The sequence below is a fragment of the Triticum aestivum genome, chromosome 2B (genome assembly GCF_018294505.1).
Source record: "Triticum aestivum cultivar Chinese Spring chromosome 2B, IWGSC CS RefSeq v2.1, whole genome shotgun sequence".
Lineage (NCBI taxonomy): Eukaryota > Viridiplantae > Streptophyta > Magnoliopsida > Poales > Poaceae > Triticum > Triticum aestivum.
This window is the reverse complement of record NC_057798.1, coordinates 581130906-581202677: the sequence shown is the minus strand read 5'-3', so window position 1 is coordinate 581202677 and position 71772 is coordinate 581130906. Positions and strand designations below refer to the sequence as shown.

General features: G+C 45.0%; 2 protein-coding genes and 1 long non-coding RNA gene across 4 annotated transcripts; all 3 read left to right on the top strand.

The window, feature by feature from the left end:
- Positions 1–43145: 43145 nt before the first annotated feature.
- LOC123041716 (uncharacterized) lies at positions 43146–46899 on the top strand. The gene is made up of 2 exons (XR_006418613.1): positions 43146–43277; positions 46619–46899. It is a non-coding gene; the product is annotated as an uncharacterized lncRNA (long non-coding RNA).
- A 701-nt stretch (positions 46900–47600) lies between these two features.
- Positions 47601–53044, top strand: LOC123046156 (BRCT domain-containing protein At4g02110). The gene is made up of 10 exons (XM_044469451.1): positions 47601–47793; positions 47900–47989; positions 48076–48180; positions 48299–48403; positions 48903–48987; positions 49466–49532; positions 49618–49665; positions 49919–51961; positions 52101–52317; positions 52420–53044. The coding sequence occupies exons 1-10, from the start codon at positions 47665–47667 to the stop codon at positions 52837–52839; spliced, it is 3309 nt and encodes a 1102-aa protein (XP_044325386.1). The 5' UTR covers positions 47601–47664; the 3' UTR covers positions 52840–53044.
- Positions 53045–55301: 2257 nt separating this feature from the next.
- On the top strand, positions 55302–61172 carry LOC123046155 (kinesin-like protein KIN-7F). 2 transcript variants are annotated; one of them, XM_044469448.1, is made up of 14 exons: positions 55302–55629; positions 56222–56510; positions 57078–57167; positions 57257–57357; positions 57444–57557; positions 57642–57723; positions 57807–57874; positions 57972–58037; positions 58132–58256; positions 58361–58688; positions 59027–59134; positions 59232–60086; positions 60190–60506; positions 60590–61172. In XM_044469448.1, exons 2-14 carry the CDS (start codon positions 56273–56275, stop codon positions 60912–60914), a joined length of 2817 nt encoding a protein of 938 aa, XP_044325383.1. In that variant the 5' UTR covers positions 55302–55629; positions 56222–56272; the 3' UTR covers positions 60915–61172. The 2 variants fall into 2 exon arrangements, with proteins under 2 accessions (XP_044325383.1, XP_044325385.1); XM_044469450.1 differs by lacking the exon at positions 55302–55629 and adding an exon at positions 55810–56106.
- Positions 61173–71772: the final 10600 nt, after the last annotated feature.

Sequence of the window (71772 nt, the reverse complement as noted above, 5' to 3'; positions counted from 1 at the left end):
CCATCTGATCAGCTCAGTAAAGCATGTTTTTGCAAACGGTTTTTATCATTGCCTTTGCTGCCATATTTCTTTTATGACTATTCTTCAATTTTTGTTGTATTTCCTTTAACCCAACAACACTTTTTTACCGGTTCAGCTGACGGAAATTGGTTCATTTGTATTCCGGAGAAATATGCCCGGTTTATCTTTCCTGTTAACATCATGAAGTAGCAGGGGGGCTCATAATGACCCAGCACGGTTTACATGGGAGTTGTTTTCTCCCCTTTGATGGTAACGGTTTATAAATACTCCGTTTCAAGCCTGGCTAAGCCAACTTCATGCCCAGCGATGGCAGGTATTTTGTATCGTATATTTGATTGTATGTTTTAAATACATTGATATATATATATCAAGGTTATAAACCGGTTGGCGGTATAACCGCCACCGCAGTTCAAGATTTTCTGATTGCAGAAAATATAAATTGAGGATTTCAAGAAAAAGCATCAGTACTTATGCACGAAGGCATATTCAAGGCAGAAGTATTGACTATCCTATTACAAGGCAATGCGGTGCCCAAATAAGATCATTGTTGTACCGGCGGATCATAATAAAGCAGCTATTTAAACCGGCTTCCAGTTCAAGCATGTTCATCAAACCGGTCTGACGGTTGTGGGTCGTCCCGCGCCGCTTCAGCTTCCTCATCTCTATCCATTGGCTGGAAATCAACAGTGGTCTAGTCGATTCCCATTAAAGCTTGAAAGACAGCCTCTTCATGGATTAGAGAAGATGGTTCAATATCAGGAGCGTAAGTATGCTTACGGATTGGAGGAACCAGATTCTCCGCTTCAGGAATTGGTGCAGCCACTCGTTTGTTCTGATCATTGTACTGAGCTTGATAATGCGACAAATCGGCCTCTTCAGCCAATTGACAAGCCAGAGGGCGTACTGCACGGTTTATCGCCCTCAAATCATCCTCATTGAACTCTGAGCCATCTTCCTTCAAGCTGGGATAGCCTTGAGCTGCTTCAACAGGATCGAAATCCGGCACCCATGCTTTTGCCCGGATTAAGGCGTTAATGGCTCCGGTTCGAGCAGCAGATTTTTTCAGTTCTTCAATCCGAGCAGGAAGCATTGACAACCTATTCAGAGTATCTTGGATTAAAGTGGGTGCCGGATTGTTATGAGATGCAGTGGTGATGATCCGCTGCGCTCCGGTATACAGCTGTTATATTAAAGTGTAGGCAGCCTTCAACTTCTTCCGAACATCTGACCCTAAGTGACCAATGCGTGTACCTGCAACAATACAGGAAAGATCATAAACCGGATCTATTATAAGCAGGCCAGGGTTGTCCAGGAAACCAAAAGGAGCTTACCAAAGATAGCAGCGGTCATGGAATGTACTTGCCGCTTTACGGCGGTCAGCTCATCTACCACTAGTTTAAGGGCAGCTTCAGCGTTTTTAGCTCTTTTTATTAAATCGGCCTTTTCAGTGGCCCAATCAGTCCGCTCCTTCTTGAAGCCCTCCTTCAGCTGTTCTGTGATGCTCAAAGCGCTGGTTATTTCTTCCCTTGCCTTGTCGGTTTCAGCTTGTTGGGTTTTCAACGCTTCCTGCAGATCAGTAATCTGGTCCTCTTTGATCCTTACTTCAGCCTGCATAAAGACAGTGCTTGGCTTTCAACAAACGGTACAAGAATTTGAAGTACCAACCACATAACAAGTTATATGCTTGGTACTTGGGGGCTAATGCACCTTCAATTTTCATCTATCACTAAATCGCAAAGTCCCAAGCTCAATACAGGTATTCAACTTGGCACTTGGGGGCTAATGGCTATTTGCTCAGTTATGTTCTGATGTTAGAATCTTTATTGGAGTCCCAGTTTAACTATACTAAGTTGAACCGGCCCTTGGGGGCTACATTGATGGATTTCAAAGTATTGAGGACTATATTCAAGTCCCGGCTTGAAGAAGGTTACAAACCGGCCCTTGGGGGCTAGGAGGATTAATACAGTGGCAGTAATTAAAGAAAGAAGAAGCACAAGGAAGTTACCTCAAATTTATCTCTCATCATCTTTACCATGCCAGCTTCACAGTCACGACTAGTATATAGCCGGTTCAAGTAACCAGAATGAAGATCTCGGGCATTCAGAGCAGCATATGTTTCCAGATCAACATCCCATTTGCCTTTGTTCATGGCACAAAAATCTTCTTTCACAGTATGCTTGGCCAAAGCGACAGGATTCCCTGGTTCAAAGCGACCTACGCCGGTAATTACAACATCATCATCCTTGGACTCGTCGGTTTGCGTTGGCGCGGTCGGTTTATCAGTAGGCTTTGAAGGACTGCGGGATCTATCAATCCGGACGGAGCTGGCAGGCTGGTCAACAGGAACTGAGGTATCGATAGGCCTTTTATCAGTAATGGCATCATCTTGCAAAGGAGGATCATTGGGAATATCCTCAGGAACGAACGCTTCAAGATCTGGTGTTTTATCCTGTTCAGGGGCAGTGTCTTCCTCGGCCGCTTTATTCAGGCGGGCTTTCTTGCTTGGTTTAGGTTTAGCCCTGAAAGAGAAACAAAGAGTCAAGGAACAGCATAAGTTATAACGTGGTATACCAGAAGCATATGTTCAGTCTAGCTTACCCAAGAACCGTTTTCAGTGGTGGCAGCTGAGTGGCTGACGATTCACCAGAGGAAGAATGGGAAGTAACCTGATAATCGGAGTCGGACGGATTAAGAGGTTGACGATGAAACCCGCTTTAGGACATAAATTAATAAAAAAGGTCGGAGACCTTGGAGCGGCGTTTTCGAACCGGACTGTTTGGTAAACCAGCGGAGGTAACTACTTGGCCGATGTGCCGGGTTGTGCGGAGAGCTTCATGTTGCTGAGTCTTCATAAGAAATTTGGGATCCAAGTAAGCAAGAGCATGAGAAAAATTAACTTTCCGGTTTGCCTGGCGAAATTTTGGCAAAGGCAAAGGATCTGAATCGAAGGAGAGAATAGTTACCTCAGCGACATCAGCATTACTGGCTTCAGCATCGTCCTGACAAGTATCATCATCAATAAGGCGTGTAAAAAGTAAGCCTAGTGAATCAAGTTCTACCTCAAGGTCCGAGTTACCCACATCATCATCAACAGCTGAATCAGATGAAGCAGTGGTTTTCCTCTTTTTAGCAGGCTTCTTGACAACCTTGGTCTTGAGCCGGGTTGACCGTTCTGTTTTCTCCGATTTGTCTTGTAGAAGCTTCTTGCTCCAAAATGGATTATCACCCTGGTTAAGTAGCAATTGATGTCAGACAGAGATAGCAATAGCAGGTTCAGTAAAAAGTACAATCAAAATCTTACAGCTGGCGGTTTGTTGGTAGCACAGAAAGGGAGCAGGCCGGTTTGAGCGCAGAGGTGCTCCGGTTCGTTCAGCATTTTCTTCACAGCTTCTGTGACTTCATCATCGGAGAGCTGGATGTTGGTGTGTCGGAGTGGGTCATCAACGTTACCAGTATACTCGCACATTAAACCGGAGCGCCGGCTGAGAGGCAGTACGCTCCATGATATCCAACAGCGTGCGAGATCTACTCCTGTCAAACCATTGGCCATGAAAAATTGGAGCTTGGATAATTGCGGAGTGTATTTACTCCTCTCCTTGGCACTTAACCTTTGTGGGAAGGGGTGTGTATTGCTGAGCCGCTCCGAACGAAAGCCAGACAAAGGATTTTCATCATCAGGGGAACTATCTTTGCAGTAAAACCATGTTGCATTCCACTCCTTGGGGTGACTGTGTAGTCTGGCATGGGTATAAGTGATTTCTTTCCTTTTCTGAATTGCCACACCGCCCAATTCGGTATTGGGACCATCAGTGAATTCTGTGCGGCGGTTTAAGTGGAAGCAGTCTCTGAACAATTCAACTGTGGGTTTCTCTTGAAGGTATACCTCACAAAGCACTTGGAAGTGACATAAGTTGGTAACAGAATTGGGGCCAGTATCTTGCGGGCGGAGTTGAAAATTGGCTAATACATCCCGGTAAAATTTGGAGCCGGGCGGTTTAAAGCCCCGGGCTAAATGATCTGCAAAGATCACAACCTCTCCCTCTTGAGGTGTGGGAGGACATTCATCACCAGGAACCCTCCAGTGGATAGCCTCTTTGCTGTCTAAAGCGCCGATCGAAACTAAATCATCCAGCTGAGTTTCTATGACGCGAGAAGGAACCCAGTTGCATTCATATACTTGTTTGGCCATGATGAGATCTACAAGAAATAGGTGATTCCGGTTCAAGAACATGTTGGATAAAAGAAGGTGCTGGTATGAACAATGCTAAACCAGAGGCAGTATATTCAAACCGGATTTTTATGAAGTGGCATCATATGGCTAAAGAGTTCTGGCGGTTCAACAAGGGGACTAATGTATGCAGAAACAGGTTTCACAAGATCTTATTGCAGCAATGGATCTGAAGCAAGTTCAGAAAAACAGAAAATATTCAAAAGGTTAAAGCAGAACGGAAGTGAATCAATGGGCAGGTATGTAGATGAGATCTATGGACTTAAGCGTGAAACTACAGGTGGATGCTAAAAGGCTGCTGCTAATCAGAGCAGGGTTTCACAGATATGTCCAGGAGTCTAGGTACGAGTATGAACAAGTGATGAACACGGTAAGAACACGAAACCCTAGAATGGATCTATGTTGAGAAGAACAGAAGGCTTACCAGAGTCGAGGAAGACGCGGAAGGCTACCGCGGTGCTCTGGTGCGTTCAGGTTGATGCAGCGGCCCAAGACGGTGCACAGGTCAACGGCGGCGGCGGAGCTCCGAGGCTGGCGACGCGAGGAAGACGAAGATAAAGAGACGAAGGGGAGAAAAGGAAATGACCCTTCGGTCCTATTTATAAGGCAGGGGACGTGTGTCAGGCGCGCGAATCCAGGAGCCTCAAGATTCGGAAGTGGAGCTGCTGCCTTGGGTATCGCAGATCTATTAATGAGAGAAGGCGTCATAAAAGTTAACTTCATGATGACGTCATGCCGGTTTACAGCAACCAGAGATGATGACGACATGGCGGTTTACCAATTACCAGAAGATGTTGAAGACAAAGATTTTTGTGAAGGATTGACATGAACCAGTTCAAATCAATCTGGGGCCTAATGTTGGGGATATTACCACTGGGCGTGAACCGGCCTACCTGGGCCGGGTTAGCTTCCTTAGTAGTTTAAAGGTGATTAAGCAGATGAAGGCCCGAGGCCTGTAGTCGGTTTAGAACCTGTAGCCGTAAACCGGCTTGATATGTAAACTTGCATTGTAAGTTAGGAATAGAGAGAGACCAACCGGGATACGAGTATGAACCGGTGTGGGACTATGTGGCCCGACGGGCGTCACCCATGTATATAAGGGGACGACCCGGCGACGGTTCAAGGACAGACAACAAGAACTCGAGCCTAGGCGAAGCTTGTTTGCTCCCTAGCCATCGAAACCACATCAATTCCATCACAACTAGACGTAGGCTTTTACCTTCATCGAAGGGGCCGAACTAGTATAAACCCTTGTGTCTTTGTGTCTGCTTTAACCCCTTCAAGTTAACCCGTAGCGATGGCTCCACGACTAAGTCCTTTCACAAGGACATCTGCCGTGACAAATCCACGACACATACAATGCATTTCAAACATACACACATTATGCATGATATGTGTAGATACAACATGGCATCACAACAAAACTCTATTAAGCAAAACACTTGGGAAACTTACCGTCATCACGGAGGTGTAGGTGTAGGTGTAGGTGTAGGACCGGTCGCGCCAGTGGCAGACGGAGAAGGATTGGTCGATGCTTGTTGGGAGTTACGCTGCACCAAAGATTATTTCCAATGTATCGTTAGCATGATGCAACTCAAATGTGAAGACTAGTAACTAATGACCGTTCAAATGAAACTCACCGTGCCCGCCGGAGCAATGACTGGCATCGGCGGAGGGGTCTGGCCGTTCTTCTCGCACATGGACTGCACATTTGGTTTTGACGAGTCAGTCATATTAGTTACTAATGAAAGGAACATTGCGTGCATGATTTAGCTAATATGCAGAAGAAACTTACCACGAAGAGCTCGTACATGGCCCGGTTAGCCAAGTCGTTCCGGTTCCTCTCCTCCTCCAATAGCCTAGCTGTCCTCTCCTCATTCTCCCTGTCCCTCTCCGCCGCCTGCCGGTCCCTCTCCGCCAACTGTCGGTCCCTCTCCTCAAAAGCAGCTTGGGTCTTCACTCTCTCTGCCTCAATAGCAGCCTGCAACACCACTCGTTAGCATTGTAATCATCGATGGCCGCAAACACAATGTAATGGAGGAAAGGCTACTGAGTTCGTATAACAAACCTGGAATTCGATTTCCACTGGTCGTAAACGAGGCGGTATCTTAGGATCAGAGCTAGTCTGGCGCTTCTTGATCAGCGGGAGAGTGCTACTACAACGTATCAGTCCATTACCAATGGCTAACGAGCCATGGGACCTCCCGCCACCAGATATCATCACCAGCTCTGGATCAAGAGGCCGGCTCGGGTTAAAGTCCGGCCCTTTCCTCGCCTTCCCCTGCTTAACGTACTGCACCATCTTGTGGTGGGAGGCCTCGTTGCTGAAGTTCTTTGCATTTTCGAGGTCAGACTCAGAGAATGCCTTGGCCTTCTTGTACAGTGCAATATTGGACATGCCATAGAGGTCGAACAGCTCTGGCACTGGAGCCTTGTTGTGGTTTGACTAAAAGAGAGGAACAGAGTATTAGTTAAGGACTAAAGCTAGCACAAAGAATGAATTTGCATGAATCATGAAGCAAACCACACATACCCAGTTTTTCCCGTACCCATGTAGGTCGACGCTGCCTAGATGGTGTGGCACACCTTTCATTTTGAAATGCTTCTCCTTTGCTATGTTGTGGGCGACGCGCCATTGGGGAGAGCACCACTCATCCACCAACACCTCCCAGCAGTCCATCTTGTCCGCACACCATCTCGGAGGCACCTAAGTTAAGCAAGAGAAATTTGAGCGCTATGCCTACGAATCAAATCAAGGAAACTAAGTACAAGGCCTTAAGAATAGGTAATTACCTTCATGTACTTCTCCTTACTCAGATACTTGTCCCGGCACTTCTCTTTTCTCCTCCTAATACCAGTCTGTGCTAAGTAGTCTCGAACAGCCTGCGTCTGAGCCTCGTGCTGAAAGTTTCCAAGTAGGCGCCTGCACTCGGCGTCGATAACCCGAGCCGCGGCCTCCTCCTGTCCCTCAGCACACCTGTAGAAGGTCTGCAATCAAACAAGAAAACACGGATTAGAAGGTCTGCAATCAAACAAGAAAACACATGTAGAAGGTATGCAATCAAAGAAGAAAACACAACGTAAATGGCAAAGGAGAAATTACCCAAAACGTGGCGATCACAACGTTGGCCACCGTGTCGCACTCGACATCGCCGACCCTATGCTCCGGCGGGGCCGGGGCATCCAAGTAGTGCTCCCAGGTCATTCCTAGCTCTGGAACCCGGCCCTCACCGGGCAACGTGACCCACCCCAGGAAGCACTGGCGACAAATCACACCAAGGACAGTGTTGGGCCTGCGGACACCATCTTCGTGTGTCCAAGAACTGCAGTATGACAAGGCCAACGCATTAGATATTCAAAGAAGCGTCAAGGCAAAAGGTTAAAAAAAGAGTAAATGCACTTACTTCTCCCCGTTAGGCGCAATCAACCACCTCTGGTCGGGGGTCGCCGGGGTGGGCGGGAGCTTTGTACGACCACGCTGGTAGACTTTGCGCCCCTCAACCCACTCACCCTCGCTATAGCTATCAGGACTATAGTCTCCACCCTGAACACAACCATGTGCACTCGACTCCGTCCAGTCCTCCCATGGGCTCGGCTCCGACTCAGCGTGACCCCGTCTGAGCTCCGGAGTCTCGTGGGGCGAAGACTCGGCAGCCCGAGGCTCGGCGGCCCGAGGCTCGTCGGCCGGAGGCTCGTGGAGTGGAGTCTGAGACGGGTCCACCTCAGATGGCTCGATCTCATACGGAGCAGCCCTATGGTCGGGTGACTCAGCTGGGGGTGGCAGCGAGGAAGGCGTAGCAACCTTCCTACCTCTCCCGACGCCACGTCCACCTCTAGCAGCCTTCTCCTTCTTCTTACCCCCCCCCCCCGACCTCTCCCGGCCAAAGAAGAAGCGACCATCGCTGGACTCTGCAAACTGAGATCTAGCGCTCTCCGGAGGCTATGGGGGGAATGGAACTACCCCTCCCGCCACGCGCCGAGGTAGGAGCCCCAGAGCGCTCTCGACCCGCGCCCACCATCTGTCAACACCTGGAATGACAAAGAGTAAACGAAATTAGTACAACACAAAAAAATGAATACCTGACATGAATAATAATATGTATATAAATTCATTTTAGAGGAATAAATGCTAAGTATAGCTCATTTTAGAGCTATCCTGGGTTAAAGTCATTTTTGAGCTAATTAAGGTTGTTATGTCATTTTTGAGCTAGCTAAGCATACAAATTCATTTTGGAGGAGTAAATGCTAAGTATAGCTCATTTTAGAGCTAGCTAGGTTAAAACTTGAACTAATTAATAATATATATATGTATATAATAATAATGGAATACCTGACATGAACTATAATATTAATCTTCATCGTCATCATTAATAAATGCATCATCATCGTCTATATATGCTTCGAGGTCAATAAATGCATCGTCCTCATCACTATCAGTAATGACGTGCTCATCATCATCATCATCAATAAATTCATCAACATCTGGAAGGCCTCCTGCATGTAATCGGTCAAGCATTGACAGGTCATCCGCAGCAGTAACCTCTTCTTGTTCCGGCTCTTCTTGTTCCTGCTCAGGCTCGGATTCACTGCCGCTGTCTACTTGAATGTTATGAGGTGAGCGGTTCTTGAAACGTTTTTTGGAAAGACGTGTTTCTTGGAACAATTCTCCTTCATATGTGTCTAGATTAACGTGAGGTTCATAATCCTCTTCATTGGGGGGAGGTGGTCTAACACGTGGGGGCACTTCATAAACGACATCCCAACCTTCGAGATTTCGATCACTTTGGCAGGCCCACGGTAGATAGAAAACTTGGGTTGCCTGTTGAGCCGTAATATAGACATCGGGAACATCCAAATGGGTGCTTTGTTTGATTTCGACTAGCCCTAGATGTTCATGAGTCCTTCTAGTCTCTTTCAGCTGGAACCAATGACATTTGAAGACTACGACGTTCGGTGGGTTTGCACCATAGAATAGAAGTTCATAAATTGCTTCAACTCTTCCATAATACTTGGTATCTCCTTCGCCGATAGCAGAGACACAACAATTTTTAGACTTTCGGTCGGCCATAGATAGCTCTTTGCCATAGGTATGAAAGCGATATCCGTTGATGTCGTATTTGTCAAATGAATGGACCTTATAGTCAAAACCATTAGCGACTTGTCTCAATTCGGCGTCCATAGACTCTGAACTAGCCTATAAGTTTAATACGAAAGGATTGTTGCATTAGCCAGAAATTAGAAGAAGAAATGAAATGGTCTAATGGAAATTACCATTTGTTTGAACCAAGAGATGAAACCAGGATAGCCGCCTCCATGCATTGCCAGAAGCTCATACTCTTCGACGGAATCCTTTTGGATAACTGCTCCATACGAGAATTTGGCGACGTATCGACTGTATCAAATATCCAGGAATAACAGCAGTTCAAATGAAGTAGAGGTTGCGAAATAATGTACCGAGAACTTACTCGATGTACGGCCGCACTTCTGTTAGATTGTTCAAGATATACAACGTAATGGTCCGCCATTCGTCGTTATCCAACAATAAGGGAGTATAAGCACCGGCTGGTGCGAGCTTCCCTTTGAATAGGCTGAGATTGGATCCACCCTTTTTAGGGTCGCCAACATTGTACCGAGGCTTCGGATTATGCAAATGACGATTTTTGGCTTTGTAGTGTGCTGTCACGAAGTTTGCCGCCTCCTCAGTAGTGAATGCCTCGGTCATCGATGCTTCAATTCGACGTTTATTTTTACATTTTGCTCAATGCGTCTTCTGCATCCTCTCAGTTGCGTAGCACCAACGATTCTGCACGGGCCCACCCAATCGTGCCTCGGTCGGGAGATGCAAAATCAAATGCTGCATTGGATTAAAGAAGCTAGGTGAAAGACCTTCTCCAACTTGCAGATCAACTCCGGCGCCAACTCTTCCATTTCTTCTAGCAAGCCAGGCGATAATTCTTTCGCACATAGAACACGGAAGAAATAGCTCAGCTCTGCCAGTACTAGCCATTCATCCTCAGGGATAAAGCCACGCAACATCACCGGCATTACCCGCTCAAGCCATATGTGCCAATCATGACTCTTGAGACCAAATATTTTCAAATTTTCAAGGCTCGCTCCCCTCTTTAGATTCGATGCATACCCATCGGGGAACATCAACTCCTTTTTCACCCACAAGAGTATTTCCCTCATAACCGGCCTTCCAAGATTGAACCATGCCTTTGGCTTCGCCCAGTTCTTCTTTCCTTTTGGTTGTTTCATGTTTTGTAGCGGTCTATCACATAGAGCCTCCTGATCGACTCTGGCCTTAGGATTATCCTTCGTTTTCCCCTCTATGCCGAACAATGTACCAAAGAGGGCCTCGCTGACATTCTTTTCAGTGTGCATCACGTCGATGTTGTGTGGGCAAAGGAGGTCTTTGAAGTACGGCAGATCCCACAAGCATATCTTGTGGGTCCAAGCGTGTTCCGTATTATACCCCTTGAAATACCCTGGACGCTTTGGATCCGGCTCGAGAGTGTTTAACTGATCCAGGGTCTGTTGGCCTGTCAATGCAGGTGGTGCAGAGTTTTTGACATCTCTACCTTTGATGAAGTTCTTCTTGTCTTTTCTGAACTTATGGTGAGGATCCAGGAACTGTCTATGCATGTCGAAGCAAGAAAACTTGCCACCCGCCTGCAGCCGACGAAACTCAAGAGCTGCCTTGCATGTGGGGCACGGGAACCTTCCATGCACACACCAGCCAACGAATAGCGCATACGCCGGCAAGTCATGCATCGAGTACATGTACCACACACGCATTAGGAAGTTTCTTTTTGTAGCGGTGTCGTATGTCTTGATCCCATTATCCCAAGCTTCTTGCAGTTCATCCTTAAGCGGCTGCATGTACACATTCATATTCTTCCCCGGATAGTTGGGCCCCGGAATTATCAACGTCAGGAAAATGTTCTTTCTTTGCATAATCTGTCCGGGGGGAGATTGAGTGGAATGACAAATACAGGCCAACAACTGTATTGGGATGCCATCATACCAAACACATTGAACCCATCTGTGCTGACGGCTACTCGAGGATTCCTTGGATCTGCCGCTTTTTCATCATGCAATGCATCGAAGTGTTTCCATGCAGCACCATCCGATGTGTGTACCATCGTCAGATTCCCATCTGCATCCCGTTCGGTTATTTTGCCGAATTTGTGCCATGTCATCTGTCTGGCCGTCTCTTCGACCATGAATAGACGTTGAAGTCTTGGTATGATTGGCATATACCGAAGAACGTTAATGGGGATTTTGGTCTGACTCTTCTCACCCATACCGTTGTCTACCTCAACATACCTGGAAGACTTGCAAATGGGACAATAGTTCAAGTCCGCATACTGGAGCCTAAATAAGGCACATCCATTCTCACAGGCATCTATCTTCTCATAGGGCATCTTAAGTACACGGAGGATTTTGTCCGACTGGTACAGGTTTGCAGGCATTATATGGCCTTTGGGTAGAAAGCGTCCAAATAGTGTCACTATCGCGTCATAGCATTCTCTACCCAAGTTGAATTGAGCCTTCAGAGCCATTACTTGTGCGATGGCATCCAGCTGACAAAGCTCGGTGTGCTCATGGAGAGGACGCTTCGAAGACTCCAACATATCATTGAAGGCCTTTGCAGATTCCTCCATCTCATCGTCCAAATCCCGAGCATCATCAAAGTCTTGCACCATGTCTTCCATCCCGGTACCATGCTCATCGGTGCGACGATGGCCCTCCTCAGCTCTGGAACGTTGGGTAGACTCACCATGAAATGTCCACATCGTATAACCGGGCGTAAAACCCCACTTCTGGAGGTGTTTGATCATTTCAAACTCTTTCATCTTACAATAGTTGTCGCACTCGACACAGGGGCACCAGGTTGTTTTCTGTCCATTTGCAAATGCGGCTCTGATAAACCCCTTGGTTTTTGTCATCCATTCAGGGGTCATGTCTTTCTGACTAGGGTGACCGGTGTACATCCACGCACGATCACTCATCTTGCCTAACTACTGGACACACAAGAAATACATACATAACTCAGCAAACCATATTCATCAGTTAATAGAGTTTCTCAGTTTTATTACGTCCATGCAACCTAGACGCTAATAGGTAAAGATAGGTCCTAATCCCACCCGAGTATGTGTAGATTGGGTTCGTTTTCCCATGCTCTGCTCCGGATCCGACACAAAATTTCGGCAGCACCTCCCTGCTGTTCTCCTGATACACGTCTCGGCAATAAGCAGAGAGGATGTGTACCCGGAGAACAACAGAGAGGCACTGACGAAATTCTGCATCGGATCCGGAGCAGAGCATATGGGAAAACGTACCCAATCTACACATACTCGGGCTGTCCATGGATAACGTTGGACAATATGAAAGAAGTACGGTTATAAATATGCAAATGAATGCATATTTATATATGTAACCCTTTCGAACGGGAGACGCATAGTGGTCACGCATACTGATGATTGAATACACCTATAGCTAGCAAGTTTCATCGGCACGAAGACCGGAACAGAGCAAATGAAGGGGGAGAGGAGGAGATGTCATTAGTGCTCACCCACAAACGCAGGGGCGGAGCTCGTCGAACGCACGGGGAGGTCGTTGAACACCAGACCCTCACAACGATGAAACAGCTGCACATTTAAATCCACCCGATCAACGCAAATATATATGATGTTTTTCATAACAAAATTGGAAAATATATGACCTAACTCATAATTCACAAATAAATAGGGAGTGTCTATTTAGTACTTGATTGTTTTCCAATTCGGTATCATTCACATTTCCTGACAAATAAATAGAGGACACTTGTATGTCCAAAAAAAACCACCCCGGCGAAACACCAGCCAAACACCTAGGTAGTTTTGGTAAAACTGAGAAAAACCATGGTTTAAAGAAACTGTAGTATTCATTGTGTACACATCTGAATATAGTGGTTTTCAATTACCATGGTTCTCTAGAAACTTTGTTGCCAAACTAAGCCTTAGGCCCCGTTTGTTAGCTTAGTATTTTTAAAGTATTCTGAGAATACTGCAGTTTTTCAGATTATCATAGTTTTAATTACAACAAGGTGTTTGGCTGCCACTAGAAACTATGTTTTTAATACTGCATTATTTGCAAAACCATGGTATTATCTCTGTATAAAAAAAGAACCCTGAACCTCTTTTTTATGAGAATACTATGTTTGGTAGCAAAGTATTAAAAAAACTGAAGTATTGAAAACCACAATATTTTTGTCAGTGGGTACCAGATACCATAGTTTTGACATACCAAAGTATGTTGAAATATTGAGATTACTGTGACATGTTTGGTTGTGGCCGCAAAACACAATATTGATGTGTTCAAACACTCAGGCTGTGTTTGATAGCAAACTATCCCAAAAACCTTTGTATCAAAAAACTACAGTAATTTAGCCTGCAGGTATGAAATACCACGGTTTTAACATAACAGAATATTTTGTAGTATTGATAATACAGCCAACCTGTTCGGCTATCCCGTTTTCAGTGACTCAAAATTAGCTAGGTAAAACCATTAGCAGCTGGAAACACACGTGTGCTTTCCTAGTTAGCTAGCCATTTTATGCAACTATTCGGCCATGCACCAAGAACGGCCACGCACACGGTGTAGAAGACACATATTCTAGCTGCCTATCCGGACGGCAACAACGTCTTCAAAATGATTTTGTGGTTGGCTGTAATTTGGAGCAACAAACGGCAAGCGAGCTAACTGAATCACCAAGCAGAAGATCCTAATAAAACGGTCGTGGATATGAGGATGTTGAGAAGAAGGTCTGAGCGAGAGACTCTCTTTTCTCCTCAGTGAGCTCAGTTTTAAAAAAAAGAGGTATGTGGTTCCTTTTTTTATGCAGAGAAAATATTGTAGTTTGCAAAAAACTGCAGTATTAAAATCACAGTTTTTAGAGACAATCAAACAACCCTTTGTAATAAAAACCACGGTATTATAAAAAGCTGCAGTATTCTAAGAATACTTAGAAAATACTTTGTTATCAAACGGGGCCTCAGCTACCTAGCCATTAGCAGTGCAAGCACACGCCTGCTGGCCGGAGCTAATCAACATGCTCAGCTAGCTAACATACAGGCCATCCCATCAGGAGCCCATAGGAAGAAACAACCAGCTCATATGTCCCTCTCACTCCTTCCCGCCGGCTGAGCCGAGCTGAGCCACCATTCCATGCACTCGCAGCCTCACCCCATACTAAGGCCCCGTTTGATAGCACAGTATTTTCAAAGTATTCTAACAATACTGTAGTTTTGTTTAATACTAAAGTTTTAATTACAGTGAGGTGTTTGGTTACCCATAAAAATTGCAGTGTTAATACTATGTTATTCTCAAAACATATGCCATCAAATGATCAAACTGGAGCTGACATTAATTTGGTTTAGTCAAGAAAAGAGACTTGAGTTTCCATAAGGAAAACACATGTTACTACTACGTACTTTGTAAGAAGTGGACCTTGAAAGTAGGTATCGTCAGAATCAGATAGGAACAAACTGTAATTTCAGACGCATTATTATACTTGTTCGTGCACTCTTCTTTACCTAGTCCCAAGCCTTACTGAATCTGAAATATTTCTAGAACCTGAATCTGAATTATCTCCCAGGTTTCTGAATCAAAATGATTCTGTCTTAGTTGGAAATCGATCTTTTTCTTGTTGTTGCGGGGGGGATGGAAATCGATCTCGTGAGAGAGTAATAATAACAAGTGAAGCTCTGAAACGATGGAACTTTGTAGAGATACGATACGGAAGGGGAGAGGCATTGGTACCGTACCGTATGTATAGAGGATGGGGTCAGTGGACGACGGATCTGGTGACGAAGCAGCCTGGTGGGAAGGGAATCCGGAGGAAAACGATGCCCTCCGCCAGCCTATGTATGCATCTGGACCGAGATGCGCCCGACCGATACCGATAGGGCCGTGGCGGGGAGGGCCGCGGGAAGGGGGCGGCGCCGTGGCCTGGCTCGGTGGAGGGGCGGGTTGCGGTGGCGGGGAGGGCCGCGGGGCACGCTGCGGTGGCCGGGAGGGCCGCGGTGGCTGGGAGGGCCGCGGTGGCCGGGAGGGCCGCGGGGAGGGGGCGGCGCCGCAGCCTGGAATGGTGGAGGGACGGGCGCAGGGGCGGGCTGCGGTGGCGGGGAGGGGCGGGGGAGGGCTGCAGTGGCGGGGAGGGGCGAGCCGGCGGCGGTGCTGGGCGGTGGCGGGCCGGCGGCGGTGCTGGGCGTCGTCCAGCGGCTGGGGCGCGCGGGTGCGGTTGTGGGTGGGGGGTTTTTTTACAACGGTGGTGTGGGTGGGTGAGGTGGGGAGAGAGAGAGAGGTGGGGCCGGGCTGGGAGAGAGAGGGGGGTGGGGCCGGGCTGGGAGAGAGGGGAGGAGAATTTTTTTTTTAGAAGAAGAGAGGGCAGGAGATAGTCCGACCTCTTTGCCATCAGCCAGCGGATGGCAAAGGCCCATATCTTTGCCATCAGCCAGCGGCTGGCAGATGGCAAAGAGGTGGGGCTACTGGGCCGTTACAGCATCGTCATCCATTGGGCCCCACCCACTTCTTTGCCATCTGTCAACAGACGGAAAAGATTCTTTGCCATCTGCTGGCAGATGGCAAAGCGTTGGGTTGACAGGCCGTTACAGCACTGGACCCTACCCACCTCTTTGCCATCTGCTGGCAGATAGCAAAGATTATTTGCCATCCACTAGCAGATGGCAACCATGTTATTTGCCGTCTGTCAGTTCTTTGCCATCTGTTTTTTATAAGCAGATGGCAAAGACGTTCTTTGCCATCAGCTGGCAGATGGCAAAGAGCTGGCTGATGGCAAATTCCCAGTTTCCAGTAGTGTTTGCCTATATCTATCCACGTACCGTGAAAACATCCAGGAGCACCACAAAAAACTATTTCCACCGCCGCAACCTTCTGTATCCGCAAGATCCCATCTTGGAGCCTTCTCCGGCGCTCCGCCGGAGGGGGAATCCACCATGGAGGGCCTCTACATAATCTCCAAGGCCTCTCCGATGAGTTGTGAGTAGTTTACCACAGACCTTCGGGTTCATAGTTATTAGCTAGATGGCTTCTTCTCTCTCTTTGAATCTCAATACAAAGTTCTCCTCGATCTTCTTGGAGACCTATTTGATGTAACTCTTTTTGCGGTGTGTTTGACATGACCCATTCCGTTAGCCTAGCACATGATCGTTTAGTATACTGCTATTGCTTTCTTCATGACTTATACATGTTCCTGTAACTATGAGAAATATGCAACTCCCGTTTACCGGAGGAACACTTTGGGTACTACCAAACATCACAATGTAACTGGGTGATTATAAAGGAGTACTACAGGTGTCTCCGAAGGTACATGTTGAGTTGGCGTATTTCGAGATTAGGTTTTGTCACTCCGATTGTCGGAGAGGTATCTCTGGGCCCTCTCAGTAATGCACATCATTATAAGCCTTGCAAGCAATGTGACCAAATGAGTTGGTTACGAGATGATGCATTACGGAACGAGTAAAGAGACTTGCCGGTAACGAGATTGAACTAGGTATTGGATACCGACGATCAAATCTCGGGCAAGTAACATACCAATGACAAAGGGAACAACGTATGTTGTTATGCGGTTTGACCGATAAAGATCTTCGTAGAATATGTAGGAACCAATATGGGCATCCAGGTCCCGCTATTGGTTATTGACCGAGAATGGTTCTAGGTCATGTCTACATAGTTCTCGAACCCGTAGGGTCCGCACGCTTAACGTTACGATGACAGTTTTAATATGAGTTTATAAGTTTTGATGTACCGAAGTTTGTTCGGAGTCCCGTATGTGATCACGGACATGACAAGGAGTCTCGAAATGGTCGATACATAAAGATTGATATATTGGAAGCCTATATTTGGATATCGAAATGGTTCCGGGTGAAATCGGGATTTTACCGGAACACCGGGGGGTTACCGGAACCCTCCTGAGGGATAATGGGCCTTAGTGGTCCATGAGGGAGAAGAGGAGGGCCGGCCAGGGCAGGCCGCGCGCCCCCTCCCCCCCTAGTCCGAATAGGACAAGGAGAGGGGGGGTGGCGCCCCCCTTCCTCTTTCTCCTCCCCCCTTTCCTTCTCCAACAAGGCAAGAGGGGGGAGTCCTACTCCCGGTGGGAGTAGGACTCCTCCACGCGCACCCCTTTGGGGCCGGCTGCACCTCCCCCTCCCTCCTTTATATACGGGGGTAGGGGGGCACCCCATAACACACAAGTTGATCTACGGATTGTTCCTTAGCCGTGTGCGGTGCCCCCCTCCACCATATTCCACCTCGGTCATATCGTCGCGGAGTTTAGGCGAAGCCCTACGCCGGTAGAACATCATCATCGTCACCACGCCGTCGTGCTAACGGAACTCATCCCTGAAGCTTTGCTGGATCGGAGCCTGGGGATCGTCATCGAGCTGAATGTGTGCTGAACTCGGAGGTGCCGTACGTTCGGTGCTTGGATCGGTCGGATCGTGAAGACGTACGACTACATCAACCGCGTTGTCATAACGCTTCCGCTTACGGTCTACGAGGGTACATGGACAAACACTCTCCCCTCTCGTTGTTATGCCATCACCATGATCTTGCATGTGCATAGGAAATTTTTTGAAATTACTACGTTTCCCAACAGTGGCATCAGAGCCTGGTTTTATGCGTAGATGTCATATGCACGAGTAGAACACAAGTGAGTTGTGGGCGATATAAGTCATACTGCTTACCAGCATGTCACACTTTGGTTCGGCGGTATTGTGAGATGAAGCGGCCCGGACCGACATTACGCATACGCTTACGCAAGACTGGTTTCACCGCTACGAGCACTCGTTGCTTAAAGGTGACCGGCGGGTGTCTGTCTTTCTCACTTTAGTTGAACTGAGTGTGGCTACGCCCGGTCCTTGCGAAGGTTAAAACAGCACCAACTTGACAAACTATCGTTGTGGTTTTGATGCGTAGGTGAGATTGGTTCTTGCTTAAACCCGTAGCAGCCACGTAATATTTGCAACAACAAAGTAGAGGATGTCTAACTTGTTTTTGCAGGGCATGTTGTGATGTGATATGGTCAAGACGTGATGCTATATTTTATTGTATGAGATGATCATGTTTTGTAACCGAAGTTATCGGCAACTGGCAGGAGCCATATGGTTGTCGCTTTATTGTATGAAATGCAAACGCCCTGTAATTGCTTTACTTTATCACTAAGCGGTAGCGATAGTCGTAGAAGCAATAGTTGGCGAGACGACAAACGATGCTACGATGAAGATCAAGGTGTCGCGCCGGTGACGATGGTGATCATGACGGTGCTTCGGAGATGGAGATCACAAGCACAAGATGATGATGGCCATATCATATCAGTTATATTGATTGCATGTGATGTTTATCCTTTATGCATCTTATCTTGCTTTGATTGACGGTAGCATTTTAAGATGATCTCTCACTAAAATTATCAAGAAGTGTTCTCCCTGAGTATGCACCGTTGCCAAAGTTCGTCGTGCCCAGACACCACGTGATGATCGGGTGTGATAAGCTCTACGTCCATCTACAACGGGTGCAAGACAGTTTTGCACACGCGGAATACTCAGGTTAAACTTGACGAGCCTAGCATATGCAGATATGGCCACGGAACACGGAGACCGAAAGGTCGAGCGTGAATCATATAGTAGATATGATCAACATAATGATGTTCACCATTGAAAGCTACTCCATTTCACGTGATGATCGGTTATGGTTTAGTTGATTTGGATCACGTGATCACTTAGAGGATTAGAGGGATGTCTTTCTAAGTGGGAGTTCTTAAGTAATATGATTAATTGAACTTAAATTTATCATGAACTTAGTCCTGGTAGTATTTTGCAAATTATGTTGTAGATCAATAGCTTGCGTTGTTGCTTTCATATGTTTATTTTGATATGTTCCTAGAGAAAATTGTGTTGAAAGATGTTAGTAGCAATGATGCGGATTGGATCTGTGATCTGAGGTTTATCCTCATTGCTGCACAGAAGAATTATGTCCTTAATGCACCGCTAGGTGACAGACCTATTGCAGGAGCAGACGCAAACGTTATGAACGTTTGGCTAGCTCAATATGATGACTACTTGATAGTTTAGTGCACCATGCTTAACGGCTTAGAATCGGGACTTCAAAGATGTTTTGAACATCATGGACCATATGAGATGTTCCAGGAATTGAAGTTAATATTTCAAGCAAATACCCGAGTTGAGAGATATGAAGTCTCCAACAAGTTCTATGGCTAAAAGATGGAGGAGAATCGCTCAACTATTGAGCATGTGCTCAGATTGTCTGGGTACTTCAATCGCTTGAATCAAGTGGGAGTTAATCTTCCAGATAAGATAGTGATTGACAGAATTCTCTAGTCACCATCACCAAGTTAGTAGAACTTTGTGATGAACTATAGTATGCAAGGGATGACGAAAACGATTCCCGAGCGCTTCGTGATGTTGAAATCAACGAAGTTAGAAATCAAGAAAGAGCATCAAATGCTGATGGTTGACAAGATCACTAGTTTCAAGAAAAAGGGCAAAGGGAAAGAAAGGGGAACTTCAAGAAGAACGGCAAGCAAGTTGCTGCTCAAGTGAAGAAGCCCAAATCTGGTCCTAAGCCTGAGACTAAGTGCTTCTACTGCAAAGGGACTGGTCACTAGAAGCGGAACTACCCCAAGTGATTGGTGGATAAGAAGGATGGCAAAGTGAACATAAGTATATTTGATATTGATGTGTACTTTACTAGTGTTTATAGCAACCCCTCAGTATTTGATACTAGTTCAGTTGCTAAGATTAGTAACTCGAAACGGGATTGCAGAATAAACAGAGACTAGTTAAGGGTGAAGTGACGATGTATGTTGGAAGTGGTTCCAAGATTGATATGATCATCATCGCACACTCCCTATACTTTCGGGATTAGTGTTGAACCTAAATAAGTGTTATTTGGTGTTTGCGTTGAGCATGAATATGATTTGATCATGTTTATTGCAATACGGTTATTCATTTAAATAAGAGAATAAATTGTTGTTCTGTTTACATGAATAAAACCTTATATGGTTACACACCCAATGAAAGTGGTTCGTTGGATCTTGATCGTAGTGATACACATATTCATAATATTGAAACCAAAAGATGCAAAGTTAATAATGATAGTGCAACTTATTTGTGGCACTGCAGTTTAGGTCATGTTGGTGTAAAGCGCATGAAGAAACTCCATGTTGATGGGATTTTGGAATCACTTGATTATGAATCACTTGATGCTTGCGAACCATGCCTTATGGGCAAGATGACTAAAGACTCCGTTCTCCGGAACAATAGAGCGAGCAACTGACTTACTGGAAATAATACATACTGATGTATGCGGTCCAATGAGTGTTGATGCTCGTGGCGAGTATCGTTATTTTCTGACCTTCACAAGATGAATTGAGCAGATATGAGTGTATCTACTTGATGAAACATAAGTCTGAAATAATTGAAAGGTTCAAAGAATTTCAGAGTGAAGTGGAAAAATCATCGTAACAAGAAAATAAAGTTTCTACGATCTGATCGCGGAGACGAATATTTGAGTTACGAGTTTGGTCTTCAATTAAAACAATGTGGAATAGTTTCACAGCTCACGCCACCTAGAACACCACAACGTTATGGTGTGTCCGAACGTCGTAACTGCACTTTATTGGATATGGTGCGATCTATGATGTCTCTTATCGGTTTTACCACTATTGTTTTGGGGTTTTGCATTAGAGACAGCTGCATTCACGTTTAAAAGGGCACCATCTAAATCAGTTGAGACGACACCGTATGAACTATGGTTTAGCAGTAAACCTAAGCTATCGTTTCTTAAAGTTTGGAGTTGCGATGCTTATATGAAAAAGTTTCAACCTGATAAGCTCAAACCCAAATCGGAGAAGTGTGTCTTCATAGAATACCCAAAGGAAACTGTTGGGTACTCCTTCTATCACAAATCCAAAGGCAAAACATTCGTTGCTTAGAATGGATCCTTTCTAGAGAAGGAGTTTCTCTCAAAAGAAGTGAGTGGGAGGAAAGTAGAACTTGATGAGGTAATTGTACCTTCTCCCTTATTGGAAAGTAGTTCATCACAGAAATCAGTTCCAGTGACTACTACACCAATTAGTGAGGAAGTTAATGATGATGATCATGAAACTTCAGATTAAGTTACTACAGAATCTCGTAGGTCTTACAGAGTAAGATCCGCACCAGAGTGGTACGGTAATCCTGTTCTGGAAGTTATGTTACTAGACCATGACGAACCTACGAACTATGAAGAAGCGATGGTGAGCCCAGATTCCGCAACATGGCTTGAGGCCATGAGATCTGAGATAAGATCCATGTATGAAAACAAAGTATGGACTTTGATTGACTTGCCCAATGATCGGTGAGACATTGAGATTAAATGGATCTTCAAGAGGAAGACGGACGTTGATAGTGTTACTATCTACAAAGCTAGAATTTTCGCAAAAGGTTTTCGACAAGTTCAAGGTGTTGACTACAGTGAGAGTTTTTCACTCGTATCTATGCTTAAGTCTATCTGAATCATGTTAGCAGTTGCCGCATTTTATGAAATCTGGCAAATGGATAAACAAAACTGCATTCCTTAATGGTTTTCTTAAAGAAGAGTTGTATATGATGCAACCAGAAGGTTTTGTCAATCCTAAAGGTGCTAACAAATTGTGCAAGCTCCAGCGATCCATCTATGGACTGGTGCAAGCATCTCGGAGTTGGAATATATGCTTTGATGAGTTGATCAAAGCATATGGTTTTATACAGACTTTTGAAGAAGCCTGTATTTACAAGAAAGTGAGTGGGAGCTCTGTAGCATTTCTAATATTATATGTGGATGACATATTGTTAATTGGAAATGATATGGAAATTCTGGATAGCATGAAAGGATACTTGAATAAGAGTTTTTCAAAGCAAGACCTCGGTGAAGCTGCTTACACATTGAGCATCAAGATCTATATAGATAGATCAAGACACTTGATAAGATTTTTCAATGAGTACATACCTTGATAAATTTTTGAAATAGTTCAAAATGGAACAGTCAAAGAAAGGAGTTCTTGCCTGTGTTACAAGGTGTGAAGTTGAGTAAGACTCAAGACCCGACCATTGCAGAAAATAGAAAGAGAATGAAAAGTCATTCCCTATGCCTCAGTCATAGGTTCTATAAAGTATGTTATGCTGTGAACAGACCTATTGTATACCTTGCTCTGTGTTTGGCATAGGAATACAATTTTGATCTAATAAGTAGATCACTGGTCATGGGTCAAGAATATCCTTGGTGAGGACTAAGGAGATGTTTCTCGATTATGGAGGTGATAAAAGAGCCTGTCGTAAAAGTTACAACGATGCAAGCTTTTACACCAATCCAGATGACTATAAGTCTCAATCTGGATACATATTAAAAGTGGGAGCAATTAGCTAGAGTATCTCCGTGCGGAGCATTGTGGACATAGAATATTTGCGAAATACATACGGCTCTGAATATGACAGACCCGTTGACTAAGCTTCTCTCACGAGCAAAACATGATCATACCTTAGTACTCTTTTGGGTGTTAATCACATAGCGATGTGAACTAGATTATTGACTCTAGTAAACCCTTTGGGTGTTGATCACATGATGATGTGAACTATGGGTATTAATCACATGCAGATGTGAATATTGGTGTTAAATCACATAGCGATGTGAACTAGATTATTGACTCTAGTGCAAGTGGGAGACTAAAGGAAATATGCCCTAGAGGCAATAATAAAGTTATTATTAATTTCCTCATATCATGATAAATGTTTATTATTCATGCTAGAATTGTATTAACCGGAAACATGATACATGTATGAATACATAGACAAACATATAGTCACTAGTATGCCTCTACTTGACTAGCTCATTAATCAAAGATGGTTATGTTTCCTAACCATAGACATGTGTTGTCATTTGATTAATGGGATCACATCATTAGAAGAATGATGTGATTGACATGACCCATTCCGTTAGCCTAGCACATGATCGTTTAGTATACTGCTATTGCTTTCTTCATGACTTATACATGTTCCTGTAACTATGAGAAATATGCAACTCCCGTTTACCGGAGGAACACTTTGGGTACTACCAAATGTCACAACGTAACTGGGTGATTATAAAGGAGTACTACAGGTGTCTCCGAAGGTACATGTTGAGTTGGCGTATTTCGAGATTAGGTTTTGTCACTCCGATTGTCGGAGAGGTATCTCTAGGCCCTCTCGGTAATGCACATCATTATAAGCCTTGCAAGCAATGTGACCAAATGAGTTGGTTACGAGATGATGCATTATGGAACGAGTAAAGAGACTTTCCGGTAACGAGATTGAACTAGGTATTGGATACCGACGATCAAATCTCGGGCAAGTAACATACCAATGACAAAGGGAACAATGTATGTTGTTATGCGGTTTGACCGATAAAGATCTTCGTAGAATATGTAGGAACCAATATGGGCATCCAGGTCCCGCTATTGGTTATTGACCGAGGATGGTTCTAGGTCATGTCTACATAGTTCTCGAACCCGTAGGGTCCGCACGCTTAACGTTACGATGATAGTTTTAATATGAGTTTATAAGTTTTGATGTACCGAAGTTTGTTCGGAGTCCCGGATGTGATCACGGACATGACAAGGAGTCTCGAAATGGTCGATACATAAAGATTGATATATTGGAAGCCTATATTTGGATATCGAAATGGTTCCGGGTGAAATCGGGATTTTACCGGAACACCGGGGGGTTACCGGAACCCTCCCGAGGGATAATGGGCCTTAGTGGGCCATGAGGGAGAAGAGGAGGGCCGGCCAGGGCAGGCCGCGCGCCCCCTCCCCCCCTAGTCCGAATAGGACAAGGAGAGGGGGGGGCGGCGCCCCCCTTCCTCTTTCTCCTCCCCCCTTTCCTTATCCAACAAGGCAAGAGGGGGGAGTCCTAGTAGGACTCCTCCAGGCGCACCCCTTTGGGGCCGGCCGCACCTCCCCATCCCTCCTTTATATACGGGGGCAGGGGGCACCCCATAACACACAAGTTTATCTACGGATCGTTCCTTAGCCGTGTGCGGTGCCTCCCTCCACCATATTCCACCTCGGTCATATCGTCGTGGAGTTTAGGTGAAGCCCTGCGCCGGTAGAACATCATCATCGTCACCACGCCGTCGTGCTGACGGAACTCATCCCCGAAGCTTTGCTGGATCGGAGCCCGGGGATCGTCATCGAGCTGAACGTGTGCTGAACTCGGAGGTGCCGTACGTTCGGTGCTTGGATCGGTCGGATCGTGAAGACGTACGACTACATCAACCGTGTTGTCATAACGCTTCCGCTTACGGTCTACGAGGGTACGTGGACGAACACTCTCCCCTCTCGTTGCTATGCCATCACCATGATCTTGCATGTGCGTAGGAAATTTTTTGAAATTACTACGTTTCCCAACACGTTGGATCATGGGGTGATCCACGAGAGGCGATCCTATTGGTTGTGCTCGACTGCTCGCCCACCACTGACTCGGTGGAAAAAAATGTTGGTATTGGGCCCAAAAGGAAACCAAGCTCTGGTTGGGCCCTCGAATTGCGTAGTTTTTTTTTCATTGTTTGCTCTGTTTTTTGTGAACGTGCTGGCTCTGTATTTTTGCATCATTTGCTTTGTTTCTTGTGAACGTGCTGGCTCTGTTCTTTTTGTTCTATAAAAATGCAAAATGACCAAAATCTTGTTCAAAAATTGTCTCATTTTGTTCATATAATATATATGACCATGGATTCCCACGCGTGAAATTAGCTTCTTTTTCTTCTTCTTTTTCAAACCATCGTTTCCCACGCGTGTACACTCCCGATGCTGCGGTGGGTTTGAACACATTTGACCCCGTTATTGCCATGGCCAAATAACACATAGCACTACGGCTATTTAAGCCACCCTCTGCCTCTGCCATCCCTCATCCATCTCCCATCCTCTCTACCATCTGCCCTTCTTGCTCTTCGAACACTTCTCCTTCTTCTAGCACATCCTCAGCCATGCAGTACACCGGACCAACCTACCACTTCCCACCCACCGTGCCGGAGAGGCTCTACCCTCCTGGCGTGTACGTTGAGCGCACACTACGTGTGTGGGCGATATCAAGGTGGAGGACCGTAAGGAACTTCACCGAGTTCTTCCTCGCATCCGGCTACCACCACCTCCCGCGGGGATCTCCAAGGATGTTCCGTGTTGAGGAGGTCATCCAAAACGGGGTGGTGGTTGCTCTCCTTGCCCACTTCACCAACACATTTGACGCCTTCTACCTCCTCGGCCGGGTGTTTTGGTGTGGCTGCGAGTTCATCGCTTTCACCCCCTGTTCAAGAATTCATCCAATTAACCAGTTAACTTGCCGATTAATCCCTACTCGTAGGGTCACCGAGTAGCCTATAAACCGATAAATCGTCCGATTAATTGACTAAATGGCCGATTAACTTGCCGATTAGCCGATTAATCCCCTACTCACCAGCCAACCGAGCAGCTACCAGTTAACGATTTCCTCAACAATGCTTTCACCACCCACAACATGTTCACGGAGTACACCAACATCTTCCCCACCATGTCGCGCATGCACACTCTTCCATACCCATCGACGACGCCTCGGAGGAGCAGTGAAGGGTGCCCGGAGGAGGAGCGAGGTTGAGAAGGCGGCGTCTAGGGTTCTAAACCCTCTATCTATTTTTCTTTTTTTGAGTCTATGTTATGTCAAGTTGTAATTGAACTATGTTGGAGATGCTATGGGCTTGTTGGCCCTTTTATCAAGTTCTATTATTAAGTTTTCTATCTATTCTATTATGAAGTTCTTCCTAGTTTCAACTATGTGATCGTGCTATGGGCTTGTTGGCCCTATCTACATGTTTGTTGATTGTTTTCTTAGAGAGCTCGCTTTGTTAGTAACCACCTAGTGCATGCAGCCACAACGAACCTTTCTTTTTTTACACAAGCCACAAATATGTAGCCACCTAGCTAGTGCATACAACCACAACATATTTGTTCAATTTATTTGTCGTAGCAAAATGGGTGCAGATGCGAGTGGATCAAAAAGGCTGCAACTGATCATAAAAAACAATTCTCTAAATCAAGGAGACAAGCGTGCGAGAAGAGAGGAACCAGCGGCAGCGACCGTTGCTGCATCCGTGGCGGCTGGCGTGCACGAAAGTGGCTCGGTTAGTGCATCATGGCAGCACGCATCAGCACATGCAGGCTCGGTCGGCGCATCGTGGCGGTGCGCATCGACGCATGCAGGCAGGCTTGTTGGGTGCATGCATAGCAGGCTTCAGTCGCGACGGCGCGCACAGGTGTTTAATGCAAGGGACGGCCCAACGAAACCACAGCCCAACAAAACCACGACCCAACGGTCGAACAGCTACACTGCCTAACGCGGCCCCACTCATTAGAGTTAACGGTCAAAGCACTGACCCGAAGGCGACGTCCGCTCTGACCTGTTCTGAGGGTTTCGGGCAAGGGAGTGGGGAAAAGTGAGAAAACGTTAAGAGCGTGGGGATGAATGAGTAGAGCTAAGGAACCAGGGGCACAGATGGAAAGAAACCAATAAAAATCTAGCCTTTTCCCAATTTTAAGTCTTGGCGGATTTTAGCAACTTAACACAAGTCAAGCAATCAACCTACACATGCAATTCTAAGAGTATAGCAGCGGAATGTAAACCATTGCATATGAAGGTAAAAGGGAGGAGCTTGGAGGGAGCAAACGCAATGTAGACACAGAGATTTTTGGCGTGGTTCCGGTAGGTTGTGCTATCGTACATCCACGTTGATGGAGACTTCAACCCATGAAGGGTAACGGTTGTGCGAGTCCACGGAGGGCTCCACCCACGAAGGGTTCACGAAGAAGCAACCTTGTCTATCCCACCATGGCCATCACCCACGAAGGACTTGCCTCACTTGGGTAGATCTTCACGAAGTAGGCGATTTCCTTGCCCTCACAAACTCATTGGTTCAACTCCACAATCTTGACGGAGGCTCCCAAGTGACACCTAACCAATCTAGTGAGACACCACTCTCCAAAAGGTAATAGACGGTGTGCTGATGATGAACTCCTTGCTCTTGTGCTTCAAATGATAGTTTCCCCAACACTCAACTCTCTCTCATAGATTTGGATATGGTGGAAAGATGATTTGAGTGGAAAGCAACTTGGGGAAGGCTAGAGATCAAGATTCTTGTGGTTGGATTGGATTTTCTTGGTCTCAACACATGAGTAGGTGGTTCTCTCTCAGAAAATGAGTAGTGGAAGTGTAGGCACGTTTTGATGGCTCTCTCACCAATGGAGAAAGGGGTGGAGGGGTATATATAGCCTCCACACAAAATCTAACCGTTACACACAATTTACCAAACTCGGTGGGACCGAATAGTGAAACTCGGTTAGACCGGCCTGGTTCAAAATGTGAACGTTAGGTTTTTCGGTGGGACTGACGATATCAACTCGGTGAGACCGATGCGCTAGGGTTAGGGCAAAACCTCATCTCAGTGAAACCGATCACATGAACTCGATGAGACCGATTTCTGTAATAAGCAAACACAGACTTGGTCAGGAAAACTCGGTGGGACCAATCGCCCATTTCGGTGAGACCGGAATGTTATGAAAAGAAAACAGAGAGTTTGCACTGCGAACTCGGTGGGACCGATCGCTCATCTCGGTTACACCAAAATGTTACGAAGGGAAACAGAGAGTTTGCAATCCCATCTCGGTGAGATCGAGATCCCTATCGGTGAGACCGAACTGATTAGGGTTTCTGGCTATGGCTATGTCAAGTGAACTCGGTGGCGCCGGATAGATCAAATCGTTGAGGCCGAGTTTGACTTTAGATTTAGGACATATGTGGAAATGAGAAAGTGGTTGAGGGCTTTTGGAGCATATCACTAAGAATTTTGAGCAAGCAAGCCGTTAAGCAATAGCTCATGCCCTTTTAATAGTATTGTCTTTTCCTATGGACTCAATGTGATCTTGGATCACTATAATGAAAATGTAGAGTCTTGAGCTTTTGCCAATATGTGTCCTTAGCAGTTCTAGGGGTCCACATCTCTAGTCCATGCCATACCAATTATTGAACTTTCTGAAACATTGATCTTGAAAGAATATTAGTTCAATGAGCTATATGTTGTTATGAATTACCAAAACCACCCTGGGATTAGTTGCGCTTTCACTACTTGACACGGACGTGATGCCTATATTCATGATCATTGACTTAGATATCTTCATAACTATGCGCTTTTCTATCAATTGCTCGGCAGTAATTTTTTCACCCATCGTATTATTTTCTATCTTGAGAGAAGCCTCTAGTGAAACCTATGGGCCCCCGGGTCTATTTTCCATCATACAAGTTTCTGATCTACTATTTTTGCAACTTTCTGATCTATAAACCAAAAATACCAAAAATATTTACTTTATCGTTTATCTATCTCTATCAAATCTCACTTTTGCAAGTAACCGTGAAGGGATTGACAACCCCTTTATCACGTTGGGTGCAAGTTTGTTTGATTGTTTGTGCAGGTATTCGGTGATTTGTGCGTTGTCTCCTACTGGATTGATACCTTGGTTCTCAAACTGAGGGAAATACGTATCTCTACTTTGCTGCATCACCCTTTCCTCTTCAAGGGAAAAAACCAACGCAAGCTCAAGAAGTAACATGAAGAATTTCTGGCGCCGTTGCCGGGGAGATCTACGCCAAGTCAAGACATACCAAGTACCCATCATAAACTCTCATCTCTTGCATTACATTATTCACCATTCGCCTCTCGTTTCCCTCTCCCCCACTTCTAGAACGATTTTCAAAAATATTTGCCCTTTTCTTTGCCCTTCTTCCGCTCGATTTTTTGTTCACTTGTGTTACCATGTGCCTTCTTTCTGATTGTATGTTCGCTTGCTAAAAGTTTATGGACCCTCATCCACTTTCTAACCTTTTTAAGAGATCCAATTATCATGAACCAATCGCTTGTAAGTTGAGTGCACTAGATTATCTTTACGATGTTTTGCTTGAAATTCGTGAATCTGAAAATTGTGATGAAGTGCTTTTCTGAAGTGATTCACGATAGATCTTTGAATAAAAAGCATGATTGCAATGATGTTGTTATAAATTTTATTAATGTCAATTGTGCTAAAAATATGCAAAACCCTAAGCATGGGGATGCTAATTTTGCTATGTCTATTACTTATCGCAATGATCATGATTGGGGTGATTCTTATTATGATCTTGAAAATTTATTTTAAGTCCCATGATGAATATGAGATTGATAATAATGTTTGCAATAATATTTAAAGTGGGTTTGGAAGAGTGTCAACTTTAGATCCCACATATTTGGGGAATGTTCAATCTTATGAAATGTTTGATAAAAGTGGGTTTGGAGAGGTCATGACTTTAGTTAATGTTAATCCCACTATTTTGGAGGAGTGTCAACTTTGCATGCATGTGGATCATGTTGAGAATATGTTATGTCATAGCTATTTTGTTGAATTTGCTTATGATTCTACATGTAATTATTATGAGAGAGGAAAATATGGTTGTAGAAATTTTCATGTTACTAAATTACCTCTCTTCATGTTGAGATTGCTATCGTCTCTTTCTTCTTCTTTGCATATGCTAGTTTTTGCTTGCCTGGGTAATTTTTTTGCTTATAAAATGACTATGCATATGAAGTATGTTAGACTTAGATGTGTTTGTCACGTGTTTTATGATGCTCTCTTTGTGCTTCAATTCTTCTCTTTTATGTGAGCATATTAAAATTACTAATGCCTAGCTAAGGGCGTTAAGCAATAGCGCTTGTTGGGAGTCAACCCAATTTTATTTTTGTTCTTTGCTTTTTGTCCCTGTTTTGCTTTGAATAATTCATCTAGCCTCTGGTTAGATGTGTCTTTGTGTTTTAGTTAGTGTTTGTGCCAAGTAAGACCTTTGGGATAGCTTACGGTGATAGTTGTTTTGATCTTGCTGAGAAATAGAAACTTTTGCATCCAGGAAAATAAATTTTCATAATTCACATAAGCGTGATTTTGATATGATTCTTTTTGATCTGGATTGGTACACAAATTTCCCAGGTTTTCCTAATTTTTTTAGAATTTTTGGAGTTACAGAAGTATTCGGGAGTTACAAATTACTACAGACTATTCTGTTTTTGACAGATTTTGCTTTCTTTGTGTTGTTTGCTTATTTTGATGAACCTATGGGTAGTATCGGGGGGGGGGGGGGTATGAACCATGGAAAAGTTGGAATACAGTAGATATTGCACTAATATAAATAAATAATGAGTTCACAATAGTACCATAAAGTGGTGGTTTATTTTCTTATACTAACGAAGCTTATGAGATTTTCTGTTAAGTTTTGTGTTGTGAAGTTTTCAAGTTTTGGGTAAGGATTGGATGGACTATGCAATAAGGAGTGGCAAGAGCCTAAGCTTGGGGATGCCCAAGGAACCCCAAGGTAATATTCAAGGACAACCAAGAGCCTAAGCTTGGGGATGCCTTCCGGGGCATCCCCTCTTTCGTCTTCGTCTATCGGTAACTTTACTTGAGGCTATATTTTTATTCACCACATGATATGTGTTTTTCTTGGAGCATCTTGTATGATTTTAGTCTTTGATTTTTAGTTTGCCACAATCATACTTGTTGTACACACCTTTTGAGAGGGACACACATGAATCGTGATTTATGAGAATATTTTATGTGCTTCACTTATATCTTTTGAGCTAGGCAATATTGCTCTAGTGCTTCACTTATATCTTTTTAGAGCACAGCGGTGGTTTTATTTTATAGAAATTAATGAACTCTCATGCCTCACTTATATTATTTTGAGAGTCTCTAAACATCATGGTAATTTGATTTGGTAATAAATTTAGTCCTAATATGATAGGCATCTAAGAGGGATATAATAAAAACTTTCATATAAAGTGCATTGAATAATATGAGAAGTTTGATTCTTTATGATTGTTTTGAGATATGAAGATGGTGATATTAGAGTCATTCTAGTGAATAGTTGTGAATTTGAGAAATACTTGTGTTATAGTTTGTGATTCCCGTAGCATGCACGTATGGTGAACCGTTATGTGATGAAGTCAGAGCATGATTTATTTTTTGATTGTCTTCCTTATGAGTGGCGGTCGGGGGCGAGCGATGGTATTTTCCTACCAATCTATCCCCCTAGGCATGCGCGTAGTACTTTGTTTTGGTAACTCATAGATTTTTGCAATAAGTATGTGAGTTCTTTATGACTAATGTTGAGTCCATGGATTATACGCACTCTCACCCTTCCACCATTGCTAGCCTCTCTTGTGCCACGCAACTCTCGCTGATACCATACACCCACCATATACCTTCCTCAAAACAGCCACCATACCTACCTATTATGGCATTTCCATAGCCATTGTGAGATATATTGCCATGCAACTTTCCACCATTCTGCTTATTATGACACGCTTCGTCATTGTCATATTGCTTTGCATGATCATGTAGTTGACATTGTATTTGTGGCAAAGCCACCTTTCATAATTCTTTCATACATGTAACTATTGATTCATTGCACATCCCGATACACAAGTATTTTTTCTAAGTATCGACTTGTAATTCTTGAGTTGTAAGTAATAAAAGTGTGATGATCTTCATTATTAGAGTTGTCCAAGTGAGGAAATGATGATGGGGACTATGATTCCCCCACAAGTCGGGATGAGACTCCGGACGAAAAAGAAAAAAAGAAAAAAAGAAAAAAAAAGAGGCCCAAAAAATGAGAAAGGCCCGGAGAAAAAAAAATAATAAATGAGAGAAAAAGACAGAAGGGGCAATGTTACTATCATTTTTTCACACTTGTGCTTCAAAGTAGTACCATGATCTTCATGATAGAGTGTCTCCTATATTGTCACTTTCATATACTAGTGGGAATTTTTCATTATATAACTTGGCTTGTATATTCCAATGATGCGCTTCCTCAAAATGCCCTAGGTCTTCGTGAGCAAGCGAGTTGGATGCACACCCACTTAGTTTCTTTTTGAGCTTTCATAAACTTATAGCTCTAGTGCATCCATTGCATGGCAATCCCTACTCACTCACATTGATATCCATTGATGGGCATCTCCATAGCTCGTTGATACGCCTAGTTGATGTGAGACTATCTCCCTCTTTTTATCTTCTCCACAACCACCATATTCTATTCCACCTATAGTGTTATATCCATGGCTCAGCTCATGTATTGCGTGAAAATTGAAAAAGATTGACAACATCAAAAGCATGAAACAATTGCTTGGCTTGTCATTGGGGTTGTGCATGATCTAAATATTTTATGTGATGAAGATGAAGCATAGCCAGACTATATGATTTTGTAGGGATAGCTTTCTTTAGCCATGTTATTTTGAGAAGACATAATTGCTTTGTTAGTATGCTTGAAGTATTATCATTTTTATGCCAATATTAAACTTTTGTTTTGAATCTTACGGATTTGAACATACATGTCACAATAAAGGAAATTACATGGATAAATATGTTAGGTAGCATTCCACATAAAAAATTATGTTTTTATCATTTACCTACTCAAGGACGAGCAGGAATTAAGCTTGGGGATGCTTGATACGTCTCCAATGTATCTATATTTTTTTATTGTTCCATGATATTATATTATCTGTTTTGGATGTTTTATATGCATTAATATGCTATTTTATATTATTTTTGGGACTAACCTATTAACCTAGAGCCTAGTGCAAGTTCTTGTTTTTTTCCTTGTTTTTGAGTTTCGCAGAAAAGGAATACCAAATGGAGTCCAAATGGAATAAAACCTTCGCGATGATTTTTCTTGGACCAGAAGACAACCAGGAGACTTGGAGATGAAGTCAGAGGAGCCATGAGGCGTCCACAAGGACAGAGGGCACGCCTAGGGGGATAGGGCGCCCCCACCGTTGTGGGCCCCTCATGCACCTCCTGACCGAATTCTTTCGTCCATATATTCCCATATATCCCCAAACCAACAGAGGCATCCACAAAAACACTTTTCCACTGCCGCAACCTTCTATACCCGTGAGATCTCATCTAGGGGCCTTTTTCGGCGTCCTGCCGGAGGGGGATTCGATCATGGAGGGCTTCTACATCAACAGCCCTTCCGATGAAGCATGAGTAGTTTACCACAGACCTACAGGTCCATAGCTAGTAGCTAGATGGCTTCTTCTCTCTCTTTGATTATTAATACCATGTTCTCCTCGATGTTCTTGGAGATCTATTCGATGTAATACTTTTTGCGGTGTGTTTGTCGAGATTCGTTGAATTGTGGATTTATGATCAACTTATCTATGAATATTATTTGAATCTTCTCCAAATTCTTATATGCATGATTTGATATCTTTGCAAGTCTCTTCGAACTATCGGTTTGGTTTGGCCAACTAGATTGGTTTTTCTTGCAATGGGAGAAGTGATTAGCTTTGGGTTCAATCTTGCGGTGTCCTTTCCCAGTGACAGTAGGGGCAGCAAGGCACGTATTTTATTATTGCCATCGAGGATAAAATCATAAAAAGATTGGGTTTTCATCATATTGCTTGAGTTAATTCCTCTACACCATGTCATCTTACTTAATGTGTTACTCCGTTCTTTATGAACTTAATACTCTAGATGCATGCTAGATAGCGGTCGATGTGTGGAGTAATAGTAGTAGATGCAGGCAGGAGTCGGTCTACTTGACACGGACGTGATGCCTATATTCATGATCATTGACTTAGATATCGTCATGACTATGCGCTTTTCTATCAATTGCTCAGCAGTAATTTGTTCACCCATCGTATTATTTTCTATATTGAGAGAAGCCTCTAGTGAAACCTATGGCCCCCGGGTCTATTTTCCATCATACAAGTTTCCGATCTACAATTTTAGTTTCTGATCTACTATTTTTGCAATCTTTTACTTTTCCGATCTATAAACCAAAAATACCAAAAATATTTACTTTATTGTTTATCTATCTCTATCAGATCTCACTTTTGGAAGTAACCGTGAAGGGATCGACAACCCCTTTATCGCATTGGGTGCAAGTTTGTTTGATTGTTTGTGCAGGTATTCGGTGATTTGTGTGCTTTCTCCTACTAGATTGATACCTTGGTTCTCAAACTAAGGGAAATACTTATCTCTACTTTGCTGCAACACCCTTTCCTCTTCAAGGGAAAAACCAAAGCAAGCTCAAGAAGTAGCAACAAGCCGGGGGTCATCTAGATCCCCGATTGATAACGGGACTCCGGACCCTACCGCGAGTCTTTTATGCGAGGCTTAGTGGTATGGTCCTCATGGAAAAGGAAGCATAAGGGTTTCTCTTTGTGGATCCGAAGCAGACGATTATGAAGCACTCAAAGTGCTCGGCGGCTGGGAAGGTTTGCATTTTGGAAGCGAGAGATATTGGAAACATGCATAGTGCACTACTAGGGAAAAGCCTATACACAGAATCCTATCAGCAGCGTGCTTCAAATAACTCGCTGCTGCTAATTAGCAGTAGCGTGCCCAGATGAAACTCGCTGCTGAAACAAATCTAGCAGTAGCGCGCCCGCTTAAAGACGCGCTGCTGCTATAATTCCCACGAGGCCGTCGCGGGGCCAGTTATAGCAGCAACGCGTTATAGCGACGCGCGCTACTGCTACGTAGCATAGTAGCAGCGCATTTCTCAGATACGCGCTACTACTAAGTTTCCTACAAAAATTTAGTCCCACCTCACTCTGTGAAGAGAGTTTCTACCACCTTAAATATGTTACTTCTCAAACTTTGACAAGCACTTTGTCTTCATTGAACTCTATGTGTAGAATTTGTGGCTGCAATATGAGTCTTCACCTGTTCCTAAACCGGTGAGGACTCATATTGACAAATCAGATTGTACACAAAAAGATCGTTGATGATCAATGTATTTTTGATATATTGAACAAAGTCTATTTTTACATGCTGACACGTAGCAGTAGCGCTTTATTGTGAAAGGCGCTACTGCTAGATAGCTTAGCAGCAGCGTGTTTTCCAACAGCGCGCTACTGCTAAGCCATTCATCTCCCACCCCCCATCTCCTCCGATCCACACACACCACTCACACAGTCACACACTCAATCCTCCGTCTGCGCCACGCGCCGGTCCACCCCCGTCGCCCCTCCTCCGTCTGCGCCGCGCGCCGTCACCTCCTCCTCCTTGCTGTACTCGGTACCGGCCTCCTCCTCTGTCCTCCCTCTCCACTCGCCGTTGGCCGGCCCCTCCTCGCTCCGCCTTCCTCCTCCGTACTCCCTCAACTGGCCGTGCCGGCCGGCCCCTCCTCGCTCCGCCTTCCTCCTCCGTCCTCCCTCAACTGGCCGCGCCGGCCAGCCCCTACTCGCTCCGCCTTCCTCCTCCATCATACTCTCTTCTCCCTCCTCGTGTCGCCCCTCCTTCTCCCTCTTGCTCATATGCAACATTTTGATTTAGTTGATATAATTTAGTTGATTTAGTAGGCTAGTTGATTTAGTTGACTTAGAACATTTTGATTTAGTTGATTTAGTAGGCTAGTTCATTTAGTTGATTTAGTTGACTTAGAACATTTTGATTTAGTTGATTTAGTAGGCTAGTTCATTTAGTTGATTTAGAGCATTTTGATTTAGTTGATTTAGTAGGCTAGTTCATTTAGTTGATTTAGTGGGCTAGTTGATTTAGTTGACTTAGAACATTTTGATTTAGTTGATTTAGTAGGCTAGTTCATATGCAACATTTTGATTTAGTTGATATGATTTAGTTGATTTAGTAGGCTAGTTGATTTAGTTGACTAAAACATTTTGACTTAGTTGATTTAGTAGGCTAGTTCATATGCAACATTTTGATTTAGTTGATTTAGTAGGCTAGTTGATTTAGTTGACTTAGAACATTTTGATTTAGTTGATTTAGTAGGCTAGTTCATATGCAACATTTTGATTTAGTTGATATGATTTAGTTGATTTAGTAGGCTAGTTGATTTAGTTGACTTAGAACATTTTGAAATAGTTGATTTAGTAGGCTAGTTGATTTAGTTGATTTAGAACATTTTGATTTAGTTGATTTAGTAGGCTAGTTGAATTAGTTCACTTAGAACATTTTGATTTAGTTGATCGTTAATCCTTTGCTCATATTGCTTTAGGAAAAATGGCGCCACCACCACCACCACTATGTCGACTGTGCAAGTCAAGATGCGCCAGCAGCCTTGCAACTGGTAAGCTGTTCGGCATCTACTTCCAGCCGAGTTTTCGTCATGTGGAGGTAAGAAATTAGATGAAATGTAATTACTATTTTATTTTTAGTGTTGGCATTACTGCATTGTGTCATTTTGCTTATTTTACACAGATCGTCCCATGCAATGTGAGGTTGAAATTCAACAAGCTGACAGGAGACACTGTGACATTTGAGGCTCCTGGGGGGCCGTACACTATGGAGGTCGAGAAAGGACGCAATATGTCACAGATTGGAGGAGATGGATGGGCCCGTTCGTCACTCGCATGCGTCTTACTGGTGGTGAGTTGATCCGCTTCTCCTTCTGAGTAAAAAGACCCGAGCTAGCTGTCATTTATCTCAACCTGGTGGAAGATGATGAAGATAACGAAGATGATGAAGATGATGAAGATAATGAGGACCCACTCGATGAAGATGATGAGGACCCACTTCATGAAGCCATCGTAGCTCAAAGAACAAGGCTGAGTGAGGAGGAGGTGTCCAACCTGTGGGACATAATTCCGCCACGTGCTGACTTTGTCGGGGTGCCATTCGTGACCCGCTTGACAAATATCATGGTTGATCGACATGATATGGTATGTTATATACTTACAAATGCAAATTATCCGATGAATTACTTAGTGTAGAGTTTTAGTGTAGAGTTCGATCACATGCTTATTAGAGTAGAATCTAAGGAAACTATTAATAGTGTAGATAATCTATATGTACTTATTTGCGAGGCTATTTATTAATTGATATGTTTTTTTTATTCAGAAATTGGCAAAGAGCATATCTGTGAGTTATGGTATCGAGCCTGATGAAGAAGGCTCAGCTGGACTACGCCTTACTGCAAGGGGCTCCGTCACAACCTGTACTTACCGCGTGGACACAGACGGTCGCACACACTTAAACTCGGTTGGGTGGAAGAAATTCCTCGATGGCAAGAATCTTCGTGTTGGATAGGCCATCCTAATTACTATCAGGAACACCAACCGCCCAGGCTTGAGGATGATGATTGTCTTTGATATCATCTAGAACTACATATGTGTGTGTGTGGCTATATCATCTAGAACTACATATGTGTGTGTGGCTATATCACCTAGAACTACATATGATGATCGTCGTCGATATCATCTAGAACTACATATGATGATGGCCGTTGATATGACCTTGTACTGCTTGAGGATGCATGTTGACTATGCATGAAATTGTTATCTAGTACTCCCTTCATTCCTAATTACTCGTCATGGTTTGAACTAAAACCACGACGAGTAATTTGGAATGAAGGGAGTACTACCTAGTAATGGTTTATGAACTTGATATCTACTAGCAGTACCTAGTATCTAGTATCTGAAAGGGAAACTGAAAGGGAAAGGGCAGTGGGAAAATGATGGAAGATATAGCAGTAGCGAGGGATGGCGAAATCGCTACAGCTAGTTAATGGTAGCGCGTTCCTGAAAAGCGCTGCTGATATCGTCAACAGTAGTAGTGCGTGTTAGGGCCGCGCTACTACTATGAGTTAGCTGTAGCGTCTTATTAGTAGTGCGGCCCCCCGCGCTGCTGCTAGCCTCAAAACCCGCGCTACTACTAGGGTTTTCCCTAGTAGTGGTGGCCCATTGCACTTCAATTTCATTGTGGTGATCATGAAGGATTACGAAGGAGATGTGAGGCCATCAGAGGTGGTGTTTGATAGAGTGGACATCTAGGTCCGAGTTACGGATCTTCCCTCGGATAAAAGGGATAAGGAATTTGGCAATGCTCTAGGCAATTGGCTTCAGGAGGTGGTGAAGGTTGACGTGGACAAGTATGGTTTTGCTCGAGGCAACTGTTTGAGAGTTAGAACAAAGATCTCTGAGTATGAGCCTCTTGTGAGGGGATTCTACCTTAAAACCTCACTGGAAGATAAGGTGGGAACTTTGTTTGATTTCTACTATGAGAAAGTCCCCCACTTTGTTTTGAATGTGGTAGGCTAGTTCATGTGGGAGGCATTTGTGAACCTCCAGCTGGCCCCTCGTCCCAATGGGGTGGTTGGCTCAGGGCGTCACCGGACAGGAGCAACAACGACAAATAAGTATGAGAAGGGGTGTCAGCAAGCAGCCATAACAGCTACAATAGTGGCTGAGTGGGAGTTCTTGAGGGTGGTCATCTAGGTCCAAATAGTGAGAAAGAAGCTCCCTAAAATGCAATTTACAGGCTGATTTTTTTAGATTGGTGGACTCTCACACTGGTGTGGGTCAGCTGTTGAGCTGTGGTGAACTTAACAGTCCAAACAAGGATCGGAGGGGAGAGGAAGATTTCATAGAAGATGATCTGAGACACTGATGACCCACAAGTATAGGGGATCTATCGTAGTACCTTCGATAAGTAAGGGTGTCAAACCCAACAAGGAGTAGAAGGAAATGACAAGCGATTTTCAGCAAGGTATTTTATGCAGGCACTGAAATTGTAGGTAACAGATAGTTTGATAGCAAAGTAATTTGTAACAAGCAAGTAATAGTAACAGTGACAAAAGTGCACCAAGGTAGCCCAGTCCTTTTGTCGCAAAGGACAGGCCGAAACGGTCTCTTATAATGAGCAAAGCGTTCTTGAGGAAACACAGGAATTTCATCTAGTCACTTTCGTCATGTTTGTTTGGTTCGCGTTCGCTACTTTGATAATTTGATATGTGGGTGGACCGGTGCTTGGGTGTTGTTCTTACTTGAACAAGCCTCCCACTTATGATTAACCCCTTTCGCAAGCATCCGCAACTACGAAAGAAGAATTAAGATAAAATCTAACCATAACATTAAACATATGGATACAAATCAGCCCCTTATGGAATAGCGCATGAACTACGGTTTAAGCTTCTATCACTCTAGCAACCCATTATCTAATAACTGCTCGACAATGCATTCTCTTAGGCCAAAAGATAGTGAAGTGTCATGTAGTCGACGTTCACATAACACCACTAAGGGAATCAACAACATACACATCATCAAATATCGAACGAATACCAAATTCACATGATTACTTATGACAAGACTTCTCCCATGTACTCAAGAACAAAAGTAACTACTCACAAAACATATTTATGTTCAAGATTAGAGGGGTATTGAATAGCATAATAGATCTGAATATATAATCTTCCACCAAATAAACTAACTAGCATCAACTACAAGATGTAATCAACACTATTAGTCACCCACAAGTACCAGTCTGAGGATTTGATACAAATATTAAACGCAAGAGATGAACTAGGGTTTTCAGATGAGATGGTGTTGTTGAAGATGTTGATGAAGATTGGCCCTCCCATGATGAGAGGGTTGTTGGTGATGACGATGGTTCCGATTTCCCCCTCCCGGAGGGAAGTATCCCGCTGGGATCTCTCCGTCGGAGAGCAAAAGTGCTCCTCCCCAAGTTCCGCCTCAAGACGGCGGTGCTCTGTCCTGAAAGTCCTCCCCCTATTTTTTTTCTAGGGGAAATGGGCTTATATACCAGAAGATGGGCATCGGAGACTGGCCAAGGGCCCCACTACCCACCAAGGTGCACCAAGGGGGGGGGTAGGCACGCCCTGGTTCCTAGTGGGCACCTGGCTGGCCCCCTCTGGTATTTATTTTCTCCAATAGTTTTTAAATATTCCAAAATAAATCTCCGTAAAATTTCAGCTCATTTGGATATGTGCATAATAGGCATCTCTGACGTAGCTTTTTCAGGTCCAGAATTCCAGCTGTCAGTATTCTCCCTCTTTGTGTAAACCTTGCATATTATGAGAGAAAAGGCATTAGAATTTCTCCAGAAAGTGTTATATTGATTGAAAACACTATAAATAATAGTCAGAAAACATGATGCAAAATGGATGTATCAGACACGGGATAGAACAACGGAGGGAGTGTGAGCTCTGTGATAAGCTAGTTCAGCAGCGACAGTCTGGGGAGAGATCTCAGGACTGGGACTGGGCATGTAAGGGCAAAGATGACATGCATGGTCCATGCAGTAGTCATGGTGATCAAGGCAGGGTCCCAAAGGTGTGGCATGGGTATAGAAGATATATACGTAGGAGGAAACAAGGGATTTATGTTCAAAAAGTGAGGCGGAATCATGAGATAGTGCTTTCGGGAAGATCAAAGCCGAGGCATGAGGAAAGGAGTGGGAAGAGGGGACCTAAGCAAGTCTGGGTTGCTAAAGATGATCTTGAGAGGAAAATCCCACATGATGCTTTCATTCGCGGTACAAGGTGTAAAACGTCCAACGCGTTTGACCACATTTCGGAACGTATTGAGAAAGCGGCGAACCCTGCTGGGCGGGGCCGCCGGACGCCATGAATCTCCTAGCCTGGAACTGTCAAGGGTTGGGATTGACCTCAGCATTTGGCGAGCTTAGGGATCTGATTAGGCCCTACAATCCTACGATGGTGTTCTTATGGGAAACTCTGAAAACGGCTAGAGCAACGGAGAGATCAAAGTGGAGTATGGGCTTCAGGAAAGAGGTAGCAGTGGATTGTCTGAGAAGGAGTGGTGGCCTAGCTATGTGGTGGAGGGATGTTGTTCAGGTGACTGTTAGAATTATGGTGTCAGTACTACATTGATGCACAAATGATGTTCTAAAGTTAGACCTATGGAGTCACTGGATTCTTTGGGGAACCCAAAACCGAGCTACAGAAGAAGTCTTGGGACGCCATTCGTTATCTTCGTGCCCAAGATGACCTACCATGGATCTTCTTAGGGGATTATACAACGAAGCTCTCTTCCACATTGACCAGAAGGGGGGGGATCCTCGAAGTTTCTCTCTGATGGAGGATTTCCATGATTGTCTAGCCGAATGCGGCTTGGCGGACTTGGGCTTCTTGGGATGCCCTTATACTTGGAATAATAAACGTGATGGCAGTGAGAACATTAAGGTTAGGCTGGATCGCGCAACTTGTACTGACAATTTTTTGGACCTTTTCTCAGAAACAACGGTTGAGCATGTGATGACGGAGGAATCGGATCACCATGCTATCCTTATGCTTGCGCTGGAGACGGCTCCGCATCAACACACGAGGGGGGAAAGACCTTTTAGATTCAAAGAGGCATGGACAAGGCACGATCAGTACGACGGCATGGTGGCGACTACTTGGGAGGCGGTGAATTCAGGTGATCACAGCTTGGCTGGGGTATGGCAGAAGCTTGGTGCGGTGTCTGGGAGTATGCAGAGATGGGCTCGAGAGGTGTTTGGCTCTATTCACAGAAAGATAGCAAGGCTGAAGTCTCATTTGGTGGATGCAAAGGCTAGATCAGGTGTTTTAACAATTGATTTTAGACAATATTGTCTCAAAGTATAACAAACAAGATTGGGTCAATTCAATATAATCGTTCTTTTAATGTCATACTCTCAATGTTGTTTTAGGACTATCGTTACACTTAACAATATCCTAAGATCCGAAAAACATGATCACCAACAACGCTTGAGCCTGTCTTGGAGGCACGACCGGGAACCTATACTTTTTCGTTTATTATTCCACACGTGCATATGAGTTTTCCACTTAATCACATATTCCAGTATAACAGCTGTTATAGGATGAAATATAAACTCTTAATTATGAAAATGAAAATATAATAATACAATATTATTTTCTCTAGGGCATATTTCCAACACAATCTTCCTTTAGTGGTTGTATTTTGATGATGGGGGTGCCTTGAGTTGTACCCTTACTAGAGGCTTCGATTTTGGGGAACCTTTTTATCGCAGTCTATGTGTTGTTGAGGGTAGTGCCAGGGGTTTCGGGGTCATGCCTTTTTTAATTTTCTTTTTTAGTCATGTGAATCCTCAATGTCTCGACTTATTTTTTATGTTGTGTTGTCGCAGAATACGGGTATAAATGACTTCCCTTTATCGAAAAACATCTTGCAATGCATCACAACCAACTGATAACAAGATTTGATTTGCATGTGTCGCATCGTGCATCTCAACCACTGGCTACCGTACTCTCGCCCTATGTTCTTGTTCTCCATTGATGGCTACCTTGAAATGACTGTGCGGGACCTTGACGGCTCTATTTGATACACATTTTTGAAGCTCATTTGGTGCATGTTATCTCCATATATCATATCCAGCCAATTACTTGTCCATTATGCTTGATTTCTAGTTATACACATTTCATTTTGAATTGCATAGTTTGTAAAAAAAATTGTTGGTTTTCTTTGTTTTCTTATGTCTATAGGTGGTTTGTAGCAACCATGGACTAAGCATGAAGAAAAGGCAAAGGTTGGGTTCAATACGAAAGACTTCTAGGCACCTGACTTAGGCAATTTGGAGTATCAAATATGACATTTTCAAAGTGCTCAAATTGAATATCCAATGCCAGAAGTGTATCCTGCTCATTCACATGATTCTAACAAGCCCAAGAACACCCAAATCAGAGAAATGGTGGCCAATATACTAAAGGGGTACAGAGATAATGACGACATCAGGTACGACAAAGCTCGGTCATATCAATAGTTGTACCACCCTCAGAAAGCGACAAAACCGCCCAGATCTCACACGATTCTTTGTGGATTTCGTCCCCTTTTGTTCCCATGAATTCTTGTCCATCAAGGGAGGTATTGGGATTAGATTTGGATCATCTAGAGCCCTTGGATCAAAGAGGAGAGTCTACATCCACGAAGGAGACTCGTGGATGTCGGCTATACAATCACCATCATCATCTACAACCACCCATCTCCCGTGCTGCTTCAAGACCACCTCCACCATAGAAGAAGGGCCAAGACAAGAAGAAGGAAGAGGAGGCTCCGCACCATGCTACACTGGCCTTCAGGTCCGTGCCATCTTCCTCAACACCGCCATGCCTTTCTCCCCGACTTGGTATCGACTTGTACTCTGATCCTCTCCTCTTTGTCTACCATTTACATGTTTGAGTAGTTGTATTAGTTCAAAATACCAAAAAATTGCGAAAAAGTTCCATGCATACATCTTCACATTTTATGTGTGCATAAATTTTCGCCCAAAAATAACTTTTTCTTTGGCATGCAAAGAAGACAAAAAAAATGTTTTGTGGAACGCAATTTAGAAGCACCGAAATTTATCTTTCCACGGAGGCAAAATAAAAAGAGATTTTTTTCACAAAACTTCATGCCACGCACACATGTTGTGAAGATGTATGCATGAAATTTTGTTTCAAACTTTTTGACATTTTAAAACGCGTTTAAAATGTATTTTTTAAAAGCGGGTTCATATGCCTATGGGTTCAAAATGTCCCCAGTCATTATTTCTAGCTATATCTGATATAGCCCCTTGTGGTTTATTGGGGCTGATCGGTGTCGCCCATTTTGCTCCTTTAGGTCATCCATCATCGTCCTTTTGCCTTTTCTTGTTTGTTCTGGTAGCTGTAAAAGACAACGTGGTTTCTGTTAATTAAAATCGGAGAGGGGTTCTCTTTATAGAAAAAAACACGTGTTCAAAAAATGGAAGCAGGTTTAGAAAAAGGAAAGACATGGCAAAAGAATTTGCTCAAATTTTTTTACTGTAAGGTAGGGGATTTCCCTTTTAAATATATGGGTGTGCCTTTGCACTTTAAAAAACATAGGAGAAAAGACATTCAACCTAACATTGATAGGTTTATCAAGAACATATCTGGTTGGTTGGGGAGATGTCTTTCTTATAGATGCAAGCTTATCTTGCTTACTACTTGCATTGCCAGCATCCCTACCTATCTTATGTCCATTATGAAACTCCCTAAGAGCATCTCCAATAGATGGTCCAAAATTTGGCAGTCCAAAACCGGAGATGTAAAATTTGGACCGCCAAAAAGTGCGGTTTGGAGCTCCGAAAAAATCTCAACTCCAACAGATGGTCCAAATCTGCAACTCCAATAGATGGGCCAAAATGAAGATGTAAACAATATGAAAACGGCCGTGCGGCTGCTGCCAGCCACTATTCAGCTGCGGTTTTGCATTGAAATAGAAATTAAATTTGGAAAATAAAGTGCATCATCATCATAGTTTCAATCAAAAGTGCATCACCATCATAGTATCAAACTCGTCTACCAAAAGAGCATCGTCTCAATCAAAGTTTTTCGCCCTAGAAATTGAAATATGCATGAATATTACTCATTCGGGTCATCAATACTCCTTGATGCATTTCCAATAGGTGCTCACCGTTTGGTCGCTTCCAACGCTTGCATCTTGAGAGATTTTCTTCCAAGCGGTGCATATCAACTCATCCTCCGCGGTGGTATAATTTCCACTTCTTCCCTTGCCAATAAAGCCCTCATCTTCCACATCAAGATTGTCATCATCATATTGGGTTTCATATTCTTGTGACTCATATATGTAATCATCATTTGCCACATTTGTTGCGTGCATGAAAGCTTCATCATCAACACTACAATTGCACGCACAAACAATCAAGAACACAAAAAATTTGAAACAACAAACGAGAGCACAACCGCAAAATTTATACCTTTGCGACATTTCGTCGAACATGCTGGAGGCGGTGGCCGTCGGCGTGGCCACATCTTCCTCGACGGCCAGCGGTGGCGGCGGGGGAGGTTGAGGAATGAATGTGTGGCTGCTGGAGAAGGCCGCCGGCCGCACCGTCTGCGAGTCGTCGCCCCGAGCCGCCGCGACCGCCTTTGAGACCTTCACCGGTCGCGTAGAACTGTCGGCCGGGTTGCGGTTGCGGTTGGCCGGCCGTTTGATGCTGCCTCCTCGTCCCTTCGCCGGCTTCGCCGCCTGGGCGGTGGTCACCGGCCGGGGCGGCGCCAATCCGGGGCGGCGGGCGGGGGGCAGCGGCATGGCCGCGGTTGCGGGCGGGATGGCAGTGGCAGCGGCGGCGACGACCACGTGGGTCAGCCCACCGGCTGCGGCAGCGACGGAGATGGCGGTGGGGTCGTCGGGCATCAGCCATGGCGGCGTCGGACGGCGGGGGGCGGCGGCCGGGAGGGTCGCGGGCGGGCGGACGGGCACGGGCGGGCGGATGGGCGCGGGCGGGCGGGAAAGGAAATGAAGTGGCGGTTGGCGTTCGCGGGCGGCGGCTAGTTTTGGACCAGATGCTTCTCGTGATGTATATTTGCATCGCGAGGTGTTGTATTTTACATCACGAGGAGGCCACGGTCCAATTTTTTTTGCATATGGACCGTCTGTTGGAGCAGCGTTTTTGCCCCAGACGGTCCAAAAGTTATGTACTTTTACATTTGGACCGTCTATTGGAGATGCTCTAAATAGGCTATTGAGGCTATTATCTCTCAAATGTCACACTTCTTCTAGGGCAATGCAGGTGATGAGCATAAATACGATCTGGCCAACTGAAGGCTTATTTCTAGGAAGAAAGAATTGGGGGCATGGGGTCCCTAACCTTATGGATTTCAATATAACTCTGCTTGCTTCACGGAGTAAAAGAATGTACGATGATAGGAATAGTGATCGGAAGAAATTTGTTTTAAATATGTTGTTGATAAACTTAACATTCTTTGGGCTAAACCTGGGATGGCTCACCTTTTTGGAAGAGTATTTCGTGGGCTTTTGTGGCTGCTAAGAATTTCTATAAGTGGATACCTGGTAATGGACAAAATGTGGCTTTCTAGCATGATATTTGGATTGGGGATCGATCCCTTAAGACCTTGTTTTGGGATCTGTTTGAAATTTGCCAACAACAAGATGGTGCAGTTGCACATGTTTGGGAGGTGTGTCAATGAATCAACTATGAATAGGTGGCTCCACCTGATTGATTTTGTTAAAACGTTTGTTCCATCTGCTGGTAGTGATCACCCTGTCTGATGTTGGAGGCTTCTGGCAAGTTCACTGTTAAGTCCTTTTTATAAAATGATTAATTTTGGAGGTGTGCCTTCTGATATTAGGGATTCCATTTGGGAAATTAAAGTTCCCCCGAATATACATGTATTCTTTTGGCTCATTTTTAATAACAAAAGTTTGACTAGAGATAATTTGGCCAAAAGAAGGCATGTAGATAATGCTTCTTGTGTGTTCTGCACTGAGCTTGAAACTACCCAACATTTATTCTTTGATTGCACTGTGGCAAGAGAGATCTGGTCTATTGTTGCTGACTGTTTTTGCATTCCAGTTCCCGATTCTTTTGAATCTTTAAAACCTTTGTGGAATCATAAAAAGAAAAATGAAGCTGTTAACTTGGTTATTTTTGCCACCTTGTGGGGCTTATGGTTGATGCGAAATGACTTTGTTTTTCAGGGGCGAAAACGATGAAGTATCTGTTGTATCCTGGACTTGATGGGCTCGCTAATAAGGCAATGGAAAATTCCCTGTTCGGGCGTGCAGGGTGCTCTGCTTCTTCGATGCTTAAGGACACTCGATCATCGGCGAGGGAAGTTGCTTAGAATCGTTTTGGTCTAGATGGTCCAAAGTACATGGGGCCTTGGTCTGCTTATTTTGTGTTCTATCAGTGATCATCTTATCAAGTGTATCCCTATGTGCATGTATCCTGTAGATGAAACTTGTAAGCCTCTTATTTAGCTGCTTTTGGCTTGCACCGAAAACTTCTAAATTGTATGGATGCGTTGTCTTGGCTTTAATAAAAGTTGGGGCAGGGGGAAAACCCCTTTCATTTAAAAAAAAAAGAAAGACACTACACTTTCACCCTATTTTTAAAAAAAATAAAGATAAAAATGCCTTGAGCCTGTGATCCCGATTCTCGAGGGCACCGTATGTTTATAAATTTTAAATTTCAAATTTCAAATGTTGTTCGTCAGTGCCAAGTGGGGCACTCCAGTGCAAAGGCAAGCAATTTTAGCGGTGGAGTCGAACTACCCCCATTCCTTTCTCCCCCTACCCCAAAACCCAATCACCGCTCCCCGAAGGCTCTGGGTATGTTTGGTTTAAGCCCCAGGTTGCCACACCAAAATTTTGGTATAACCAATGTCAGGGCATGACCAAAATTTTGATAAGCAATTCTTATTTGGATTGTAGCCATCGAAAAAGCTGCCCACAAATGCACATGCATGCTAATCGTGCGAGGGCCCACTAAGTAACTATCGGACAAAGAATTTGCAGCCTAGTTGCATGCACCACAGTAATAAAAAAAATAAAACTACCTGGGACCCACCAAGACAGAGAGGGCAAAAGGTGCGCCAATTTTTTGGCGGAGCTTCTCCGCGTCCTCAGCTCGCCAACTCGTTGGCCAAAATTACACATGCGATTGGCGGCTGCCGTTAGCGCGCCGATTTTTTGGCACCAATCCAAACGAGACCCAAAGTCTGTGGGCAAGCCAAAATTTTGGTATGGTATGTTTTGGCTGTCATCCAAACGCACCCTCTCCCTCCGGTCCGACCAAACCCCTCGCCGCCATGCCCCTCTTCGCCGGCGTCCGCTTCGTCCTCCTCGGCTTCGATCCCGTCTCCGACGCGCAGGTTCCGCCATCTCCTCCCCTATTCGTTTCGATTCCGTCTCGGTTCGATCGATTTGGCTTGGCCCCGTCTCCTTCTCGTCACGCGCGCTTGGATGCTGGCTCGGCAGTACCGGTCGGAGATGGTACGGCACGGCGGCGCCGACGCGGGGGGCGCGCAGGAGGGATGCACCCACCTAATCGTCAGCGGACTCGTCTACGTGAGTTGTGCTGGACTTGGAATTCGAATCCCTTCCTCCGTGCTTCACTGTTTTGTGTTTAAAACCAAACCCGATCCGAAATGCAGGATGACCCGGTGTGCGTGGCGGCGCGGGAGCACGGGACGAAGGTCGTGACTGGGCTGTGGGTGGACGACTGCTTGGATCTCGGAGCCATGGCTGACGCCGATCATGTCGGTTCTCGTTTACCAGTTTCCGTCTTATTTTCAGCAAGCTTAGCGAGTCATGCTTTTCCCACCCTGTACAAGGACTCCTCTGCTGATTAGCTTGGCGAGTTTTTCGATCTCACAGGTACTGTACAGGCCAGTGAGAGATTTGGAAGGCATACCGGGTGCTGAATCTCTCTGCATTTGCTTGACGGGCTACCAAAGACAGAACGGGCGTGAAGCCATAATGGTAATGCTCACTATCAGTTCAGTTATGAGGCTTCCTAGTGTAGAGGTCCAAGACTGACTGTTGCTAGATGCAGCCATAAGATGCACTATACAGTGAATACGAACGAGGCTTGTTCTGATTGGGTCATTTGCTGTGACTGTTTTTGGTTGACAGTGGACCGGTATTACTTTTAGGTGTGCTGAAGTTTTTTCCCCTTGCTTGGAGAGCTTGTGGCTATGATTTCACCACTTATCCACTTCTTTTGCTGTGTGATTAGTTGTACTGCTAAATCATACTAACACAAAGCATGTTTCAAGTTAATGTTTCTGCTAGTGGCATAGACTCAGTCAGTAGATATGCAAGTTGATCCACATGCAGCAGTTGTTTAATACATTTTGAATCCTTTGCTGTACAAATATAGTTCATCTTCATCTCATAATCAATCTGAAGACTTCATTTTATTTTGTCCTCAACTTCTCATCACAAATCTCTTCACTGCTCATTTCATTGTCAAATGTAGAAAATGGTTAATATGATGGGAGCGCGGTTCTCCAAGCCTTTGACAGCGAAAAGGGTCACCCATCTCATCTGCTACCAATTCGAAGGCATGTTCTTTCCTTAACAGTTTTGCATACAAGTACTTAATAGTTTGCATTGCACTGACTGAACTTGTGGTATTGTTAGTGTTCATCTTTTTGTTAACGTTGTATTAGCATATATTCCATTCTGATAACCTTTTTATTTGATCTTGTTGTTTTCTGTTACAGAAATTTGAATTGCTTATAAGTCAGAATATTAGCAGCTATCTCCATTTCTGTATAGAGGGATCAACATAGTGATGTTTCTGAGATATTGAATAGTTAAATGCACAGACAGTTCAGGATTTTGATTTCCCTTTGTCTTTAGTTTGGTTAGCCTTGTGCCTGTCTAAGATATGATTTCAATAATGCATATCATATCATGCCTCTGACCAGTCTATTGAAAATTAGGATCCTGTTTTTTCCTTGTGCTCCTGCATTCAGTTTGTTCCACTACTATTTCATACCATCAATGTCATTCACTACTTTTTTCAAACTGTGCCAGGTGAGAAGTATGAGCTTGCTAAAATGGTGAAGATTAATATTATTAATCACCAGTGGTTGGAAGATTGGTATGTATTTAATCACTGTACCTAAATGCTATTGCATCTTCTCGTTATTTTATTTGCTGAAATGTTGTATATGTTTTTGCTGCAGCTTAAAGGCATGGGACATTCTTCCGGTTGATAATTATACTGCCAGAAGGTACAATTATCTACCACCTTGCATTTGATATTACCTTTTAGCTTTTGGGTGTATAGTTCAACCTCATTACCCTTTTCTCAAGCGAGTCAACCCCAGTATCATGTTCATGATGCCTGGTTGATTGCTCATTACAGTTTATGTAAATACGTAATATGTAATGCATCAGATCTGGTTGGTTCATTGCTCATTACAGTTTATGTAAATATGTAATATGTAATGCATCAAATCTGATTTTGTGTATTCATATATTCAGTGGTTGGGAATTGGAGATAATGGAGGCAGAAGCTAAAGATTCCGAAGATGAATCACAAAGTGCTGATAAAGGCTCGTCTGATAGCAGAGGCGTTGCCAGAAGCATCCTTGCTACGGAGATTGCAACGAGAACTCCTCCTGGTCTTTATGGTCACATGCCCATTCATGGTCCTTCTGTCTTATCTGGCAATGCAGAGGTTCCTACAGGAACACACATGGGTGCTTTGCAACAGATTAGGGAAGTGAAAGATGCAAGTGAATGGTCAGTTGATGTCATGGCTGACACACTGAGCACTCCAAACACAAATGTTGTGACAATTTCTGCTGATACTGATGCCCGTGCACATGCACCACAAGTTGATAAAGTTGAAGTTGTAGCTGCAGACTCAGAACATGACAAGTTGGTTTCTCATAAAACCTTTGAAGCAGGCCCTAAGGAGATCCCAGTTACTGCAGTCCCTGGTGAATTTGGATTATTTCCCCAGGAAGCATCAACTTCGCAACAGATTAAGGAAGTGGAAGATGCAACTGAAAGGTCACTTGACGTCATGGCTGACATACTGAGCACTCCTAGCACAAATTCTGTGACAATCTCTGCTGATCCTGATGCCCATGCACCCATCCACAGTCCTACTGTCTTCACTGGCAATGCAGATGCAGTGGTTCCTGCAGGAAGACGCTTGGAGACTTCACAGCAGGTTAGGGAAGTCGAAGATGTAAGTAAAAGGCCACTTGATGTCAGAGCTGACAGACTAAGCACTCCAAACACAAATGTTGTGACAATTTCAGATCCTGATGCCTATGCACATGCATCACAAGCTGATAGAGTTGAAGTTGTAGCTGCAGACTCAGAACATGACAAGTTGGTTTCTCGTGCAACCTTCCAAGCAGGCCCTAAGGAGATCCCAATTACTGCAGTCCCTGGTGAATATGGAGTATTTCCTCAGAAAGTATCAACTTCTAGTGTGAGAAATCCTGCTGCCAAGAGGTCACGGACTCCTGAGGATGAAACGGCTTTTGTATCTGTAGATAGTAGCTGTGACTTTGCTGCTTCCAAGTCCAAGCATGGTAAAGTTCTTTCCAGTGGCAGTGCCGAAGCAGATCTTGAAAAGACCTGTAGCGTGAGTGCTGCTGAAAGCACAACATTTGTGCCTGAAGAAATCTTGAGCAGAGCAAGGAACGCAGTTGCTAAGAGCCCACTCAGTTCCAACAGTGAGATGAATGATGCGATAGTGGTTTGCAAGACGAAGCCTGCTAATATGAATATGGAGGAAAACCCTACAACCGGCGCATGCCCAACCGCTGGTAAAACCAAAAGAGTATCTTTCGACTTGAGTTTTCATGAGGCGGTAAACGCAGAAAGTTCCACTTCAAAGGTTTCAAGCAGTGCAAGTGCAGACAACCCTGAAACATGTAGCCCCATTCCTCTTAGTGTCCTGAAGCCCCGGCGCAAGGTAGTTGCCAAGAGGAGGGGAGCATCTTCTTTCCAGAAAGGGAGATCTGGCAGTGAGGCTTGCAGAACAGTTAGTGTCTTATCTGAAGCATCAAAGTTGCCTGCAGAGAGTTCCACAAATGCTGGCATGGTGACAGTGTACAAGGGCCTCCATAATGCTGATGAAGCCTGGGAAGATAGGCCAGAAGATTTGCAAAGCTCTAAACCTAGAAGCAGAAAGAGACAGAAAACTGACCATAACAAGGAAAACATAGCAGCCAATACTCGTCTTGCTCCTAAATCAAAACGTGGAAAAAAGCGTGCGACTTCTGAATGTGTCAAAATAGCAGTAGAGAACAACGAATATGTGATCGATGACTGCAGCATGACAGGGGGAAATCATGATGGATCCTCGGCCGTGTGGGAACCAGAACCTACATGGTTCATTTTAAGTGGGCATCGCCTCTTGAGGAAGCAGTGCAGGTCGATACTTCTGCGCCTGAAGGGAAGAGTTTGCAGTCATTCACACCATTGGTTTTTCCAAGCGACACATTTTATCACCCCTGAGCTCCGCAGAACTGAAAAATTCTTTGCAGCTGCTGCAGCGGGGAGGTAAATCTTTCACGCACTCCAGTAGTAGTAGACTGTAGTAATATTTACCATCCAGAATTAGTTAGACTTGTTGTTTCCACACCACACGTGGAACGCCAACCTGAATGAATGTTTGCTGGTTTTCGGAAAATAAAAACAGGTGGATACTGAAGCCTGAGTACTTGTTTGCTTGCGATGAGGCTGGCAAGCTAGTGGATGCAGAATCATTTGAGTGGCACGGTGATGGCCTTAACGACAACCAGACAATCAGCCTGGACGCTCCAAGGAAATGGCGGCACCTGAAGCAGCGCACCGGCCATGGCGCCTTCCACGGGATGCGGATCCTCATATATGGAGAGTGCATTTCCCCATCACGGGTATGTAATGAGAACATTTGATACTGCTTTTTCTCCGCGTGTCTGTGTAACCACTGTTGATCTGTAAGCCGGTGTGCTCCCCCTGTCTTAACAAACATGCAGGACACCCTGAGGCGCGCGGTGCGAGCAGGTGACGGCACGGTCCTGGCCACCGCCCCGCCCTACACGCGGTTCCTGAAGCTGGGCGCGATCAGCTTCGCGGTGGTGGCCGCGGGCACGCCGAGCAGCAACGCGTGGGTGCAGGAGTTCAAGAGCCACGGCATCCCGTGCGTGAGCCCGAGCTATCTGGTGGACTACGTGTGCAAGCCCGGCCACCTGGAGCAGCACAGGCACGTCCTCTTCGGCATGGAGGACCTGGCCGACGAGTCCCTGCGGAAGCTGCTGTCGTCGGCCCAGGAGCAGGAGGGAGGCGACGCCGAGCAGAGCCGCGGCTCCGGCGCGATGGTGGTGGTGCACGAGTCAGAAGGCCCGATCTCGTGCGTGGCCGCCGGAGACGTGGCGGAGATCGCCTCGACCTCCTGACTGGTCACGGTGCTTGGGAGCGCGTAATTATGCGACTGATGTTTCTTATTTTGACGGGATAATTATGCGACTGATGTAGCGTCAAATGGTAGACACCTTGGGTGCTGTCAGAGTGAAGCCGAATGACGATGAGGTTTTGTGAGAGCCATTTGACCGTTTCGTGTTAGGAATGTTTTGGGATTTATATTTAATGTCACACAGCATTAATGCTACTCAGTGGTCGCACTGTTTTTTTTAGGAGTACGCCAATAGCGCACCTTAACTTTATAGAAAAAGAGCAATAATGATTACAAGAGATGCCAAGAGAAGGATGCGAACAACATACCTCTGGCCACACCCGAGAACACCCCACTCAAGAACCAAGTCTACTCTCTAACAAATCTAGACAACCCACCAACTCCTAGACCCGCCTCCCTCCACTCTTTAATCTCCCGCAGGACCGCATTAATCACATGAGGAGGTGCTTTTTGTTGTGCCGTTCTATTGAAGACCCGAGCATTGCGCTGCTTCCACAAAGCCCAGGTGACCGCAATCACCGAAGTGTCGAACCCACGCTTGTGCTCTTTCCTGAAACCCATCCTAGCCTGCAGCCACCAATCTAGCAAAGTATCCTCCATCGTCGGCCGAACCGCGTTCAAGTTGAGCTCTTGTAGGCATTCGTGCCACACTTCCCGAGCGAAGACCCATTAGATCAAAATGTGCTCCGCATTGTCCTCCACCTGCAAACAGATGAAGCAGCTAGAAGAGCGCTCTTGCAACCCGTGCTTAGCCCTCCTGTCCGAGGTCCAAATGCGATGCTGTATCGCCAACCAAACAAATATTTTGCACTTAAGCAGCGCCCAACTCTTCCAGATGCAAGAGGCAAAGCCAACCCGCTGGTTCCCTTGGCACAAACGATGATATGTGGATCTAGCGGTATACTGCCCTGACGGGTCCGCCGGCCAAGAGAAGCAATCGGACCTCTCCAGATCCCGAGGCACAGTGCTGATAGCTAGGTTAAGGTGAAGTAGTTGCATGTGGCCTGTGAAGGTAAGCTCTTCATTCATATCCTGCAGCCACCTTCCCTGCTCGAGGACATCCCTCACCGTACGTCGGTTCCTGGTACGGGTATCCACCATCATGTGAAGCAAAGGTGCAATATCCACCACAGCAAAACCATGAATCCATCTATCTCTCCAGAACAGCACCTTAGTACCATCTCCAACCTCAATCTTAACCATGCTGTCAAAGGCCTCTCTCGCGTCTTTATCCTCCAACATGGCAAGCCCCTGCCATGGCCTCGTAGGATCCGTCCTCTTCAGCCACTCCCATCTCACCCTAAGAGCAAGTCCTTGAAGCTTTAGATCCCTCACCCCCAGACCGCCCAAGTAAGTAGGTCTGCATATCGTGCTCCAAGCCACCAGGCACTGCCCTCCGTGCACCTTATCTTTGCCCGCCCAGAAGAACGCACACATCCATTGGTTAATCTCCTCCAACACCCACTGTCACACTGGCCGCCTAGGGAAGCGGTTTTCTGTACGCAGAGCAGATACGTAGTTAGAGAATGGCATTATCAGTTTTTCTTCTTCCGAAACTTCAAGTTGTCAGAATGCCAGTGGTGCCAACTGTTACCTAGCGCTACCAGTACAGCACGACGACCGGGTCTCGTCCTCTTGGGGACAGGACCATCATCCTCCTCATCGGTAAAGGCATTTGGCCAGCGGTGAGTGCAACTTTACACGGCGCAGTGACTGACACGCCAGAAGGTGGACGCGACCACTCAACGTATCACTCATTTTGCTACCAGAAGGGAAAAGACACGCAGGCCGATCCTCTCTGAAACAACCAGGGGCAAAATGATTCACAACAGTGGATCTGTACAGTTTTCGCTACCGTGGTTCGCCGGTGCCGCATTACCGTGAGTGCATAGCAGCTAGGCCGGCAAGACAAAGAGGTCATCTGAATGAGTGAGGCAGACACAAGTGATTGCATTGCATGGCTAAACAAGCGGCACTCACTCACTCACTGCCCTATGGACCGATCGAGTACAAGTTAAGTAAGCTTTGGGAAAAGCCCCGACAATCAATAGGATCGACGTTTGCTTGCGTTGGCACCAAGGCATTGTAGTAGCTCCCTGCCCCGTCACATCGAGATGAATCTTCACCCTTTTCTCCCGAGTCTTGTAACAGTCGTGCATCCTATGCCATTATAAAACAAGGTTAAATTATCTAATCTAATCCGGTAGCAGTGCTTTTCAAGGCTGTAAGGCTGCGCAAAGAGCCAAAGATGGGTTCTCCAAAAAAAAAAGAGCCAAAGATGGGGAGGGCCTTCGTGTAAAAATGGAGGCACAGAGAAAGTAAAAATTAAAAAGAAAAAGACAGGCAAAAGGGTGTGGGGACAAAGGAAGGAATCCGCGGTCTCCAACCCCTCTAGCGGGTTGGGTCCATTCCCGTGTGTGAAAAACAAAGAGAAAAAGAGGGAGGGAGGGGGCAAAAAGGAAAGCAACCGTCGTCCACGATAACCCCCCGAAACGGCCAGCCAGATCGTGGATTGGTGAAGGTGGAGTGGAGGTGGTGCCGTGCTGCCGTTCCGTTCCGTTCCGCGGTGGCCGCCAGTCCAGTTCACTGCCGCTGCTCTCGCGAGTCGCGAAACCACCTCGCTCCTCTCGTGGCCTCCGATTCTGCCTCGCAACACAGGCGAACTCCCCAGCGCAGCCACTGCCACTCCGCCAGCCATGGCGGCCGCCGAGGCCGGACCCTGCTCCGTGCCGGCGGACGCCCCTTCCGCGGCGAGCGTCTTCCTGTAGGCTCGGTAAACCCCCCGCCATTATTTACCCCCTTCCTTGTCCCTGTCGCCTGAGCATTACATATTTACGTACAGACACAGTACAGGCCGGCAGGTCGCTGCTAGTTAATTTCCTTCCGTCAGCGGCGCGATCTCGCATTCTAGCTTAACTAGGCCCTGGCCCTGGGTAGTTGAGCCAAATTGCCATGTGATCCCGGCGCGGCGTGGGTTTCTCCGTCGGTGGGGCGATAGAATATGTCTCCAGGAGCGTCCTAGGGAAGCAGGACGGGTCAACATCGGCGCGAGTAGCTGCCAGTCGGTGCCAGATTTGGCCTGATTAGTGCGGTTTCACTGTGCTAGGCGACGCCCTAACCACCACCACCCGTCCGAATCACCCGCGGCCGGGGAGGAATGCTTGCATTCTCCTCCACCTACTGGACCAACCACTCAATGCTCCTGCCCGGCTGCTCCCCGCCACAATTCGTAGGAGCAGGAGCAGGACAGGTTCCTTGATGGGTTCCCCTTTGCCTCCATTGTTTGAGCCTGTTTTGCATTCATGTGCTCCAGTTCTTTTGTTTTCTCTTGGCCTGTGTTGTAATTAATGGTGTCATGGTTGCAGATGGTGTAGGGCAGGGGAGAGGGGGAGCAGAGAGCCCTGGTGAGTAGTGAGATGGGGGCAATTGGGGGCGACGAGATGGCGCAATGGGATAATGTGGACGGAGGCGAGGTGGTCAATGGCGCCGCCGGGAAGCTGGAGAAGATACTGGTTTCGGTGAGGCTGAGGCCGCTGAGCGACAAGGAGATTGCGCGCGGGGATCCGTCCGAGTGGGAGTGCATCAGCGACACCACCGTCATTGCCCGGAGCGCCTTCCCGGACCGGCCAACGGCTCCGACTGCGTACTCCTTTGGTTGGTGCATCGTGCCCCTCATCTTTTTGCTGACATCAAAGCTGTGCTGTGCATGTTCTTCTTTGTCTTTAGTTCATTACTTCTGCTGTTTCTGTTATCAAAGGCCCCATAATTATTATTATACTGTATGCCACTAGCGTTTTAGAAACTCTACATTTGCGTATTAATTTAAACTGATTAGGATGTCAAATACTACATGTCTGGAGTACCAATTACAGTTCATAGGTAAATTTTTACTGTATAGTATGGATATATTTTTGTTACTGGCAACCGAAACACCTCGATTAACCTCATTACTGCACATGTTCTGACACGAGCAACTTGGAGAATGATTCTTTAGGTATGGGAGCTACTTATCATTAAGAAAACCCACATGGAACTGAAATGTTCAGATTTTGTACAAATCAAACCAATTAATTTTAGTTTGTGATGAGTTTAATCATATAATCACTGGGACATTAGCTCGTTTCTTCCACAATAGGGCTCTGCACAAACTTTGCTCACTTTCAGATGTGATATTATGTGTATCTCCTTTGAGACTTTAACCAAAACTCTATCCAATTACAGACAGGGTATTCCGTTCTGACTGCGATACCAAAGAAGTGTACGAGCAAGGGGCCAAGGAGGTTGCCCTCTCTGTAGTTAGCGGCATTAACTGTTAAGTGTAGACATTCTGCCTATTTTTCTCCTATTTGTTTAGATCAAAGCGACGGACTCACTGAATAATTTGCTTTTGTCTGCAACAGCTAGTATCTTTGCATATGGTCAAACAAGTAGTGGAAAGACATACACCATGACTGGAATAACGGAATGTACAGTATCAGATATTTATGATTACATTGGCCGGGTAATTAAACACCTTCTTTCATCTGGTCACAGTTTTGGTCCGAATCTGTAACCATTGGTCTGAAATACGCTCAACATCTTCTGCAGCACGGGGAGAGAGCATTTGTGTTGAAATTCTCAGCGATAGAAATATATAACGAAGTTGTAAGGGATCTTCTTAGTTCAGAAAACACTTCTCTTAGACTTTGGGATGACGCAGAGGTCAGAACACTCCTACTTGTTTTTGTTCTCTAAATCCTGTTGTTCCCCTGCATCACTAATGGCTTGATACTGTGTATTCTACAGAAGGGGACTTATGTAGAGAACCTTAAAGAGGTGATACTAAGGGACTGGAACCACCTGAAGGAACTTATTTCTGTGTGTGAAGGTGGGATGTTGTTTGTATTTGGTTTACCAATTTATAAGTGGCGATTACCCTCATCTTATTCGTTTGATATGTGCTTGTACCAGCTCAAAGGAGAACTGGAGAGACATACTTAAACGAAAACAGCTCCCGATCGCATCAAATCCTTAAATTGGTTTGTCCACTACTTTGTTGCATGTAAAAAGGAAGGCTTCGGTATATTTTGTGTTACATAAGGTCACTATTCCTGACTTGTTTATCGATTGTTTCAGACTATCGAAAGTTCTGCTCGTGAATTCTTGGGTAAGGACAAGTCAACTACACTTGCGGCTAGTGTGGTAAGAACTAAGAACAGAGATTACTCTTACTTTTTGGTCATATTTCTCTTTTTACATATGAAAAAGTGACAGCATCTTTTGTTGTCATGTGCAGAATTTTGTTGATTTGGCAGGAAGTGAACGTGCATCTCAGGCACTGTCAGCTGGTGCTAGGCTGAAGGAAGGTTGTCATATTAATAGAAGTTTACTTACCCTAGGAACTGTCATTCGTAAACTAAGGTTACATCCCTCATTCAATATTTTCTGTAGTATTGAGTTTCAGTGGAAAGTTTCTCTTGCTTAAAAAGTCTTGTAATATCATTAACTTGTTTTCATGTATGCAGCAAGGTAAGAAATGGACACATACCATATCGGGATTCAAAGCTCACACGCATATTACAACCTTCTCTGGGAGGTAATGCAAGGACTGCAATCATTTGCACAATGAGCCCAGCCCGAAGCTACATGGAGCAATCAAGAAATACCCTACTATTTGCAAGTTGTGCAAAGGAAGTAGTTACAAATGCGCAGGTTAATGTAGTCATGTCTGATAAAGCCCTAGTTAAGCATTTACAAAGAGAACTTGCCAGGTTGGAGAGTGAGCTGCGATGTCCAGCTTCCTATTCCAGTCTTGAAGCGTTGGTGAAGGAAAAAGATAACCACATCCGGAAGGTAAATGCTACTTCTGACATTTGTGTGGATTTTTTCTTTTTGTTCATTAATAAGAAACAGATGCATAGTTTTAACCACAAGTCGCAGAGCTTACTGTTTTCCCATGAAAATTATAATGCATATAGAAAGGACGAACATGTACATGTGTAAAAAAACTCAAAATAGTTTGACATTTGAAAAAAAATACCACTTGGGAACATGTGCTCCCAGGTGCAGCCTTGAATTACTCAGTTAGCCACTGTTTCTATTTATATTTTACCATGCCAAATATCTTAAAATGTCCAAATACACCTTCCTTCTTGTGATGGTGTAGAAGTTTAATAGACCGTTCCTTGCAGATGGAGAAAGAAATTAAGGAATTGAAGGTACAGCGTGATCTGGCTCAATCTAGGTTGCAGGATTTGCTCCAGGTTGTTGGAGACAACCATGTTTCAAAGCGTCCCCTGGTATATGCACTTTCTTACCATCTACTACTAGTTAACTAGTCTTTCCGGTTGCGTCAGAACCACTGAAGTTTATGCTTTCTCTCTTACGTACATGAAGGCTTCTGGGAGGAACTTTACCTTCGATGTGCCCCAGCCATGTGAAGATCGGAAATCAACAACCGAATCATCATCAGAAGTAGTTGACAATGTCCAAAACTTCAGGTTCCAAGGACGCCGCGCAGCACAAAGGGAAGTTGGGTCTCAACAGTCTGAAAATAATGTACAGTTTGCTACTCCATTGAGTTATTCAGTCAGCAGCCCTCCATTCAGTGGGATGCCCCCAACCACTAGCAGAGATAACGTTTCTCAGATATCAAATGAGGATTCAGATGATGTTTGCAAAGAAGTACGGTGCATAGAGACCAATGAAACAGAAGGAAAAAATGGTCTGGACTCGTCAGCTATCGGGAGCAATATCTTGCAAGATTCGAATGTGGGTGCTAGTACACATGGAAACGATGATTCCAGACGTGATGATGTATCTACTGTTACCCTGGAGCAGCATCTAGAGACTGTCAGAAAACCTTTTGCCAATCTTGTCGATGATCTAGGATCTTCAACACGAAACCCATCTAGCTCTAGAGGAATTGTGAGAAGCAGGAGCTGCAGGTCTCTGATGGGCTCTACTCTGTTTGAAGACCTGGAGAAGGATGATTGCACACCACCAAGCAGAAGATTCATGGACTTCCCCGGGAGACCTGAAGGGGGTCAAAGAAGGGGCTCTGCGCTGAACTTTGATGCAGAGAGTGAGACTTTGTCACGGGCAGGGTCAATGCTTTCTGAAATTACTACTACGAGGGGTGGACCCAAGGCAAACGGTTCTGTTGCAGGTGACACGGAATTTACTGGCATAGGTGAATTTGTGGCTGAACTGAAAGAAATGGCTCAGTATCAGAAGCAACTCGGTGGTCAGGTGTGGAACTATTTGTCTTTGTTATTATTAGTCTATCAGCACAGCACATTGGGGTAATATGATGCGCAAATTTTGAATACCATTTTTTAAAAATGTTTTTCAGTATGTTAATGGAGAAATAGCAGAAGGAACCGTCAGGAGCGTTGGACTAGATCCAATCATGGATGCCTTGCAATCACCTTCGCGATGGCCACTGGAATTCGAGAGAAAACAGCAAGAGATCATTGACCTTTGGCATGCATGCTATGCTTCACTGGTTCATAGAACCTACTTTTTCTTGTTGTTTAAAGGAGATCCAGCCGACTCCATCTACATGGAAGTGGAGATAAGGAGGCTATCTTTCCTTAAAGACGCCTATGCCAATGGTGGTATGGAAAGCAAGGTCGTAGCTGGTAGCCTGAACACTTCTCTGGTTTCAAGGTAAGTCATTGATCATCGCATTTCTCACTTCTCTGTATTACGGCACTCGAATTCCTCTTGAAGAAAACTACTATGACATGTAGTGCCAGGAAGTTGCAACGTGAGAGGGAGATGCTCTGCAGGCAAATGCAGAAGCGGCTCTCAATCGAGGAAAGAGAGAGCATGTACACCAAATGGGGAGTTTCGCTGTCCTCCAAGAGGAGAAGGCTTCAGGTGGCACGTCGCCTTTGGACCGAAACCAAAAACCTCGAGCATGTCAGGGAGAGCGCTTCCCTTGTCGCCCGATTGATCGGCCTCCTAGAGCCAGGAAAGGCGCTGAGGGAGATGTTTGGGCTAAGCTTCGCGCCGCAGCAGTTCAGCCGACGATCCCACAGTAGCTGGAGATATGGCCGTTCTTCTCTGGACTGATTACGACATGCAAATGAACGCAGGAGGTTTTCGTTGTTCCCTTGTTGGATATATAGAATTATATAGGAGCATAGCATTGTCGGTTGTAGCTTGTAGGCCCTTCATTGTGTTTTCTGTATGGTATTGTAAAATGCATCGACCCTACTCAATCTTACAACATCAAGTTCGAGATTGGGAAGCTCTGTCTACTGAACTGGGGTCAAATATGCAACACTTCTGTAAGTTGATAATACATGGTGTGTTCGTCTGTTTCCAAAAGAGATACTCCCTCCGTTTCTAAATATAAGTCTTTGTAGAGATTTCACTATGAACCACATACGGATGTATATAGGTGCATTTTAAGTTTAGATTCAATCATTTTGCTTCGTATGTAGTCTATCTGGTGAAATCTCTACAAAGACTTATATTTAGGAACAGAGGGAGTACAAAGATTATGTATGTGCAACTTGTGGAAGAAACGTTCAACTGGATTGCTATCTATCTTTACACTTTGTTACATCTCTTGGCAAGAAGTATAATCTTTACACTTTTCTCCGACCAATACATCTCTTAGAGTCCATCAACTACTCCTGTCGAGGGCTACTGCCTAGATTGGAGGTGACATCAACGTGACCGAGCTGAGAACCAGCCGAGGATAGGGCATCTCGGCGAGGAATCAAACGGCGCTCGGGAAATCGTCTTCACCATGGCGAGGAGGAAGTCTTCGAGCCCGCACTGGATGGCGACCACCTTCCCCTCGACGCCGTCCTCCTTCTTGGCCTTGGCCATCAGCGACGCGAAGTGCCTGCTGCGTAGGTGCGACGCCGGCAGCTCGAACTCGTGGTGGCTGTACCCGGGCGGCTCCACCCGCACCTTCACGCGCCGCTCTGGCTTCTGCGTCGTCGTCTGCTTCGTCTTGCCGTTGAAGAACCCCATGGCGTCGATCGGCCGCTGGCGGGCGCGCGCACGCACCAAGGGAACGCCGATCGGCAACGCCCGGCGGCGTCGTGCGGGCTCCGGCGAAACGGATCTAGGTCTCGAATCAGAAAATCTCGCAAAGTGGTTGTGGACTTGCGGTGATTGCGATCGGTTCTGTATATACCATGGAACCTCGGCATGGTATCGGTTCTTGGCGGGATTCGGAGCAGTCGACGAGAGTCTGAAACTCTGAATACGATTACAACTAGTTCTTGAGGCAAGTTCAAAAAAAAAAGTTCTTGAGGCGCCTTACGAGGGGCGCCTATGTCTCGCTTGACGCGAAACGTAGGGCAGCCTCGCCTGAGAAGCACGAGACCAGGCCGGCCCATCGTGCGGGGAGCCAGAGCCTCGTTTTTCTTTCTTTTTTTCACTTTTTTTTTGCTTTTTTTACTTTTCTTTATACTTTCGAATATATTATATATATAGGACAAAAGTTTCCTACCACCAATGAGAGTTAACAAAACACTCTGCATAAACATTTGAAAACTGTTAATCTAGAATTTAAAAAATGTTTAATATGTATACAAAAATGTTTCTCATGTATACGAAAAAACATATACAATCTATATGAAAAAAGTTGATCATGTATAAAAAAAATGTTAATCAATCATTTGAACAAACTATGAATCAAGTATTTGAAAAATGTTAATAAAGCATTTGAAAACTGTTAAATGTGTATATAAAAAGGTCTGTCATATATACGAAAAATATACACAAAACAAATACAATGTGAATGAAAAATGTTCGCCAAGTATTTTAAAAAGGCTAAACGTGTATAAAAATATTCCTGGTGTGTACAAAAAATGTAAAACCTACATTAAATAAATGTAGAGATAAAAAATATTTTTTCATTTTTCATTTAGAAAATGTTAAGCATGTATATAAAAAGGTGTTTTGCCTATGCAAAAAATGTACATCATGTGTAAAGATATGTTTATTGCCAATAAAAATTTTCATGGTGTATTGAAAAATATTAACCATGTATTCCAAAAATATTAATATTTTATTTGAAAAATGTTAAACATGTATTAGAAAATGGATTTTAAATATATATACAAAGTTTAAAAAAAATGTTAATCAGGTATTTAAAATATGTTAAACATGTATGTAAAATATATTTCTGATATATACGAAAAATGTTGAATATGTACTAAAAAAAGTTGGCATGTGTTGGACAAAAAAGAAATGAGTGAAAAACGACAAAGAAACAAAGAAAAACGAAGAAGCGAATAAAAACCATATATAAAAAACAAAGAAAACCAAAAAAACGATAATTGGAAAACCAAAGAAAATCTATGCAAAATAATGAAAACATATATAACCGAGAAAGAAACAAAGGAAAATGAAGAAAACCAAGAATCATGAAGAAAAAGACAAAAAACCAGTAAACACCAAAAATACACTAAGAAAAACAAGAAAGAAAGAAAGAAAGAAAGAAATCCAGTGAAAAGAGTGAAAGAAATGAAGAAAACCGAAGAAAAAAGCAAAGAAAGAAAACAAGAAAAAACCAAAATATGAAAACAAGGAAAAACCAGAGAAAACTCCGTGCAAAAAAGAAAAAGAAACAAAAGAGAAAACGAGAAAACCCGAGAAAGAAACAAAAAATTGAAATATAAGAAGAATAAAGGAAAATCAAAATACTCATGAAGAAACAAGGAAAACCTGAAGAAGAAACAAAAGGGACCAAGAAAGGAAAAAACAGAAGAAACCCGAAGGGAATGAGCTAACCGGTCGCGAGCGAGCAAACGAAGCAGCATCTCATTCTCAATATTTCCTTTGTCGGGAGACGACTTGTGATAAGCAAGTAAGCCATGTCCTAAAGAAGTAGTGAGAGTATAGAAGCGATCACGGGCGAGCGAAGAATATGGGCTGGCCCAGTATTCTAGCGTGAAGGAGAATACCTCATGCGAGAGCTCGTATCATCTCGTATGAAGTGAGGCTGGTTCCTATTTGGCGCCCAAGGCGCCAGTTAGAGGCATAAATGTTACAGGGCGCACACCCCCCCTCCGTGCTGGGCTGGCCCATTTAATTCTTTGCTTGTTCTGTTAAATGTCAAAAAAAGGTACCGCGTGGTCTCAAACTCGAGACTTCTCGATTCAAAGCACACCCGTGTAACCACTAGGCCACCTGGATACAATGTGTAAACATAATTCCTGTCCCCCTTTTATTCCCTTGAGTTGACGGAACTATGTAACATCCCCAGCATCACACTACAGTAATTTCTCCTTAATGAAGGTCATGTCATCATGATCATCATGCTAAAAGGCCACTTGTCCAAAATCTGCTTCAAAGTCAAATTCAAATTGCATGTCAAATATTTGTTTCTTCTTTCATGAAAACTAAATGTTCATCAGGTGGCAAATAATCATTTGTTAATATTGGTGGTGAACCAACATTTTTATAAAAGGTTTGAGTGGCCTAAACTACTTAAAAGAGTGACCTAAGCAATAAATTAAATGCCTTTTTAATTTATAAAATTGGCAACTATTCCAAAAGTCTCCCAACCTTTTTGTGGCAGTGCATAATAATTCCTTGAAATTATCTTGCCCAATGACATCATTTTGCAAAGTCCTAATGGCTAAAAGGAAAAGGCAAATTGCTGCTGGAAATTAAAAAAAAGCAAAGAAAAAGGAAAAGCCCCCCCCCCCCTCGGATGGGCCGACTGGCCCAGCTGACCACCGTGCCCCCACCATGGGCCTCGGCCCACCTCAACCAGCCGGCCTAGCTCCCCGCACCGCGCCCCCTTCCTGTTCCCCCGGTGCGCGCCGCTACAGGGGCGCCGTCCCCGCCGGACCCGCCTCGCCGGCGACGCCCGGGCGAGGGGATAAGGCTTGTGCCTCCCCGACGCCTCGGCCTCCTCGCCTCCCACTCGCCCACTTGCCACTCTCCCTCCCTCTCCCTCGCTCGCTCCGCCCTCCTCTCCTCCAGATCCGTGGCCCGAGCGCCCTCGCCGCCGTCCTCCATCGTTGTCGCGGCCACCGGCGGCCCCGCGCCCGCTGACCTTGTCGGTGACCTCCGACATCGCCCTCTCCATCGACTGGTGGCCTCAGCGGGGGATGGGGAGCACCGAAGCGTCGGATCCCCTTCTTCCTCCTCCGCGGGTCGTCGGACGCCGTCGTCGTTGATTCGACCTCCCTCTGCGCTCCCGTTCACTCCTGGGCCTCCTTGCGCCCGCACGGTGAGCACCGCACGTCCTCCCCCTGCCTTCCCCTCGTTCTGCTGCGCATAACATCGCCGCCATGGACAACCGAGCTCAGCTCCGCCGTGCCGCTCATCGTCGTCGCTTCCATCGATGCCAAGGCCGTCCGAGCACACCATCGTGCTCGGGGCACTCCAGCGGTGCGGCCTAACGCTTTAGATCGCTTGTGAGCGCGCTAGTTCTTCGTTTTCGCCGAGCTACCGTAGACCACCGCCGCCGGCGACCTTGCAGCTCCCTGTTCCGGCCATCTCCGGTTGGTCCAGTGGCACCACTCGATGCGCGACAACGTCAGCGTTCGAACGCAAGTGAAAATGCGTGATTTGGTGTTCTGTAGCGAAGATCCGAGCCTCTCCGGCGGACTCGCCGCCGCGGAGAGCTCGCCGGCGCAACTCCGGCGCTGGCCGCCAACGTGGCCGACCTGGGGCCACCCCCCAGGGTCGCTGCCAGCGGGCCCCATGGGCCCCAGTTGACCGGGTTGACCCAGTCAACTGCTGACTGGGCAGCCCCAGCCACTAACGTGCGGGCCCCACCGCTTAATTAAGCTAATTAAAATGTTTTTATAGTTAAAAGTAATTAGTAATCTAATCTGCCACTGCCATAAGGGGCCCAGCTGTTAATTTAACCTCTTTTTAGTTAGTTTAAAGTTATGTTAGTCCACTGTCTATGACAGGTGGGACCCACTGGTCAGTTTGACCAGTCAGCCTGTCTGTTGACCTGCTGATGTCATGCTGACACTCTGCTGACGTCATAATTCTTTTTTCTGTTAATATAAATAAATCCAAAAAAATGGTTTAATCTTTGTAATTTAATAGAAATTAAACCGTAACTCGGATGAAAATGTTTTCTACATGAAAGTTGCTCAGAACAACGAGACGAATCCGAATACGTGAACATGGAACATTCCCCCTCCGGTCATCTGTCTGACACAGGTCTGGAACCGGGAAAACATCCCGGTTGAATTCCCCCTTCGCCAGTATCGCCTAGCACTGCGTTAGAACACCTCTAGCCCCGCTTATTGTCTTGTTATGCTATGTTTGCTTTATATTTACTGTTTCTTCCCCCTCTTCTCTCCGGTAGACCCCGAGACCGATGCCGCCCCTGTGATCGACTACGTCGACGACGACCCCTCCTTGCCAGAGCAACCAGGCAAGCCCCCCCCCTTTTGATCATCCCGATATCGCCCATTCCATCTCTCATGCTTGCATTAGATTTTGCTACTGTTATTGTTTGCTCCTATTCTGATGCATAGCCTGCTTTTGTATCTGCTGTTGTACATTACCTGCTTATCCTAAACATCTTAGTATAGGTTGGTTAGAGATCCATCAGTGACCCCCATCTTGTCCTTGTTGCCCTTGCTTCATCATTAAAGACACGATCAACGGGATCGAAGACCAGGCCCCGACACCGCACATCACTTTCCCCTTAGTTGCTCGACTCTGCTGGGTTACTATCAAGTGCCGAGGGTGAGACCTCTACAGCACTTCTGATGTTAACCCTGTAGTGTAGCTATTCGGTCGTGGTCATCGAGGGTGATTCCGCCTTAACCACTTCCGATATGACTCAGTCGTGCAACCCCTCAAGTGTGAACCTCGGGGGTGATTCCTCTTACGTTCACCTTGTTGATTACATCGAGTGGAATTCACCGGGGGTGATTCCTCAGGCTTTCCCCTTGATGTTTGGACACACAGTTACTATGGTTACTATGTTACACTGAACCATGTTACTAAAGACGGGTCGACCCTGAGGGGTGCCCGCGCGAGCATAATTGCGAGTGATGTGGAGACGGGTTGACCTGGAAGGTGCCGAAGATAATTGCGAGGCGTGGCCGGGCATTCCTAGCCCTTGCCGCAAGTCCTCGAGACGGGGCAACGGGGTCACATCTTTCGTGAGTCTCTGCTTGTTACCGCGCGTTCCTAATCCACTACGATTTGGATATTTGATCCGAGGGGCCTCTGGCCTGATAGCACTAACCATCACGTGGGCATAGTATGGGCGTTCTGCGTCGTATACATCAGCCGAAGCTTATTAGACGTCAGCGACTGAGCGGCGCGCGCCGGGTTGGACTGGTAAGCACCTACCTTTTTAAGGAGGTAGCTAGGTCTGCTCACCGGCCGCGTTCGCAACGTGCATGAGTTCCCGGGGAGATGGCCCATGACCCCTAGGGGCATAGGTTTAGTCCGGCGTGCTGGCCTCTCTATTAAGCCTAGGTCGGGTTGCGGCGTATTGTTTGGCCGAGGCCGGGCATGACCCTGGAAAGTGTGTCTGGCCGGAGTTAAGCGAGCGTGGTGGGTAAGTTGGTGCACCCCTGCAGGGAAGAAAACATCTATCGATAGCCTGTCCTACGGTAACGGACACTTGGAGTTGTATCCCGATCGATACAACTAGAACTGGATACTTGTGATGAGAATTGGATTGTGATGAGGTGATAACCGGATAGTATGGCTCTGGGATTGCTTTCTCACAGGGAGTCGAGGAAGGATCTCTGGCCGAGGTTGATAACACTACTACTACTTCACTTTATGCTACTCTACTCCCTCCTGTTTGCTGCAAGATGGTGGTTTCCAAAAGATGCTAGTCTTCGATAGGACTAGGCCTTCTCTATATTCTGGCATTTCTGCAGCCCAGTCCACATATACAGCCTTCCTTTAATAATGTTGCATATGTAGTGTAGATCCTTGCTTGCGAGTACTTTGGATGAGTACTCACGGTTGCTTTGCTCCCCCTTTTCCCCCTTCTTTCTTCTTTCTGGTTGTTGCAACCAGATGGTGGGGTCCAGGAGCCAGATGCCACCTTTGACGACTGCTACTACCACGAGGGCGCCTACTACCTCATGAAGACCGCGATGACCAGGAGTAGTTAGGAGGCTCCCAGGCAGGAGGCCTTGCCTTTTCGATCAATGTTGCTTATGTGCTAGCCTTCTTAAGGCAAACTTGTTTAACTCATGTCTGTACTCAGATATTGTTGCTTCCGCTGACTCTTGTGTATTCGAGCTTATGTATTCGAGCCCTCGAGGCCCCTGGCTTGTAATATAAAGCTTGTATTATTTTAACTTGTGTCTAGAGTTGTGTTGTGATATCTTCCCGTGAGTCCTCGATCTTGATCGTACACATTTGCGTGTATGATTAGTGTACGATTGAATCGAGGGCGTCACAAACTATTTCCTTTTTCTTGTTCTTTTACTTTACTTTTCCCTTTTTTCATTTTCTTAAATGCGCGAACTTTTTCCAAATTGATGAATTTTTCAGTTTGAGTATTTTCTTCGAATTTGGTAAACTTTTTTTTAAAATTCGATGAACTTTTTTCAAATTTTATGAACTTTTTTCAAACTCGGTGAACTTTTTTTCTAATTTGGTGAACTTTTTTCAAAACCAATGAGCTTTTTTCAAATTCGATGAACTTTTTCAAATCGGTGCTTTTTTAAAAAAATTTGATGAACTTATCTGAAATTTATTGAACTTTTTGCAAACTCGGTGAACTTTTTTTCTAATTCGGTGAACTTTTTTCAAAACCGATGAACTTTTTTCGAATTCAATGAACTTTCTTTAAAATTTGATCAACTTTTTTTCAAAATCGATGAACTTTTTCCCAAATTCATGAACTTGTTTCAAAAATTGACGAACTTTTCTTACAGAAAAAGCAAATTCTCCAAAATAATTCAAAAATCTGGGTGCTAGTGTGTAGTACGTAATAGATTAATAGGACTCTTACGATGTTTCTTAAAGATTGTACGTTGCCACAAACCACTTGCATCCCGAAGGCGTGGTGGTTAGCTACACCCAACTTCCAATATTGCGGCGCGAGTTTGAATCCCTGAGCTATCAATTTTTTGCTGGGTTTTTTATCTAGACTATTCGCTGCCTATTCCTTTCGTGGGCCGGCCCACTAGAGACTGTAGCGGGCGCCGGTTTGTCTGAGCGGCGCTTAAAGCGCCCAATAGGAGGTCTCTGAAGTGAGATATTGGCCTTTCGCCTTACGAGCCCTCGACTCTTCAGACGCCAAAAGGGTCATGGGCACTCGCTAGGCTGATTCGTGGGCTATGGCCAAATTCCCTCTCTGCCCTCTTGCTCGCTCGCCAAATTCGCTGGATTTTTTTCCGTTTGTATTTTCTTACTGCACTGACTCGGCCATCGGTTTTTATATAGATTATTGCACAATTAATTTTTTTAAATCAGGGATTCTGAAAACAATTCATTTTTTTTCTGTAAAACTGGATGTCCATTCACCATCGAAAAGGTAAAATTCCTAAATTTGAAAAATAATTCAATATTTGGGAAAAATTAAGAAATCCGAAAGAAGTTTGATCTTTTTTAAAGTTATCATGTTTGAAAATAGTTCGTAATTTTGGGAAAAGTTTGAGAAACATTTAAAAGTTCACCAAATTTATAAAAAAATCATGAATTTAAAAATCATAAAAATTGAAAATAGTTCATAAAATTCGAACAAAACGTTCATACAAAAATTGAAAACAAAAAATGCGAAATTGGAAAAAGTTAAGAAATTTTGAAAAAGTTCAGGAATTTGAAAATGTTTTTAAATATTTAAAAGTCCACTAGTTCATAGGACCTATCTTTTCTTGTTATTTAGAGGAGATCCAGGCGACTTCATCTACATGGAGGTAGAGATAAGGAGGCTATCTTTCCTTAAAGATACCTACGCCAATGGTGGTATGGAAAGCATGGTCGTAATAACCTGAACACTTCTCTGCTTTCAAGGTACTCCCTCCCTCTGTAAACAAATATAAGAGCATTTAGAGAGTAGGGCGTTTTGGTGCCCAGACTCATCTGCACCCGGTTGTGCGTTAGAAAATTTGATGTGTGAGACCCGCTTCAAATTTCAAGTCATTTGGACATCTAAGAAGCTCACAGCAAAAAAGGCAAATCGGGCCAAAACAGTACGTGAACAGTAAACTTTTTACAGGCCCTCAATTTGTCTTTTTTGCTGAGAGCTCCTCAGATGTCTAAATGATTTGAAAATTGGAGCAAGCCTCACGCATCAAATTGTCTGGCGCACATTTTTTTTGGATATTTTTGAATTTTTCTAGTATTTGTTTTGATTTTTTCCTCAGCGCGGGTGCAGATGAGCTCGGGTGTAGAGATGGATTTTTGGCATTTACTCCCTCCGTTCCAAAATAGATGACTCAACTTTATACTAAAGTTAGTATAAGGTTGAGTCATCTATTTTGGAACTGAGGGAGTAGATCACTACTTTAGAGCATCTCCAATAGATGGTCTAAAATTTGGCAGTCCAAAAGCGGAAATGTAAAATTTGGATCGCCGAAAAGTGCGGTTTGGAGCTCCGAAAAAAGCTCAACTCCAACAGATAGTCCAAATTGATGGTCCAAATTTGCAACTCCAATAAATGGTCCAAAATGAAGATGTAAATATGAAAACGGCCGCGCGGCTGCTGCCAGCCACTGTTCCGCTGCGGTTTTGCATTAAAATAGAAACTAAAATTTGAAAATAAAGTGCATCATCATCATAGTTTCAATCAAAAGTGCATCACCATCATAGTATCAAATTCGTCTACCAAAAGAGCATCGTCTCAATCAAAGTTATTCGCCCTAGAAATTGAAATACACATGAATATTACTCATTCGGGTCATAAACACCACCGGTGTTGTGAACCGTGGTACGATCATCATCTCCACCACCGTCTTTGTCGACGTTCTCAACAAGCGGTGAACTCTCGTTGCCGTGAGCACCACTGACATTTCGTCGAACATGTTGGAGGCGGTGGCCGTCGGCGTGGCCACATCTTCCTTAACGGCCGGCAATGGCGGCGGAGGAGGTTGAGGAATGGATGTGTGGTTGCTGGAGGAGGCCGCTGGCCGCATCGTCTGCGAGTCGTCGCCCCGAGCCGCCGCGGCCGCCTTTGAGACCTTCACCGGCCGCGTAGAACTGTCGGCCGGGTTGCGACTACGGTTGGTCGGCCGTTTGACGCTATCTCCTCGTCCCTTCGCCGCCTGCGGGGTGGCCACCGGCCGGGGCGGCGCCAATCCGGGCCGGCGGGCGGGGGGCGACGGCATGGCCGCGGTTGCGGGCGGGATGGCAGTGGCGGCGGCCACGTGGGTCAGCCCACCGGCTGCGGCGGCGGAGGAGAAGGCGGCCGGGTCGTCGGCATCGGCCATGGCGGCGCCGGACGGCGGGGGGTGGCGACGGCCGGGAGGGTCGCGGGCGGGTGGACGGGCGTGGGCGGGTGGGAAAGGAAATGAAGTGGCGGTTGGACGTTCGCGGGCGGCGGCTAGTTTTGGACCAGATGCATCTCGTGATGTATATTTGCATCGCGAGGTGTTGTATTTTGTATCACAAGGAGGCCGTAGTTCATTTTTTTTTTGCATATGGACCTTTTGTTGGAGCAACGTTTTTTGCCCCGGACGGTCTAAAAGTTAGGTATTTTTACATTTGAACCGTCTATTGGAGATGCTCTTAGTGATCTAAACACTCTTCTATTTTTTTACGGAGGGAGTAAGTCACATTTCTCGCTTCTATGCATTACAACACTCGAATTCCTCCTGACGGAAACTACTCCGGTATGTAGTGCCAGGAAGTTGCAAAGTGAGAGGGAGATGCTCTGCAGGCAAATGCAGAAGCGGCTCTCAATCCCACACAATAGCTGGAGATATGGCCGTTTTTCTCTGGACTGATTACGACATGCAAATGAACACAGGAGGTTTTCGTTGTTCCCTTGTTGGATATATAGAAT

Bases quoted from the DNA above. Each gene is read 5' to 3' on its own strand.
- LOC123046156 (XM_044469451.1), top strand. From the start codon at position 47,665: ATGGTATGTTTTGGCTGTCATCCAAACGCACCCTCTCCCTCCGGTCCG. The intron at 48,181-48,298 runs GTCGGTTCTCGT...TCGATCTCACAG, and splicing joins CCATGGCTGACGCCGATCAT to GTACTGTACAGGCCAGTGAG. The intron at 48,988-49,465 runs GCATGTTCTTTC...AAACTGTGCCAG, and splicing joins CATCTGCTACCAATTCGAAG to GTGAGAAGTATGAGCTTGCT.
- LOC123046155 (XM_044469448.1), top strand. From the start codon at position 56,273: ATGGGGGCAATTGGGGGCGACGAGATGGCGCAATGGGATAATGTGGAC. The intron at 57,558-57,641 runs GTCAGAACACTC...TGTATTCTACAG, and splicing joins GACTTTGGGATGACGCAGAG to AAGGGGACTTATGTAGAGAA. The intron at 58,689-59,026 runs GTAAATGCTACT...CGTTCCTTGCAG, and splicing joins AAGATAACCACATCCGGAAG to ATGGAGAAAGAAATTAAGGA.